The sequence below is a fragment of the Callospermophilus lateralis genome, chromosome 7 (assembly GCF_048772815.1).
Source record: "Callospermophilus lateralis isolate mCalLat2 chromosome 7, mCalLat2.hap1, whole genome shotgun sequence".
NCBI classification, from domain to species: Eukaryota; Metazoa; Chordata; class Mammalia; order Rodentia; family Sciuridae; genus Callospermophilus; species Callospermophilus lateralis.
Window position 1 is genome coordinate 52,347,871 of NC_135311.1, and position 72,089 is coordinate 52,419,959.

Consider the following 72,089-nt stretch of genomic DNA (forward strand, 5'->3'; position numbering starts at 1 on the left):
CAATGATAAAGAGGTACTATAAATGGTACTAAAATAAATAGATAACCATGCTGGGGGGAGGTGAACTGGGTAGACCTAGATTTCTATCCTATACCATTACACAAAAGTTAGTTACAGATAATGCATAACCCAAATATAATCAGCAATTGTAATGCTTCTAGAGGAAAACATGGGAATAGTTTCATGTCTCTGGGTGGGCAAAATGTTCTTTAGACCTGGAGCACAGTACATAAAAAACAAGTTTTAATAAATTAGACTTTAGCTGGGCATGTTCACACACGCCTGTAATCCCAGCAGCTTGGGAGACTGAGGCAGGAGGATCATGAGTTCAAAGCCAGCCTGAGCAATTTAGTGAGGCCCTAAGTAACTCAGCGAGACCCTGTCTCTAAATAAAATACAGAAAAAGGGCGCAGAACGTGGCTCAAATGTTAAGCGCTTCTGGGTTCAATCTCCAGTATCAAAAATAGATTAAAAAATAGACATCATCACCTAAAACCTCTAGTCATCAAAAATATATATATCTATTAAATTCCTAAAAATATTATTATACTATTATAAAATATACCTTTCATCTAAAAAATGAGAAGAGTTTATTGGTTTAAATTTTCTAATGGCTTAAATGAGGTAAATTTAACTGAGTGTTTTTCAGTGTGCTTTTTAAACCAAGTATATAAACTGCTGCATGATCCAATTCTCTATCTCAAAACAGTAGTTGAGATGGTTCAATCTGGAAATCTGCACTTGAGTTGGTATCGAAGTTGATTTTTTTCTTACAATAATAAAACACTTGAGGCAAATTAATTTCATAAATAAAAGAGGTTGATTTTGGCATGTAGTTCTGGGGTTTGAAGGTCTAAGAACCTTATTTGGTGATGACCTTCTTGCTGGCAGAGTCCTGAGGCAGCCTAGGACATTGTAAGTCAAGAGGCTGGGAGTGCTTTACAACACATATTTCTCTCCCCCAGTTAATAAAGCAACCAGGATTCATTCATGGGGGGGCTCCATCCTAATGATTTCATCTAATCCTAATCAATTCTAAAAAGCCACACCCTAAATACCATAGTCGATCAAATTTCCACCCCTTTAATATTAACATACGACTTTGGAGATTGAACTCCATCAAGAGTTCAGAGAACAAACTATATTCAAAACATAGCCGAATCCCAGGCATTTCCTATTCATATTAGTTTGAAACTCTTTAGATAGTATTCATATTCTGTAGGCCACTTGACTTTCTTTATCTCAGGTTTTCTACCAAACCATGAGACACATGCTTTAATGCAGTGACTGTTTCCATCTTTCAAGTTTCTTACCATCTTACTCTTTCCTTGTTTCCATGGTACGTGGTACCCTCCTTCCATAGCTATATAGCACCAAAACCTTATTTTTGCCAAGCAATTTCATTTCTTCATTCCATTTTTGTATATATTTAATGGATCTTACCCCAAATAATAAATACCAGCACTATTATTGACGATTTCATGTATTCTGCAAGAATAATAATAAAAAAAATCATTGCTTTCCTTGTCAACTATTTAGAATGCCCCAAATAGAGCCCTCTTCAGCAATTCCTTCTCACCTTCTACTTAAATGTCTTCCTAGATCATAGAAAACACTTGTTAAGTTTGCCTAATGAATGAGATATTGAATATGGGATTAATAATAACAAACTCATATATATTTACAAGTAATTTCATATATCTTTCTCATTGTTCTTTCCTGAGAAGCAAGGAGTTGAGCAAAATACTAAGAAACTGAGTCGTAGAGAAATTAGGAATTGAAAAGGATTTCTACTTGTTTCTGACACTTGCTATTTGAATGATGTCACTAAAATAGCAGGCTGAGATATAGCAGAAGCCAGATAATAATTGGGGTTCCATCTCTTCCAATAATATACACTGCCTAATAGGATTCTATGACAGATTCTATCCTTCAGTACTGCTCTTGGTGATTAATTTACCTGAGCTCATTAATAGAAGAGTATTAGAAATAATAGAACAATAGAACAACAACAACAATAACAACACACACACACACACACACACACACACACACACATATATATATATATCTTATGAGAAATTTCATTACATTGAGACATCATTACATTCATCATACTGGGAAGGAAAATGGGTTTTGTAATGTTTTTCTTGCACTTTACTAAGTATTACATTTCAATATTAGAATAGTTTACATGGTCTCCAATTGATCAACTTACAGTCTTAATGAATCCTGAACATGCCAAGTACCTTTGTTAACAACAAAAGCAGAAACCCTTAGAGTAAAACAATCATATCAGAGTTTTAACTATGGTAGTAACAAAGGAAACCCACTGTAGAAGAATAATTTTATCCTGGAACTAAACTATACCGAGAGAACATGTGTGTGGACTACTATATGCATACAAATATCACTCAAGCATATATAAATAAAACAAGACCTGCTCATTTCTTACAGTACAGGTTATGAAGCATTTGATAACTTTCATTTTGTGGCTGTGGAATTTGATTTTTGTAATGTCCAAGCTTTGTGATATAGAATCACTTCTGAGATCATTTTAACCCTGGAATTTTCGTTTCTCCTGTTCAAGGGACAGCAGCTTCATGTCTTAGATAAAGTGAACTAAGTGCCTTACATAAAAGGACAGGTGTTTCCACTTTCCTGCTAATGACTCTCTAAGTGTGGATGATGATGATCCTTATCAGTCATTACTCAATTTACTTCACAGAAATTAAGAATTAAATTACAGTTTCAAGGCTCATTAGGTCTTGTTAAATTTGTGGAATTGCCCACATGTGTGTGTCTTGTCCTCCATGGGGTATCTGTAAAGCAGGTGTTTCAATTCATTGGAAGTTTGTTGCATTCTATTCTGTGCAAGATTATTATACAATTGTGTTTGAAATTCCACGTTGGGTTCTTACATTTGAAGATCAGGCTTCAAATAGTCATATCTGACTATTCAAGTTTAGCATAAAAGGAATAATATGGAAATAGTCTCTTATGGGAGCTTTTGAAAAAGAGTATTGAATGTGAAATTCAAGGGCAGGGTAGGGACCACATTCCAAACTTAATGCCTTTCTCACTTGTCTCAATATTCTCCTGCCAAACAATTCCAAATACAAGTGCAAATGGAAAGATCTTTTGCATTTTTATCCATGCCTATTGGGATGTGTCTTTTAATGCACTCAAAGTACAACTCAGTTTTCTTTGAATGCAGGTGATATTAAACCAGATAAAAACCCCATCTGTTGTATAGGTCTTCCCTACTCCCTCTGTCCATACAGTCTCTACTCAGCAAGAGGAAAATGTTCCAGACAATGTCACCTTCCATTTAATGCTCTCCTTTGAAAACTAACACCAAATCGAACTATTTTGTGGGGGGATACAAAAAAAAAAAAAAATAGAACAAGATTCAGAATCAGATCAAGTAACAGTCTAGGCTTTTAAACAAATGTTGATATTTATAAATCAGCCATTTTAAGTGTAATTAGAGAATCATACAGCATCTGGAAGATCGATGACTATATCCAATATGTCATTTTATAATGAGCTACTATAGTTTGTGCAGAATTTATACTGGAATTTTAAAAAGAGGATGAATTTTCACATTCATTGTTTTTTTCCCAAGGCACCCTGAGACAAAGCAATGTCACCAAAACAGAGACGAGATTGAGAAGAGATTTCAGCTCCTTTAATCTCAGTCTAGTTTTCTCTCTACCTGGAAATGGTACCTCCTATGCAGGGTAAGAGAAAAGCCTTACCTGACATCATTGATAATAATAATATCTGAAGCCAGTGAAAACTATAAAATTACTCAAGAACTGTCTTATTATTTCTGTGGACAGTAGATAATGTCAGCAACTTTCCTTAGATCCATGAATCTATAAATAGGAAAATTTCTGAAATAAATATGGAATTTTATGGTCAAAAAGATGGAGCACCAGCAAATTTGTTCAAGAAGATAGTGTTTCTTATCTTACCTTTAGTAGCTGGAAAATTAGTATAACTACACATTGTACTTTCAAGACCAATCAGTATACAAATCTTTAAAGAACTTCGAACAAAAACTATGTATAGAAGTATTACTGAAACAAAAAAAAAGCAAATTTCTTAAATTATGTATACCTTTCCATGTAGAGAGTCATGATGAAATAGGCTTATGAATGAAAATTCTTGGTATCCTCTCTATATAACCCTAAAAGGCCAACTGGATTGGATAATCTTGGTCTAATGAACTGTGAGACAATTTGGGCTAATAATTCAGAATATAAACTTTTAAGTCAAACAGAGAGACACTCCAGATATACCATTTACTGAAATGTTGAGTATGGAGCACTTCAGTAATAGGTACAAGTGAAAAGATATTTAAATTTTTGGTAATCTTGGGCAAACTCCTACTAAAGTATAAAATAAGAAAAAAATATAGTAGCAAATAGTTCAGGGATTTATTATGAAGGAAGAATGTAATTGAGCTAATCACCTCCTGGTAAGCACAGATTAAGCATTCAATAAATATAAACCATTACCAGCATTATGATTATTGATCTTATAATTAATGGAGATGCTCAGGCCACCACTTATTTTTAGAGTTTGGCCTATGAGCCATTTCTTCTGTTAACTTTCTGTCATGACAATGACCATTTTATAAATGAGATTCCAAATGATTAGAACCTCAAATACAAATAAAACATAGGAAAATGACATTAACTGAGAGACTCTTTTATCCTTTTGATAGATAGACACATTCACTTTGAAAATTAACATTTTAAGCATTTTAAACGGCTGTCTGGGATGCTGCCAAATTTCGGAATACTAAACAGAAAATTCAACAATTTTCTACTATTTATTTGTCTCATATTAGAAGCCAACTTATTTGTTGTTATTGTTTTTGTTTTGTCATCAATAAACTTTATTTCTCAGAGCAACTTTAAAAGTGAACAGAAGGTACAGTTCCCATGTGCCTTCTGACCCCAGACACACCCGATCTTCCACATCACCTACATCCTGTATCACAGTATGATTTGTTATAATAGATGAAACTACGTTGACAAATCAACATTACCCAAGTACAGAGTTTACATTAAGGTTCACTCTTGATGTTCATTGTGTATGTTTTGACAAACATAAAATGGCATATATCCTTTACCATTATAGTAACACACAAAATAGTTGTACTTTCATAAAATACACCTGTGCTCTACGTGGTCACTTAAACCCTATATCACTGATCTTTATACTCTCTATTTTCTCTTTTTCCAAAATGTCATATGGTTGGAGCCATATACAATGTAGCTTTCTCAGATTGGTTTCGTTTACTTAGCCATATGCAGCTAAGTTGTCTCTAAGCCTTTTCGTGCCTTTATAGCTCATTTCTTCTTAGTGCTGGATAATATTCTATTATTTGAATATATCACTGTTTATTTTTCCATTCACCTACCAAATGACATATTTATTGTTTCCAAGTTTGGGCAATTATGAATAAATGTGAGGTAAATATTCACGTGCAGGTTTTTGTGTGGACATTTTTCAATTCAACTGAGTAAATACCAAGAAGGATGGTTGCCAAATTATATGCTTAGAGCACATTAGTTTTGAAAGAGGTCGTCAAACTGTCTTTCAAAGTGGTTGTACCTTTTTGCATGTCCTCCTTAGTATCTGGTGTAGTCTGTAGTTCGCATTTTAGCATTCAAAAAGCTTTAGAGTAGTATCTTAGTGTTGTTTTAATTTGCAATGCTCTAATGACATGTCATGTTGAGCACCTTTTTCATATGCTTATTTGCCATCTGTACATCTCCTCTGGTGAGGAATATGTTCAGAATTTTACCCATTTTAAAATAGGTCAAGACTATGATTGAGTTTTAAGAGATTTTCATACATTTTAGATAATAGTCCTAGAACAAAGGTGACTTTGGCCAATTTTTCTCCTAGTTTGTGGTTGCCTTCTCATTTTGTTGTCATTACCTTTCTAAGAGCAGGAGATTTTAATTTTAAGGAAGTCCAGTTTTTCGATGATTTCTTTCGTGGATCATAGTATTTGTGTTGTATCTAAAGTCATCGACATCCAGGAATTACTAAGTTTTCCCCTTATCTTTTAGAGAATGTTATAATTTTGAGATGATGCTTTAGAAAGGTGAAAGATCAGTGTCGATTATTATTATTATTATTTTTTTGCATGTGAATGTCCAGTTGTTTCAACACAAGCTATGCTCCATTCTATTCCTTTTGCTCCTTTATCAAAGATCATTTATCTCTTATTTATGTGAGTCTATTTCTAGACTCTCTATCCTTTTCCATTGATCTATTTGTCTATCATTTTGTCAACAGCACACTGTTTTGATTACTGTAGCTTTAGGTTAAGTTGTGAAATTTTGAAATTGAGTGTGGTTGATTCTCTGACCTTGTTGTTCTCTTTCAATAATAAATTGACTGTTCTAGGACTTTATCCTCACTATACAAATTTTAGAATCTGTTGGTATTTTGATAGGGACTATGTTGAAACTGTAGATCAAATAGGTGAGTACTGACATCTTATTAATGTTGAGTCTGGAAAAAAACATGGAATCTCTGTTCATTTATTTAGTTCTTTGATTTTTTTTAATCTGAGTTTTGTTATTCTTCTCATGCAAATAATATGTATGTTTTGTTATATTTATAACTAAATATTTAATCTTTTGAGATGAAAAATCATTGTCAATATGTTATTAATTCCAAATTTCACTTGATCATTGATGTTATATAGGGAAGAAATTACTTTTATATATTAACCTTGAATCTGAAAAACTTGCTATAATTATGTGGTAGTTCCAAGATTTTTTTGTCAGTTCTTTCAGATTTTCTACCCAGACATTCATGTCATATATAAAAAAGATAGTTTGATTTCTTCTTCCAATCTGTATACTTTTTATTTTCTTTTCTTCTCCTAGTGCATTTTTTAGGATTGCCAAATCCCTGTTGAAAAGCAGGGATAACAGGGGACATCCTTACCTTGTTCTTGATCTTAGCAAAAAAATTTCATCTCACCAGTAAGATGTTAATTAAAGATTTCTTGTAGGTTTTTAAATTAAGGTTGAGGAAGTCCCTGACCCTCTATTCATAATTTGCTAAGAACTTTCTCTGTATCTTTTTGAACATGTGATTGTTTTTTTCTTTAGCTTATTGATGAGATGAATTACATTCATTGCTTTTTGGATGTAGAAATGTGCACACTTGGGGTAAATCCTAGTTGTCCATAGTGTGTACTTTCTTTTACACATTGTTGGATTTAATTTGCAAATATTTTGTTGAAGATTTTTTATCCATGTTTATGGGAGATGCTAGGTTGCATTTTTGTTTGTTTGTTTGTTTTTTCTAATACCTTTGTCTTGGTGTTAGGGTGATGGCAACCTCTTTAAATATGTTAGGAATGTTCCCTATGCTTCTATCCACAGAGAGCATAGAAAATTGGCATAATATCCTCCTTAAATATCTTTAAATATTTTCTAGAAGTCAATGATTAATCATTGGAGGTTGGGACTCTTTATTTTGAAAGGTTACTAATTACTGACAAAATTGTTTAATATATATAGGTCTATCTAGATTGTCTACTTCTACATGTTAGTTTTGATCAATGTCAAAATTGTGGTTATGGAGTCGTTCGTAATATTTCTTTATGTTTTAAATATCCATAGGATCTGTATTTATGACTGCCTTTTAATATTTTTCTTATGATTACTTGCATCATCTCTCTTTTTCCTTTTTTTTAAGCTCTGCTGGAGGTTATCTAGTTTATTGAACTTTTAGAAGAATACATTTTTTGTTTATTTTCTCTATTAATTTCTGCTCTTATTTTATTATTTATTTACTGTAGCTTCCTTTGGATTTAATTTTCTCCTCTTGTTTTAGGCTCCAAAAGTAGCAGCTTAGATTATCAACTTTAGATTTTTTTCTCCTCTTCTAATGTTATCATTTGATGCTATAAATTCACTTTTAAGAAATGCTTTCAGTGCATCCTACACATTTTGATAAAGTTATATACTCATTTTCATTTAGTTTAAATATCTAAATACATTTTAATTAAATAATATATTAAACTACATTTAATTCCTCCTGATATTTCTTCTTGAACACAGATATTATTTGGAAATGTTTGACTTTATTTCAAAATACTTTGTGCTGTTCCAGCTATCTGTCTGCTATTGATTTCTAGTTTAAATCTCTGGTGGACTGAAATCAAACATTATTTAGTTTAGTTCTTTTAAATATGCTACTATTTGTTTGTGTTCCAAAATGTGATTTATCTTTGTGAGTGTTCTGCAAATAATGAATAATATGCTTTTGTTGGATTCAGTAGCCTATGGATGCCAATTAATTATACCCAGTTGATTGCCAGCAGTGTTGTGTTCATCTATGTGCTTACTGATATTCTGCCTGCAGGAGCTGTCCATTCATGATATATTCTGAAGTCAATAATAGTGAATTTTTTTTATTTCCCCTTGTAATTCAATCAGTTTTTGTATCATGTATTTTAATATTGTTGTTAGTCACATACACATTAAGAATTGATATGTCTTCCTGGAGTATTGACCTGTTTATCATAAAATATCCATTTTTGTCCTTCATAAATTCCCTTATTTCAATGCCCTGCAGTTTCTATAGGTAATGTAGTTACTCCTATTTTCTTTTGATTTGATAGCAAGCTATATCTCTCTTTATTTCTTTAATATTGTTCTATATTTGTCTTTTTATTTAAAATGGCTGTCTTATAAACAGCATACAGGTGGGTCTTATTTTTTTATTCCATCTTTACTATGTCTGCCTTTTAGATATACTTATATAAAACATTGATGTCTACACAATTATTAATATAATTGGATTAATATATAACATTTACTATTATTTTTTCTTTGTTGCCTACTTTTTTCTACAGTTTATCTTCTTTTTGTGGCTTCAATGCCACATGTAATGAGATTCAATTTTTCCTTCTTTTCTTAGTGCCTGAATTATACTTCTTACCTCTCTATTATTAGATACCAAAAAAATTGCAATAAATATTTACATCTAATCCAAATCTATTTTTTAAGTGAAATTATATCACTTGATAGGTATGGCAACTACTTCACAAGTAACAATATTTCTAATATGTCCTATCTGTCTTTGTATCATTGACATAATTTGCCTCCTTTACACAGAAACATGCATAGTTTTATATATATGTAATATAAATAATATGCAGATATAATATTATTTTATTTTATTTTGAAAAATACATATATCTTGAAACCATTAATAATATAAAAATACTTTTATTTTGCCTTTTATTACTTATTCTGATGTTCTTTTATGTAGTTCTGAATTTCTGATCTATATTAATTTCCCCTCCCTATATAGAATTTCTTTTATAATTTTTTTTGCTAGAAAGTCTATTCATTTGTTTGAGAAAGTCATTTTTAAAATTAATTTTTGAAAGGTAATCATGAAAGGTAAAAAGTTCTAGTTAGATGGGTATTTCCTTTCCTTTCACACTTTATTTCACTTCATTCTCTTCTTACATGCTTTGTAAGAAGACCGATGGGAAACTTCTCTTTGTTCCTCTGTATGTATATTTTTGCATGTCCCTCTCTGGTATCTTCCAGTAATTTTTTTTTGAATCTTTGATTTTCTGCAGTATGGATATCATATACCTAAATGTACTGGTTTTGGTATGTATCCTGCTTGGTTGGTGTTTTCTGAGCTTTCTGGATCTGTGGTTTGAGGTCTGACATTGATTTGGAAAACTGCTCAGTCATTATTACTTTAAATATCTATTCTGTTCCTTTCTCTCTGTTTCTTCTTATAGCCCCATAATATGCATATTAGGGTTTTTTTTATTTTCGCCACATTTTTTGCATATTGTTTTCTATTCTGTTGTCTTTTTTATTTTCAGTGTATTTAGACTTTTATTTTCATATCCTCAGACTCAGATATTGTTTCCTCAGTTATACCCCATTTCCTAATGAATCCCTTAAAGTCACTCTTTGTTTTGGTTCCTTTTTTCTTTTTGTTTTTGATCTCTGTCATTTCATTGTGAGTCATTCTTCAAATTTCTTACTCTCGGATTTCATTTCCCATCAGTTTTTCTACACTATTTTTTCCATATTAATCATAACTACTTAAATTTTACCATATTAATCATAACTACTTAAATTCCCTGATGATCCCAACATCCTGCCATGTGTGGTTCTGATGTTTGTTCAGTCTGTTCAAACTGTATGTTTGCATTCAACATGCCTTGTGATTTCTAATTGAAAGGTGATGCATTGGGTAAAAGGTAATTTTCTACGTAAGATTTTCGTCAAGTAGTGTGGCTAAGGCATGGACTGAAGTGAGGCATCTGTAGTCCTGTAACTATCTTGGTCCTTCCGTGGGTGAGCCTGCAACTCTGGTCGTGAGCTCCACCAGTGCTTTTCTTTTCTTTCTTTCTTTTTTTTTCATTGAACACCTTAAATGTGTATTTTCACTTTATTTTTATTTAAAGAGCAAGTTATATGGACATTCTACATAAGATGTTAAATCTCAGGTTTACACAGAGGTTAGTGCCTGTTCAATATTGTACACACAAATACCTGAGACAAGAAAGCCTCAGTTTCTTTAAATACTATGTTCTTTCAACTACACTTTACCTCTAGGACAAAGGTATCCCTCCAGGCACAATTTAAAAGAATAATTAAGCTGAGCTTGGTAGCGCAGAAGGCTGAGGCAGGAGGATCCCAAGTTCAAAGCAAACCTCAGCCACTAAGCAACTTAGTGAGACTCTTTCTCAAAATAAAAATGGTTGAGCATGTGGTTCAGTGGTTAAGCACCCCTGGGTTAATTCTCCTCCACCAGTGCTTTCCAATGCTCCCACTGAAGTAGACAGGCTGGTTGAAGGTAGGTGGAGTTAGGTATTTTCCTTCCTCAACATTGTGGTCTCTGATAAAATAAGCAGGTCAGGATTTAGAGAAATAGTTTCTTCTGAGAGAAATCTTTATTAAGAAAAATGAGAAATTATATACCATCTGATTCAAATGTATGATATGTTAAGATCATTGTACTGTCACGTGTAACTAATTAAAACAAATTAAAAAAAATAAAATGACTCCTGTAAATCTAAAAAAAAAAAAAAAAAGAAGAAGAAGAACAGAATACTTCGGAGAGTTTAAAAATAATTGTCTTTCTCTTTCTTCTGTCAGAAATACAGGGGATTTTTCTCAGATATTTGTTGTAAAAATCAGATGGTTAGATAATAGTAACAAGCCCTCAACAAATGACTCTTCATGAAATTTTTAATTCTCAGACTTCTTTGCACTGAGCCTCCAACAATTTCTTAACTAAATTTCAGGGTTTCTTACTTTAGTACGGGATACTAGTTACTTGTGCAGGTTTCTGTCTATGAAACAGACAAAGTGTGATAAGTTGCTCTAATAAGTTGTGATTCTCTGTATCCCACATCTGGCAGCGGTTTAACCTCTGTCCTCAGTTCTCTGGGATATTGAAGAGGAATTATTGGGATTTGTAGGTTTGTTTGTTTTTTTAATGCATTCACTTTTTATTTGTTTGGACAAAGTAGTAATCCCTAAACTCCTTATGTGTTTGACTGTATTCCTACAACTCTATTTAATAACAATAATTCACAGCATAATTTTGCAAACAACAAGAAATGTCTCACTTCACAATTTGGCTAAATCTAAATGTTAGCTTGGCTTGTTCCTTCTTTAATCCAGTGGATCCATTTTCTCTGCAGTGTTATTATATGTTCCATTATTTTCTTTGCTAAGATAGCAAAATAGGGCTGGGGATGTGGCTCAAGTGGTAATGTGCTTGCCAGGCATGCGTGGGGCCCTGGGTTGGATCCTCAGCACCACATAAAATAAAGATGTTGTGTCCACTGAAAAAACTGAAAAATAAATATTAAAAAGTTCTCTCTCTCTCTCTCTCTCTCTCTCTCTCTCTCTCTCTCTCTTTAAAAAAAAAAAGAGCAAAAAAAAAAAACCCCAAAACAGAAACTTTGTAGATTAATAATTAAATATTGCCTAAAGATTTAATGATTGTGCTGATGAAAGGATTTTTTCCTTGAGGTCTGTTGAAATTCAAAACCCATAATCAATTTGAATTAAAGTACCAAATAACCAAGGTTTAAGATGCATTATTTCATAATTCTTTCCAAGTAAAATCCAAAGATGTATCATATCACTTATAAAATATTATTATATGATATTCCACGAACGTGAATAAATTTTTAGTTCTAAATTCTTCTAGATTTTCTTTTGCCTAGTGTTTTAGTGTTCTCTAAATTTTTATAAAAACATTCAAAATGATAATTCAAGGGAATTAAGATTATTACAAAATAAATTATCCTAGTAAGTCACTCAATAATTAAATTTGATCTCATATTGTAACAGCAATAGATTTTTATTCATGATTTAAGTACAAGTAATTCAAATAAAAATATAAATTCATAAATAACAGCTAACAAAAAACAAAACCATACGTAAAATATTTTTATGTCCTCCCTTTGTGTTGAGAACCACAGCCAAGTCGGGATGGCGCCTAGCATTTTGCCAAAAGGAGTGATTGGGAGGTGACGCCATTGAGTCATTGGGATGATGGTGATTAAATTAAGCTGTGTATAATTATTGGGATGGTGACTGATTGCTGTAACTGGATGATTGGGGCAAGCTGTGTATTCAGTTGTGTATGTAGACCTCTGCTGTCCGGCAGAGGGGCAGCTCCTGCTGCCACAGTGCCTGCTACTTTTGAGTTCTCGCGGAGTTCCCGTTGAGTTCCCATTGGTTCTTGAGGAGTTTCTGTGGAGTTCTGGAGAGTTCCTGTGGGGTTCGGGCAATAAAGTAGTTCCTGCTTGAACCTACATGTGGCTCGTGACCTCCCAGTGATTTTGTGCCCAGCCAGACTGCAGCACCTTTGTTCTTGACATAAGTTACATTATCTATTTTCACAACATTAATGTTTATACTCAAGTTAATAGGTTAAATCCTATTATATATACAAAAATTTTAAAGATGATACTGTTTCTACATGAATCAGAAAAGCATTAATTAAATAATATTTAAATGGTGTTTTTCCTTTTAATTTAATTATTTTTAAATATGAAGATCCCAGGAATTTCTGTGTTTAAATAATATATCAGATTAAATCGTCTGTCTGATATGAATTTAAAGAATATAATTATACTACTCCAATTATTATTCTTTACAAGCAATAGAAACTCATAATTAAAATAAATAACATACCAATATAAACATGAAAAACAAACATCTCTTCTAAATCTTCCAATTCATTAAAACCTAATTTTTACATATCATTTTATAATATAAGTGGGATACAATGTAATGTTCTACATGTGTACATTTTGTGCAATGTTTAAATCAACCATTTGTCTCCTCATTTATCATTTCTTTATGCCATTAATTTTTAAAATTCTGAATATACAAATATTTTCACTATAACATGTTAGGGCTTTTTTCAGATAAATATTCCAAAATATACTAATATCCAATTGATTATATTTTTATAGGTTTGATATTTCTTGATCACCTAAAATTTTCCTGATGATTTTGAAACCAACTTTCAAATTATTTCAACTGTTTTGTGATATTTTTCTTAAAAAATTTATAGAAAATGTCACAGTTTTTCTTCATTTTTTTCCAAATTAATTGTACTGCGACCTTTAGCCCTAGAAGTGCCCTTTGAAGACCATTCCAAAGAGAATGTCAATCCTGTGGCGGCTTTCCTGTCACTTGGTTTTAGTGGATGGCAACTGACAGAATAAATAAGATAAAGTTGCCAGTAGATGGTTACAAGGTATTGATTTGAAATATAAATTTCATTTTAGTTGAGATGCGAATCCTTTTAGAGAATAATCATCCTAAAATTCTAGTGCCAAGAAAATGATAATTTCTATATCATTTCAGTCAAGGATTCTGAAATTTCACCTGGAGAGTTCCTAAATAAAATATTCACTCCAATAAAAACAAATTTCTTAATGATTGAAGAATGGGACCAGTTAACTTTCATAGGCTTTTACATTTTGAAATCTCTTTGTGGTAAAGTGATTGGGCTACCATTTTGCCTTCCACTATCAATACCACAAACACTACAAGAAGTCCCAAACAAAAATCACAGTATAATCTTTTTTATTAATTTGGCTTCTGCTCTTGCAGAAATTAACGACAATGAATATAGTTGGAATTATTGTTAATGCATATTTTTGAAATAATGTTAAATGTTAGTATCAGGAAAAATCCCCATGCTTAATAGAAAATTTAGGGGATCTCCTCAATCTCTCCTACATTCTTTACTCAACAAGACTTTTATAGTTTTAGTTTGCAGTTACTCTTGACTATTGTTTCACATTCTATTCAAGTGATGTGTTTAGCTTACCGATCCAGCCTATTAACACAGGGATTTGCTGGCCTTGAGTCAGCTGTCGGCATGGAAACACCTAAATGCTATAGATGGCTTCCTACTGATTGTTAGAAAAGCACAAAAATAACATGTGAACTTTAAAAATCTATTCACAGCCTCAGATTTAATGCTTAGGTACAATTTGCTAATGTATAGCTAGATTTTCATGAACAGTTCATTCCTTTCAAGGATATCCATTATACAGCAACATTCACAATGGTGCCCACCATTAGAGGGTATTTGGGAAAACCTATCCTCTAATTTAAGAAAAAAAGTCAAGTTATTTCAAGAACATGACTTTTTTTTGACTGTAAACATAATGAACCCATTTCCCCAGGCTTCAATTTAGCCTATTTTATATGCCTTCGCATAGACAAGGTTTGGAATACAAACCCAAAATACACACTATCTTGGTAGCACATTTGCAAACTGAAAAAACCACTGAATTTATAGGATTTAACTTGAATTCCTTTTCTGAAACTTCTTAATAATGTGTCCTCCACCAGCTAAACTTTTTTTGAGTTTTAATTTTGAATGCCTGTGAAATGGAAATAATCTTTCTTGTCATTTCTAGAACTATAAATTTGAAGAACTCTAGAATTCTATGATAACTTAAAACTCATAGATACCTTCATTTCACAAATTTGGAAACTAAGGTGAGCTGTATTCCTGTATCTATGTAAACATTGTTTCTAAGAGGTAAGTAATGATGGTGATGGTCACAAATTTAAAAACTATTAAAATAGGAGTAATTATCAGGCAAAATAAATGACAGACTAATTAGAGCAGTCACTTGCTTTTTAAATTTTTATTGTTGTTTATTTTTCATATTATTTGTGCATCAACATCATACAAAATAGTGGGACTCACTGTTTCATATTCATAGATGCACACCATACAACAGACTAATTAAGGCAGAATCATTCCCTAGTATCTCCCCTTTGTCTTTTCTGTTCCTGAACTGTCATTCTCTTATAACCCTGATTACACCTCTACCAGCATTTACTTATCTGATAATGTATTAGTTTGCTAGGAAAGTTGAATCAAATTTTGTACCACAAACTAAGTAGTTTAAACAACAGACATTTATTGTTTCAAAATTCTGGTGGCTAGAAACCCAAGATCAAGGTGTCTAAAGAATTAATGCCTTTTGAAGGCTGTGAGAAAGAATCTGTACCCTGTCTCTCCTGTAGTTTCTGTTGATTTACTGGCAATCATTAGCATTTCTTGGCTTCTAGAAGCATCACCCTATCTCATCCTCCATCTGTACAGGGCATTCTGCTTAGAAGCAAGACTGTCCAAATGTTTCTTTATGAGGACACCACTCAGAATTAATGGGTGCACACCTTAGTGACCTTTTCATAACCTTATTGATCACACCATCAAAGACCCTATTTCCAAATCAGGTTACATTCTGAAGTATTGGGGATTAGAACTTCAACACACACATTCAGGGGAAATATAATTCAATCTATAACAGGTATAAAACAAATTTAGTATACAAGGATGGTACAACATGAATCACCAATATTCTATTTGGTATAGTTTAAATGCTCCTGAAATATTCAATAATTTCTCTTTTACGGTGCCATTGATTTTGCAATAATTCTTTTTCTCTAGAATAATGTAATATAGAAAAATGTCACCTAGAAATAAATAGATATGTATTTTCCAAACTATTTGTAATACTAATAAAACTGATATCTTTATAACCAAAACTTAGAAAAATCTATCAGATACTAAGAAAAATATATGGTTTTAGCAGCATCTAATGTGTCATCTCCTGGTATGATTGTCCTTATTCTTTAATGTCAGCAGCCAATAAAATGAAAGCATTCGACCAGACAGCATTCAGCATCAGCATTTGCAGGGTTTTGCAACAGCTAAATATTTCTCAAGATTTAACAACAATGACAACAACAATTCAGAAAGAAACGAGTAAAAGATAGAGCAATAAAATTTCAATCTGATGTATAAAAGCACATACACATGTACATGAACAACATATTCTCATGGAGACTTGCATTCTACCCTGTCTTCACACCCAAAAGAGGAACATCAGCTAAATTTCATTAAAAAAAAAAAGCCCAGCCAAATGTGGACATGAGAGGAGGCATTAAATGCAAACTCAAAGTTCTTCACAACAGAGTTGAGGATTACATAGTAGAAACCTGAGATGTATTTTATTTCCTGGAGCTTTATGAGGGTAATATGTTATAAATGTGTAGTCAAGTGATAGATAAGCCGGATATTTTAAGGCTGTAGCTGTAGACATTTGGTTGAGAGCAAAAGTGCTTGGGGCATAGTTTTATCGAGGACTGTATTTCATCACAATATCCATCCACTCTAGCTTATAAGAGTAAGTACACTGAAGCTCATTTTTAAAAATCTCAGAGACTGTGGAATACAGAGAATTCTGGTTAGCTTTTTTTCTTGTTTAGCATATTCTCCATTGAAAAAATAATGACAAGCAGGACATATTAGTTACTTTGAAAGTATCATTAATTCCTCCAAGCCATTGGGGTATCCAAATGTGTCACTTTAAAGTCACTATAGAATTATTCTCATCTGTATGATATGTCAGGCTGTATAAAACTATGGTCATTTTCCACAACTATATTGACCAAAAAAAAAAAAAAAAAAGCCATTTTGTTTAAACATCTTTTCTTTTTTTTACATCTTTCATTTGTAATGTAATTAAAAAATAATTCCAAAAAGTCTGTTCTGACTTTATGAAACAAAATTACCACTGTGGCATCAATGATATTCACAAAACAAAAATTAGGAACACTAAAGTACTGAAGAAATGGTCTGAGTGTTTTCTCAATCCCTTCTTCCATGAGTATAGTTCATATTAAAAAATCAACGTGAAATTTGAAAGTCATTTTTAAGTGAGTACTTGATTATAATGTTAGATTGAAAAAACTGAAATGTAGTGGAAATAAGACTCTAGAGTAGTAAATGCATTTTCTTTGCATTTGGGCTAACACTAATTATTGCAAGAGGATAAGCAGAAAGTTTATGCCAATGTAAGTTCCCTTAAATTTTAAAAAGTCTTCTAAAGACAAAGTCACTAATGGCTTTTTGTCAAATATAATAAAAGACATCAAGTAACATTTTCTAAGGGACTTTTATTAAAAGTCAACGAAGAAAAATTATTTTTAAGACTCTAACTTGAAAAAAGAAAAAACTTAAACATAAAATTAATTATTAACAATTCTTTCATAATAAGGCAAACAATCATACCTTTTAAATTTTTCATATGGCTTTTAACAATTGATCATTAAGGATGATCACCAAACCTGTAATTGAATGAAAAAGCTGCCTAAATCTTTTGTTAAGAATTGAACTTAAGCTGGGTGTGGTTGCACATGCCTGTAATTCCAGCACCTCCAAAGGCTAAGGCAGGAGGATCACAAGTTAGAGGCAGGCCTCAACCATTTGCCAGGCCCTGAGCAATTTGGTGAAGTCCTGCCTCAAAATATAAAAACAAAAAGGGGTGGGGATGTGGCTTATTGGCTAAGCATCCCTGGGTTCAATCCCAGCACCAAAAATATGGTAGTACATGTCTGTAATCCCAGTGGCTTGGGAGGCTGAGGCCAGAGAATTGCAAGTTCAAAGCCAGCCTCAGCAATTTAGCAATGCCCTAAGCAATTTAGCAAGACCCTGTCTCTAAGTAAAATATAAAAAAGGGCTAGGGATGTGGCTCAGTGGTTAAGCACCTCTGGGTTCAATCCCCAATATAAAAAAGAAAAAAAAATTACCTTAGACCTTAATGCACATATTTATAGATTTTTTTTCACTTTAATTAACAACAGATAGACAAAATATAAAATCCCCAGCCTCTGTGGTCCTGGTCAGCATCACGCAGGACTTTTTAATACACTAGTCATCCCAGATCACCTTTCACAGCAGTTCTCAGGTACATCAACCAACGTGTTCCATAGCCTATCAGATTTAAACCTAAATCCATTGAGAACATGCCTGTGTCCTGAGCTTAATGCCACTCCATTCTATGTCTGCAGCTCCCTCCATCAACAGAGACCCTAGAAACCCCTGAAATTAAGGATTCTTTTTTCTTTCCCTATCATGATATCTTCACAACTACAATGATTAGATTATGCAGGTTTTTCTTTCATTTTTCACTAATTCTAACTTTATTATGTGGACTACTATGTTTGTTACATTTTTGTACCCTTAAGTGATGTCCATCACGGATTCTTTACATTATTTAATTGTGTACATAATCCATAGTTTTTATTTACTGATGTATCTAAAAAATCTTCTTAGATTTTTACCATCTTAGAACATATGATACTTCAGAGAAGAAGAGCATAATGCTTTAAGATAGGAATATAAACTACCATAGTTCATATAAGGTATTCTTTCATTCCTTCTTTCCTCTTTCTTTTCCTGCCAAAATATAGCAACATATTTTTATGAGGAACTACTCACTTGTTTTTCCTCTTTTAAGATTTTCTGCACAATAAAGATATGTAATAAGAAACACTAAAATGAAAAAAACTTTAGAAATATATATTAGAAAATTTATATAAAAAGATGAGAATATACTATAAATCTCATTGTATGGATAGCACATGTCCTAAGAAAATAGATAATTTTACCAATGCTAGTGTATTTAAATGAATAAATCTGAAAGAATTTTTAATGACATAAAGCCTTCAATAAAAATGGGGAGTTGGGCTGCGGATGTGGCTCAAGCGGTAGTGCGCTAAGATGTTGTGTCTGCCGAAAACTAAAAACTAAATATTAAAAAAATTCTCTCTCTCTCTCTCTCTCTCTCTCTCTCTGTCTCTCTCTCTCTCTCTCTCCCCTCTCCCACTCTTAAAAAAAAAAAAAATGAGGAGTGGCCAGGTTTAGAGGCACATGCCTATAATCCCAGCGGCATGGGAGGGTGAGGCAGGAGGACAGTGTGTTCAAAGCCAGCCTTAGCAATTTAGTGAGACCCTGTCTCAAAATTGGAGTTGTTGGTCAGTGTTTAAAGGCCTCTGGGTGCAATCTCTGGTACCAAAAAAAAAAAAAAAAGAAAGAAAAAAAGGTGGGGGGGAGGGAAGAAAGCACTTTTTATATCAAAGATGATGACATCTCATCCAGGAAACAGAGTCCATAATAGTGGTTTAAAAGCAAATCTTTGGTGTTACAGAAATAAAGATTTTATGTCTACTTCTAACTTATATTATGTCTCTATGAATGTAGCTAATACTTTGTGTCAATTTCCTTTACCTGTGTAATAAATATAATAAAGGTATCTTATTTGATTGCTAGGATGATTACATGTAAAAAAAATAGCACAGATTTGTGTTCAGAGAAAAATATTCTTTAAATGCTAATAGTTATAATTATTAGCAAAAGTTAAAGTATTCATTAAGAACCTTGGTGTTTGTTTATTTATTTTGCAGTACTAGGAATTGAACCCCAGGCATCATGTATGCTAGGCAAGCACTCTACCACTGAGCTACATCCCCAGAGCTGGGATTTTTAAATAAAGATCCTAAATGCATACTGTAGGTAACCCCCTACCATAACAAAAAAAGATGAAAGAGAGAAGGAAGAAAAGGAGATGGAGGGCTCCTTCTCGCATGCAGTTTATGCTTTTCCGATAGGCTCTAGGTTTGAAGACTTTGACATCCAGGCTATCAGGACAAACTCTGGGTGGAATGTTGTTTGCCCTTGTGGCAGAAAAAGGGAGAAAGATGCCATAAAAGACCGCTGGCTCTTAAAGGTTTGACTGAGTCAGGCATATGTCACATCCACCTACTTTAACCAAATCTAGTCACATGTGTGAGTTTAACAACTTTCAGACACAAACCCTACGAACAGATGGTACTCCAGAGAAGAAGAGCAAAATGCTTTAAGATAGGAATATAAGCTACCATAGTTCAGATAAGATCATCGTGGATATTAAACTGGTCTTAATTTACAAGTGGGATAAAAAGGACCAAGGGTCCCCAGAAACTTTGTATCAAGAGAGAGCTAAAGCTCAAGTGTTATGGACTTGGTGATATAATACTCAACCTAGATCTAAATTACCCTCCATCACCACAGAATATTACTAACTTCCTTTTTGAAGCTGCACATTAAAAAATCATAAAGATGTGAGCCTATATTCAGACTTAGGCCACATACCCTTTATTCACTTTAGTTAAAGACAGGCATATAATTTTATTGAAATTAAGGTTTCTGAAAGTATTTATTTTGATGAGGAATTTGTTAGTGCACCCAGACAATTTTCCTAAAGCAAGAGTCAACCTTATAAAATGATAAATTTGCTTGGCCTTTGTACTATGAGGCCAGAACTGTTCTTAATACTAAAGTAGGAGGCCTGCACAGTTTCCAATAAATATATTGCCTCTGTACCAATACATACATTTCCTAAAAAATAAAGAATATACTGTTAACAAATATCTATTGACAGTGTGTGAACCCGGAAAGACCTGGGCAGTCTTGAAGCTTGAGTTTTACTTGCCACGAAAGATAGCTACCTGCACTCCTAAAAATGCCAACTAAAATTCATTAATAAGTCCATGTTTCAGAATTTCACATTCTCAGTTAAAAATCAAGGGAAAAACACAAGCAAGTATATTCTCTACGTCTTTAATTACATAGTACTCTACCTAAATTTTCTGCAAGTATCCTCCCTATCTCCCTCTACTGCCGCAGTCAGGCTGGCTACAGCAAAATAACTGGGGGGTGACGAACAACTTGTGTACGTTGATACAGCAGGAGCAGTAGCCGTTTATTGTAGGACAGGAGTGGTATTTATACATTCCACACAGCTTATCTTAATTAGCATAAACTAGATACATCAGTCAACCAATAAGGAATCTCCACACTTAATGACTCCGTGGAGTTACTTCACAAACCACTCCCTCTGGCATTTTGCCAGGCGCCATCCAGACTTGTTTACAGACTCTAACATTTCTCTGGCAAAATGCCAGGCGCCATCCTGACTTGTTTACAGACTCTAACACTCTACTGCTTATTCTTCCTATGATTCATTCCTTACCTCTCTGCATTCTGTCCTGTAGTACCACACTTACATGTTGCCAAGGCATTCAGATATATGGAAAGATTATGAAATGGATCATTTAATTTGCTCAAAAGCCATTCATCACTTCTAAAAATCCCAGTGACAATAAAATATGAATGGCATTATCAGTGTAGACAAGTGGCTATTGGATTGAATATAGGAAGCCTTGTTGGAGTGTGAGTAGTTTCAGCAGTTATCCCACTTTTGCAAAGGTATCAGTGCTGTTATACCCAGGACACTGAACATATCTTGAAACATCTCCTCCTTTGCTTTTAAAGACATCTTTCTGTCTTGTTTTATTGGGCTTCCAACTCAACACTCTTCAAATATTTTTCGTTTCTTTCCTCCGCCCCCCCCCCCCCCCAGGGCAATGGCTATTCTTATTCTAGACATTCCTTAACTGCTGGTGTGAACTGAGACATTATTTTTGTGCGTTTTCTTTTACACAGATTCCTGAGTGACCTTATTTCTCCCACTCTTGTCCCCTCCTCTGAGGGAAAGGCAACCTTCTCCCTTGTCCTCCTCCTTGCTGCGGTTCTCTGGGCATGCGGTTTTCTTACCAAGGTCTACATGATATATATATTTTTTTTAATATTTATTTTTTAGGTGTAGATGGACACAACACAATGCTTTTTTTTTTTTTTTTTTTTTTTTTTTTTTTTAATGTGGTGCTGAGAATCGAACCCCGGTCCTGGCAAGTGCTCTACCGCTGAGGCACAATCCCAGCCACTACATAATATGTTTTATCAAGCAATTTCTTAGAGAAGAAAATCAAACAGCCTCAGAAGCGTGATCACATCGGTAAAAGCCTGGCTGCTCTTCTCGCTGCTGCCAGATCCAATGAAACCTGTCACATTTCTGCTGAGCCTTGAGATAGACAAGCACGTATCACGTAGCATGTTGCTTATGCTACACTAAATACCAAATTTACCTGAGTCCAGAAAAATGCATTACAGCCATCAACCCATTTATTAATTATGTTTTTACTTCTTGCCGCACAGTGAAGGCCAAGGGAGGCTCATTGGAAGAGTCGGGGCAGGGAACTGGCATGTTTTGACACCTACTAAATGTGTGGCTATTCTTGCTACATTAAACATAGTATTTCAGTAGGCCACACAGTTTCCCAGAGCAAGGATGGGAGCCTATTCAGTTCTAAGGCCCCAGAAATGTTTTTATGATATAGTAGGTATTTAATAAAGCTTTCTTATTAATTAATGAAGTTTTATTAACTTTTCAAAATAGCTCTACTTCTTTGACAACTTAACAGATGAGTAAAAATCAATGTTTGGAGAATTAATCTGGACTGTTTCATTGATTTATACAATATTTCTTGAAGTTCCTATGTCCTCTGAGGACATATAATTTGTCTGAAGATGACAGGTCAAAGATATTATTCTAGCAAATTTTAAATCCAGTGAAGGAAACAGATGAAACAAGGAAGTGTGTAGATGAATAGATGTGGCATTCTGCTTTAGTCACTGTTCTTACTTATAAGGTGACCCCCCCAAACCCACAGACCAGTAAGTCATCATCCATTCAGCAAGTTGGTTGGTGGTGTGTGTGTGTATGTTTGTGTGTGTGTTTCATAGTAGCAATATCTATGAATAAAATAAAACAAGATCAGGTGACATATGAGGGGACGTAGGACAACCTCAGGTGTTATTGTCAGGACAGGCCGGTGGGAGGCAGAAACCCTGCCAGGAATAGAGAGGAGTAAAATCATGTCAGAGTTAGGAGGAAAGGGGCCACTAAGGAGAGAAAGAAAAAAAAAAGCAAATGCCTTGAGAAACAATGACAGCAATACAGGCCCAAGCAGGCACAAAGGGTATAGAATTTGTTGCCAAAGGCCCTGTTTCAGGTCAATTCAATAACCATTCAAAAATATAGGTTGAATAGTTCTAACTTTTTAGAACAAAAGTTTTTACAATTATGGCTACTTTGCATATTGGAGTGTAAATATCAAAATAATATCCCATTAAAGTCGAGTCACATAGCTAAGACGATCAAAGGAAAATTTACATAAAATTTTAAACTTTAAGAAGAAATTGGAAATTGAAACAACATACATGTGTGTAGGTACATGTTTATTGTTTAAAAAGCTTTTTCACTGCTGTGACCCCCCTCCTCCCCCCCCCCCCAAAAAAAAAAACCTGACAAGAACCTCCAGGTGAGGCAGAACATCATGGCAATGAGAGGAAGTAGAAGGGCAGAGGCAGCCAGGGCAAGATGGTGAGTGAGGAAGTTGGGGCAGGGTCAGAACAAAGGAGCATGGAGAGGGCCTTCTCATGAGGTCAACTTCTTGGTTGGCAAAAGTGCTTGTGGACAGGAAAGGCAGACCCAGACACTGCCTTATTCATGGCCCTAAGCCGGAGGCCAACATAAAATTTAAAACAGACACATAAACACAGGAAGCACCAATCAATAATGAGGAAAGTATAGGCAGAGGAGGAGATAAGGAAAAGAGAAAATTCTAGAGACCATTAGAAGAAACAGCCAAGGGCTGGGGAGGGATGTGGCTCAAGCTGTAATGTGCTCGCCTGGCATGCGCGCGGCGCTGGGTTCGATCCTCAGCACCACGTACAAATAAAGATGTGTCTGCCAAAAACTAAAAAATAAATATTAAAAAATTCTCTCTGTGTGTGTCTCTCTCTCTCTCTCAAAAAAAAAAAAGAAACAGCCAAAACTCCCCCACTGGACTCCTTGCTCAGGGGCTCCTTCTCTTCGGAGACATCTGTTACAGATATTTTTGCAATAAAACTGCTGCTTGCTTGCTATCTCTGTGCCCTGTTCTTCAATTCTTTGCTGAGCAGAGACAAGGAACCTAGCACCTCTGTGGAGACAAGTGTATGGAGTACTGAATACATGGCAAATGTTAAGGGCGTCTGAGTGGCAAACCACTCCCCTGTGCTAGGTGTGTGAGTGGCAAATCACTTACCCCATAGGCACAGCCCTGGGCGTGAGGCCGTGTGTTGCAGTCTGAGCGCTTCCTCCATGGCCCACTCCTCCAATGGTCGCTGTGAGGACAGTAGGCCAGCAATTGCATTGGTGGCTGCCTGTAATCTGCTTAGTTACTGCCTGAGTACATATACATGGTAACTGCTCAATAAAATCAGACCTGCTTCCTGCTTGGTCTCTGGAGGTCTTGATTCGTGATTCCATAGCCACACTCTCCTCTACCCTGTTCCATGGACCCCCTTGCTGGACAAAAGAGAGCTGTGGCAGTTGGTGCCAGGGCAGGGACTTGAGGTAAGCCTATAAGACAGGGTGTGGCCCCTCACAGAGCGGTGACGAAGAGGAAATGGGGAACCTACCAAGTTCTACCACAGACTTTCAGCTGCAAGTTCTGCGCACTCTCTTAGATACTAGAGGTTTAACCCTGAATAAGAGAGAAGCTCAGAAGTTCTGGGATATAAACGCTAACCCATGGATTAATGCTGCTGCTGTGTCTAATCCTAGGATATGGGACAAGATAATGGCAAATGCTCGACAAGCTGAAGTGAGACAGGGGTATACTTTACCACTACATTTTTTTTCCTATTGTGACATCCATTCAGCAAAGTTTAGGGGGCCCTTCTATAGGCCCTTGTCATAAAATGATGGTCCTGAGGGAAGATGAGGCTGTGAAAGACAGGGGGGAAAAGCAGGGGCAAAAAATCTACCTCAAAGCAAGCAACCACAACAGCTGCAGGAGAGAGACAGAAAATGGTACCTCTAGCTTTCACAGTGCAGGAAGAGGTGACCACAAATGGTGCAGGTGCTGTTGGGTGTGTGGGAGACTCCCCACTGAAGTTTCCCTCTCTCTAGAACATCATGGAATCCCTTCCCCTTCCCCCTCCTCTCCAAAGAGCGCCAAGCCAAAGGGCGCCAAATTCAAAAGTTTTCTCCACCTATCCCCATGGCACACAGTGTCTGCTCACCGCTCCTGAGTCACCTTGCCAATCAGCACCTGCCATGTCGCCTACGCAACCCTTCTAAAGCCGAAGTTTGCAAGCTCACGCTCTCTGCCCTCTCCCTCTTCTTTCTCACCTCTCTCTACTCTCTCTCTGCCCTCCTTCTCTTCTCTCTGCCTCTCCTTTTCTTTTCTTTCCTGCAGCCCCCCAATAAATCTCTTGGCTGAGTCTCTGTCTTGGGTGAGTCACTCGCATTTCAGGTGCATCCTCTACTGACAGGCAAAATTATATCCTTCACTGAGTCAATGGCAACTACCTCCTTAGGAGGCAATGCCAAAGCCAGCAAAGGACTATGACAGTTTAGAAATGACAAGACCACCGGACAAGCCCAAGTCATTGTCTCCCAGAAACCCATTTCAGGAGGTTTCAGGAGGCCAGAGATCCTTTTGATGATCTACGTAAGATAAGAGATGAGAAGTGGGGTAAGGGAGGACGAGCCTTCCCAGTCAACACGATCCTCCACCACAGGACCCTGCCACTTGGTATCCACACACATTGGGTACCCTAAGGGAATTAAAGAAGGCAGTAAAAGAGGATGGGCCCCAGGAGCCATTTGCAGAGCAAATGCTCAAATCACTCAGTCTTGAACTTAATTGCCCTCAAGATTGGAAAGACCTAGCCAGAGCAGCTCTTGAGCTGCAACATTTTTGAAGTGAAGTGGAAGGCATTTTTCTATGATGAATGTAAACAAAAGGAGGATTATAACCACACCACAAATGTTAACCTCCCAGCTGAATGCTTGCAGGGAGAGGGAATCTACAGTTCCCTTGCAGTACAAGCCACAGGCCCACCAAATTATTTAGATCAGGTGTGACTCTGTGCTCTGAGAGCCTGGAGGAAGTTACCAGCTGGGAGAGGTACAGTTTTTATATAGGGCTTAAGGCAGAAAGCCACTGAGGACTTGCCACAGTTTATTGACAGAGTAAACAAGGTGGTAGAAAGGAAGGTGTCTTATGAAGGAGCCAGGGCAGCCTTAGCCAAGGAATTGATCTGGGAAGGACTAAATAAGGAACAAAAACAGCAGTGGTGCCAGTACAAAATGGCACACTGGGTGGCTGGATTTTGGCCACCCAGGATAGAGGGACACAAGCAGCTCAAGTCTCTCTGCTGGCCTGAGCCATAGCAGCTGCATAAAAGCAGGACTAAGGAAGCTTACAAACAGCTAGTCAGAGACTGCAAAAAAATGTGCACCTTTTCTCCCCATTGGCCCTTTTATAACCTGCTGGAATGAATCCCCGAGAGTTACAATCTAATGCTTTATGGCAAATGGATGTCACTCATTTTACTCCTTTTGGAAATTTAACATGTATTCATGTAATTATTGATGTCTATCAGGCTGTATAATGGCCACAACCTCCACAGGAGAAACCACAGAAGAGGTCATCTCCCATCTACTTAAATGTTTTGGAATTAATGATGTTCCCATGTCAATGAAAACTGACAATGGGCCAGCCTATACTAGTAAGACATTTCAAACAGATTGCAGTGATTGGCATATATGGCACTTAATTGGGATCCCCTACAACCCTTAGAGTCAAGGCATTATAGAAAGAACACACAAGGAATTTTAACGGTCATGCTACAAAACAGAGGTCGGAAACTATATCAAGTCCTCTCATGATGCCTTGAAAAGAACCTTATTTGCTTTAAATTTTCTTTCACCTTCAAAATTTTCTATAAAAATAGCAGCCCTTAAGCATTGGGCCCCCCTCTCAGGGCCCTCCCATCTACCTATGGTTTCATGGAAGGATCCCATAACAAATGCTGGGATGGTCCGGGGCCCCTCCTAAACATGGGTGAAGGGTTTACACATGTTAACAGGAGCCTCACCCCATCTGGGTGCCTGCCAGAAAGTCAAACCCTGGACATGCAACACCACCAAATAAGAAGATGAAGAAACTAACTCTAGAGCTAGAGAACTCACAAACAAAGGACTCAACACGTAAATAGACCTCATGTAAAGTAACCTGGGGTGATATTAAAGGTCTTGTTGAACAAGCCACCATATTGGCTCCTTTGCCTGGTGGCAATCCCATCCTTGGGCCTATGACAATGGTCCTACTGTGTGCAATGCTCACTGCTAACAGTGAAGTCTCCCATTAGTTAAATTGAGCTTTGGCCACTAGGCCACCACCTTTAGCAGTTGCTAATTGGAAAGGGGTGCTACCTAAACTCTTTTCCAATAATTCCAACCTTATTGATTCTGAGTTATCCATCCAGGAGGTCACTAACTGTACTCTGGAACACCAGCATTTCTATGCCTACTCTGCCCATTTGCTTCTCCAAAGTGGACAATGAGATCTATAATCCAGGCAGTCCTCTCTGTTTTGCTCTTGCCAATGAAACTATTATAGATAACTATAATAAGTCATATTTTGGGCTATCTCTCACTGACCTTAGAGTTATAGTTAATGCTACCTATAGCCATAGACTTCCTCATGGCAAATTCAAAACACCCTTGCTGCCAACATGCCTAACAATGCTTTTTGGAAAGTCCCCCTCAGATAATGATAGCATCCCATGGAATCAATGTGTCACTGCCATGTCATACAGATGCAGCTCCCTGGAATGTAACTGATGTGCCCCAAAACCATATGGGCTACTGCAGTAATTGCTACATGGGACAAGCTGTTACCAACCGGTATGCAGGAAATCAGTATGGCATGATGGATATCACACCAATATTGCTAGCTGCTAGACCCATCAAATGGGCAGCAGCCGGCTGGAAGAATGGGTATGTATTGAGTCCAGATTCTGACCATGGATTTGCCTTTGTGACAAATTATACCCATACCCACTATTACAAGCTTGTGTGATGCCACCTTTTGCCATGCTAATAATCAGTGATACCGATGGCATAAATATCACTCATACAGAGATTCCTTGTGCAGTCAATACATCCTGCTGGCTCACAAATTGTCTAACCCCTGCTATGAAAGCTAAACATATATTTATCCTCAGAGTACCCCCAGCAGTCTGGCTTCCAATGAACCTGTCCAGAGAGTGGAGGAGTCCATGGGACACGAAGATGAAGAATCTTCTGAAGGAGATCCTACACTGGACAAAGCATACAATTAGCCTCATCATCACTGGAATTATTGCCCTGGTAGTCTCCATCACCAGCCACCACAGCCACTGCCGTTGTTTCACTCACTCAGAGTATCCAGACTGCTCAGACTGTAAACAAATTGTCTACTGCCATGGCTGAAGCCTTTGCTGTTCAAAATGACTTAGGTAAACTGTCCTGAGCTGCTATTTTAGTCATTCAGCAAGAACTAGACTTTCACCTGAAACAATTAGATATTCTGTTTAACCTTACACTTTCCAATTTTTATCAGTATATTAAGGGTGCTTGGGATGCACACTCTTATGACTATGCATAACCTTACCAAGGCAATTGTCAAAATCAATGAAACTAAGATGTCTATCTTGACAACCTCTTCCTTTTTCCAGGGGTTGACTGAACATTGGAAAAACCTGATAGCCAAATTAACTAATCCTTACAATGCTATTACCCTGGCCTTACTGTATATAATAGTGATAATATTTTCTTGTATTGTGAGACACTTATGTAACCATGTAAAGGCCACCAAACAAAAAAAAAAAAAAAAAAAAAAAACAGCAATGCTGGCTGAAGTCCTTGTAGCATAGTCAGAGGGGGGAGATGTGGGGACAAGTTCATGAAGCACTGCATACATGGCATACATTAAGGGAGTCTGAGTGGCAGGCCACTCCCCTGTGCTAGGCCTGTGAGTGGCAAACCGCTTACCCTAAAGGCACAGCCCTGGGCATGAGGCCACATGTTGTACTCCCTGTGCTTGATCCATGGTCCACTCCTTGATTGGTCACTGCAGGGACAGTAGGCCAGCAATTGCAATGGTGGCTGCCTGCAATCTGCTTAGCTGCTGCCTGAGAATATACACATGGTAACTGCTCAATAAAATCAAACCTGCTTCCTGCTTGGTCTCCAGAGGTCTTGATTAGTGAGTCTGCAGCCACACTTTAGTCTATCCTATTCTGTGGACCTCCTCACTAGATGAGAGACAGCTCATGCAGACCTCTAGGTGGTAACAGCAGAAGAGTGTGACAGAAAAAAATCAGCTGAGGATCTGGAACCAGGAAGCAGAAAGAAAGCAAATAGCTAGTCAGAGACTGAAAAAAAAAAAAAAAAAAAAAAAGCTCTACTCAACACAGACAAATCATAAATGCCAAAGGCATTCCCCCAGGGATGCTATAACTACCTGCCTACAGTTACCAGCCACCATCAGTGGATTAATGCATTAATTAGGTTAAAGCTCTCACAGCTCAATCATTTCACCTCTAAACCCTTTTGCATTGACTCACACATGAGCTTTGGGGGAACAACTCATATCTAAACCATAAAGTGTATCTTTATCATAGAAACAGATGAAGGATAACCTGATCCGATCCTTAGATATTATACACATTTATTGAGATATTCCAGTGTGCCCCATAAATCCATGCAATTATTAAGTCAATTAAAAATAAAAATACAACAATATTTAGTGTTTATAGATAAATCTTAAAAAAATATTTTCATGGACAGTCATCTGAATTTAGAAATATAATATTTAAACATCTAGTGATTCCTTGTTAAAATTTGGGAACTGCTTAAAAAATTAAAAATACAAGATGAAACTAAAATATGTTTTCTCAGAATAAAGAGTACAGTCCACTGACTTCAAGCAGAAAGGGGTAAAAAAGATGCAATGTGATTAAAAAGTAACTTTCTTGTCTGCTAGGAATATAGCTCAGTTAGAGTGCTTGCCTTCATGTACAAGGCTATGGGTTCAAATCCCACTACCATAGAAAGAAAAAGTAACTTTTTTTCCACATTTTTATTGGTGCATTATAGTTGTACATATTGATGGATTTGTTGTTACATATTAATACATGCACACAGTATAATAATATAATTTGGATAATATCATTCCCCAGCATTTCTTCCCTCTCTCCCCACCTCCCTCTCTTTGGTCCCTTTCCTCTACTGATATCCCTTTGATTTTTAGGAGATCGACCATCACCTTTGTTTTCCTTTTTATTCTCTATCTTCCTCATATGAAAGATAATATAAAACCCTTAATCTTCTGAAATTATCCCATTTCACTTAACGTGGTGGTTTTCTAGTTCTGTCCATTTTCCTGCAAATGCCATTTCATTCTTCTTCATAGCTGAGTAATATTCTGTTGTGTATATGTACACATTTTCTTTATTCATTCATCTGTTGAAGAGCACCTCGGTTGTTTTCATAGTTTAGCTATTGTGACTTGAGCTGCTATAAACATTGATGTGGCTGTGTCACTGCACTATGTTTGATTTTAAGTCATTTGGGTATAAACTGAGGAGTGGGATAGCTGGGTCAAATGGTGGTTCCATCCAAGTTTGCTGAGGAATCCCCATATCACTTTCCATAATAGTCACACCAATTTCTAATCCCACCAAAAATGTATGAGTGTACCTCTTCGCCACATTTATTGTTGCTTGTATTCTTGATGATTGCCATTATGACTTAAGTAAGATAAAATCTCAGTGTAGTTTTAATTTGCATTTCTCTAATTGCTAGTGATGTTGAACATATATATGTTCAAATATATATATATATATATATTTGAACAATTGTATTTCTTCTTCTGTGAAGTGTCTGTTCAGTTCCTCAGTCCCATTTATTGATTGGATCATTTGTGGTGTTTTTGGAGTTAAGTTTTTTGAGTTCTTTATATATCCTGGAGACTAATGCTCTATCTGAGGTGCAGGTGGCAAAGATGTTCTCCCATTCTGTAGGCTCTCTCTTCACATTCTTGATTGCTTCCTTTGCTCTGAAGAAGGTTTTTAATTTGATTCCATCCCATTTGTTGATTCTGGATTTTACTTCTTGTGTTTTAGGAGTCTTGTTGAAGAATTCAGAAGCTGACATGATGGATATTTGGGCCTACTTTTTCTATCAGAAAATTCTAAAACTGGGAAAACAACAAAGACACTTAAACAGTAACAGAGACTTTTATCCATTGATAATAGGTTTTCCAAAATAATTATATAAAATTAGTAAAAAAAAAAAAAAAAAAAAAAAAAAAAAAGTATCTTCTTTTCCAGATTGCTTCTGGAGAACCCTTGTGAATCATCAGGTCCCATAACAAGTCTGGGAGTTGCTCAAGACTCCTAGGCTTCCTGCTTGCCAATTTTCTACTAGTTCTTCCACTCATTCATGCTCTTCTTACATTACATTTTGGTCTGGTTTTCAGAAACCATCAATGAATTTACCCGATATCTATGAGTGATTATCATATGTACCTTCCTGTACTGTGATTCTCTAAGATGTAGGGCTTATTAAGACAGTCTTGACCACCTTAAATGCTAACAACAGGGAGCTCTGTAATCCCCAAACTTGTCACAAAAGATAACTATGAAAAGAAGTTTTGAATTTTCCAACATACATACACTGTATATATTTAATTCCAAGCATTTTTATTCTCTCTGCACATCCATGGGATCTGTGGCCAGTTGCTGACATTGTCAACTATCAATTCACAGCCCATTTTCATTAACGTACACATAGATGCTATTTTAGAAGGTTAAAGACTTCCGAGGAAATTCAAACAACCAATTATATAATCTGTCTACACAATTTCAAAAGCTAAATTATAAATGATGCTAAAAATGTTGGTGACATAATTTAAAATATATCTTCTGCCCTGTTAAGGAAATTGAGATAAAAATTGATATATGTATGTTCAGAGCTTCAGTAAGATAGATAAGTATTTACCTGGGGGGAAAATAGTTAATTTCTTTCACCCTTAGTGGTAGAACGTGTGGGCATTTTGTTCAGCTGATTTGGTTTTATGCACTCATGCTCAGGGTGAGAAGAATAAATGTACAATAATAAAATAATGATAACAGCCATGTTCCATTTTCCTTTTCTATCTTAATAGCTCCAGGTAGGTAATTTTACTGTGTATATAAATCATTAGTCTTCAGCAACCACCTTGTTCTCCAGTTATTCTTAGGCTCCAAAGCAGTTTTATTTTGCTAAAAGCCATTCTTGATTGTCTCTGGAACTATGGCAGGGGTGAGGGAGGATTCAAATTAGCTTCAAGGTACATTTACTTCTATTACATAATACTCCTATGACATATAGACCATTCCCTAATCAAATACTAATTTACAATTGTCCTGTATCAGCATAACCAGCATGTACAGCTGAATCTTTTCTGACTAGGTTTCATTTCAGTGATAGAAATGGAGTATTTTGATGATTTCAAACTTCTTAGCAAAAACGGGAGCAACAATTTCCCCCATAATTTAAAAAGATAACCAAGAAAAGGTTTCAGAGAGGAATCCAGAAGGAAAGTCTATGTAATAAATGGATTTTCCCAAATGGAGTCAAACGAAATGTCAAATGAACTTCCAGGGTGTAATTGATTTACTAATCCACTTTAATCAGAAATGCTATGAAAAGAAAATTAATGGTAATCAATAGAACTTGAGCAAAACTTGTGAAGGTACCGACCCTTAATTCATGTGAAGAATTCCTGTCTTACCAAGATGTAATATTAGAATTTCCATGACTTTTTTGCTCCTACAACTAACTATATGTTGCAAATATTTAGGGCACAATTAAATCCAGAGGAGTTTTTTTTTAAGGAATAATAGAATAAATTCTTAAAAAATAATGTTATTTTTTGAAGGCTTTTTTGATCTTTACCTATTTTTTGCTATAAAAATGCATAATTACTATTGCAGTTAGTCAAGAGAAGGGAGATTCTATGATCTTCTCTTTCCCTCTCAGCACTAAAAAATAAAAATTATATATAGTGCAAGCAAGAGAAAATATACACCACAACTTAAATCCTGGCTCATAATAGGCAAATGATGTTTGTTGAATCTGATATAAGGGGGGTGACTCAAAATGGGGTAGGGAGGGAGAGCATGGAAGGAAGATTACCTCTAGATAGGGAATAGGGGTGGGAGGGAATGGGAGGGAAAAGGGGAATAACATGGATAGTGGAAGGAGACCCTCATCATTATACAATATACATGTATGAAGATGTGAATTTGGTGTCAACATACCTTATATACAAACAGAGATATGATAAATGGTGGTATAAAGGTGTATTAAGAATTGTATGCAAAAAAAATAAGAGAGCTCATGTATAATGGCATAATTTGGTGTAAACATACTTTATATACAGAGTTACAAAAATTGCTGTCAATGGATAATTATGAATGTAATGCACTCCACTATTGTCATGTATGTAAGAAATAAATTTAAAAAAAAGAAAGAAAGAAAGAAAAAAGAAAGTTCAGGGGAACAGTAGACCAATAAAAAAGCTGTTCCTTTGGTCACACCAATCAGCCAAATGACTCAGACATCTCGGACAGAGGCCATCCCATCCAAGAAGGACTCTGGGCAGAATCATTAGCTCTGAAAAGAAGAACAGATTTTGTTAAGCAGCTTGCTAATTGTAAAATAGCTTAGGAGGAAACTGAGGACCCAAGAGCTTATATTAATGTCCTGTGAGACCCATTGTAGATTTGTATCCTAATCCTGAATTTTCTGACTCCCTGGCAAATGCTTAAAGTGAACAACCAAACTAAAGCTCACCTCACTGAAGGACTTGTCTTTTTAATCTTATTAACACTCAACTACTAAGCTATAAGCTTCGATATGCTAGCACATCACTTAAATACTTTGATATCCCTAGTTTCAGACACCAGATTCCGGTAAGATATTAGACTGTAAAAGACAGGCCTCAGTGACAAGGGTGGGAATTGTCTGCATGTTTTGTTTGCATTCTTTGACTTGGTCAGGGGATAGAATCTAAGTGACATGCGTTTATCTGTAAAACTTGTTAGAATCTTGACCCCAAGACCACCCCCATTCGAGCTGGGAGCATGTCACTCTATGGCCCCTGAAATCTGGAGTTGGGATGAAAGACTTGCAGTTGCAGCCTTAAGAACTGGGCAACCAGGATTAGATGCACTGAGTCGCAAACTCCACATTCCACCTGGTTTGAATGCTTTAAGCACTAGACCAGTTTCAACAGAGAAGGTTTCAGTGCTGGAGCTTCTCTGCAGGATTTCTGCTTGGTCTGAGAAACCAGCACGCCCAGAAGGTCTTGGTCAAGTACACCCTTCCTTATCATCAACAAAAACTTATGATCATCAACTATGATGGAGTAAACAATATTAGGAAAACTGACAAGGTATTTGATTCTGAGAACAAGTGACCTTGAAGCCAGAATCAGACAGGAGGGTAGTAGGCAAGGGTCTGATCTAGAGAATGGAAGAATAGAGCCCTTCCTCCATCTTTATCAAGATAACCTGCTCCTATTCCAACCTGTTGCTAAGGTAACCTGTCTCAGGGATTGTTCCTCCCTGCAGGGAGTTGTGAATTACTCTCTCTTCCTGCCCAGATCACTCCAACTTGGCCCCCCCAGCCCATCTTCTTCTCACCTTTGGGCCATCCCACTAAGCATCTCCTGGACCCAGTCAAGTATGCAGGAGGGAGAGAAGGAAGGGGAAGAGGACAGGAGAACCAAGGAAGCCTAGGACATATAAAGAAGGCAAAACCCCTCACTTCTTGGGATACCAGGATACCAGCTATGGCCCCCTTCTCCCTCCCAGGAGAAGTTTATGTTACCCCTTTTTAAATAAACCCTGCTTTATATGCTTGCCTTGGTGTGCTTCTCTAATGTTATACTTCAACCTGTGCAAGAGCAGAACTCGCCCTGTTAATCGGTGGTATCTTCACCTGTGTTTTTTAGACATCCAGGTTGATGTTTGGTATTTTGGTTAAATGCCATGGTGCCAAGAGTTGCATAATTAACATATCTTGCATTTGGGATACCCCTAAGAATAAAGTGTGTAACTAAATGTATTTAGAATTTGATATTCCTATGGATTCAAATACTTTCATATGTGATGACATCATAAAACTATTGGACATAGTTCCCCATTGTAATGTGGAACTTTGTTGAAAGTTATAGTGTGATGGAATAGTAGTGCCAGTAGTTCTCAATCCTGGATGCAGATTAGAATCATGGAACTTTTAAAAATCAAGATGCGCATGACATGTCCTAGATCAATTAAGTAAGCATTTCTGGATCCAGTCCCCAGGAATTAATATTTTTTAAACTTCTCAATTAATTCCAAGGTTGAGAAGCTCTCCTTTTACCATGTTTTATAACTGGGGAATGGATGAACTGAAAGCATATGAACATACAAATACAAATATAGGTATAAAATAGAAACACTGAATATATTTCTTGTCAATAGAGAATGTAAACCTTTTTTCAATGCCAAGTACAAATGTATCTATCACAGAAGAATGAGTAGCAATTCTCTTTTGAAAAGTAGTCAGCTTATTAAGTATATACTTTGCAATGCTAATTCAATTTGCATTCTCCTGACAAAAATATAATAGGCAAATATTTTGAGATCTCCTCTATTTAAAGGCTGCAATAAGGGATTTACCTTAAAATCTTAACTGAATTCAATTTTTGACTATTCTCTGCTTTTACCTGTTACGTGGAAAGCTGATTTAGATAAACATAGATTCTAACCAAGGGATTTGTGTGCTGCTGTTTAAAAAGATATATATTAGCAATGACAAACGCAGTATCATCAAATTATAGAGATTAATCAATTATTTCAGGCCACTACAATGCAAACTCAAGTTTGAAAGCATGTTGATGACAATGTAATCTCTTTGGAGATAATTTAGTTTATTTTTCCTTTATAGAATTTATTTGGGTTGTACCACAAGGACTTGATTTTTCATCAGTTATTGAACCAAATACTTGTGAAGTCTATACTTCATGTTAGACTTTGTAATAAGTGAATCTTGGATTTTAAATAAGTAAACAAAGAAAAGGCTCCGCTATTTCACATGAAGCATTTACCATCTAACAGAGGAGCTTGTAGCTATTCTTATAAATATATTTCTAAGATGCTAATGCTTTGAATTAAAGAAGGCACCAAGGAATCCTGTAGCACTAGATGTGAAGCATTGTCTCTTCTGTTGCCCTAGATATATCCTGTCACTATTGAAGATAAAAGCTGAGTGTCTCACAATTTCTCAAATGGCGAGATGGATTTGCTCATGAACTCTATCCCTGTATGAATAAGCCCCTAAAAACAGCAGCTAATTGCTCAGCATATGATTAAGATAGGTGGAATTATAAAACCTTTATGTTAAGGATTTGCAAAGATAGAAAGCTTGTTAGTTAGATTTTTTTTTCCCAAAAATATAATCTAACATAGAGGAATGGCTAAGAATTCATTGAATTAAAAGCAACTTGGTTTTTTAGACTATTCAAAAGTAATGCACTTAATTAAATCATCAGCACTTTCTCAGCCTACATTTCTGCAAAAAAGGAAGAAAGTATCAATGATGGATAAAATTCCTTGATGTGTCAGAAAATACAGTGTAAGTGTCGCAGGAAGAGAGTTTAAAATTTAGGGAAATCAGTCAAGAAAAGGAAGATTTATTGAATTCAGTGGTCATTCTAATGATGATATTTTGTTTATATATATTTTGGATATCTTTGATTCTTTCTATATATAGATATTCAATGATCCCTCAAGTACATGTACATAAAAAATTGAAAAGAAGCCTTGTTTAGACTGTGTTTTCCAGATAAAGAAAACAGAACATTTAACTTGCTATAGTTCCCAAACAGGTAAGTGGTGACTCCCACCTGAAAAGCTTCCTGGGAAGGGTAACAGATGGCAGGAGTCATACCCCAGTGCTAAAATGGCACTTTTTTTTTCTTTGAAAGAAGCTTCTTTTAATGATCCATTTTTTAAAATGACTTAAGATTCTTAGGGAATCTCATGTCTCTTGTGATAAGCATCACCACTTTCAATTTGTTAATACTTACAGATTACAATCTATAGATTTTATGGCAAAAGAGAACACTATCTTACAACTATAATGAAAGGTGAGCATTTTGTGTCTGAGATTTAAAATTCACAAAATCCTTCTTTTGCAAAGGAATGGAATGGAGACTGCCCACCTTAGAGTCTAAAGGGTAGGCATTAAAGAAAAGGATATAAATGTTTCTCCTACTGGAATTTTCTTCTCCCATAATCCATAATAGAAATGTCCTTATTCAATTGCTCCAAAGCCTATTATAGGATTCCTCACACAGAAAGGTACAAATCCCCAGAGAAATATAATGATGATGTAAAGAATCACTATGTTGGAGCTGGGGATGTGGCTCAAGTGGTAGCGTGCTTGCCTAACATGCATGAGGCACTGGGTTCGATTCTCAGCACCACATAAAAACAAAATAAAAATATTGTGTCCACCTAGAACTAAAAAATAAATATTTTTTTAAAAAAGAATCACTATGTTAACAGAGACAAAAACTGGCAATTATTATTAAGATTTAAAGAGAAATCAAACGTATTGCAATAATTCCTGTTTCTTGCACCAAATGGAAGGGGATTGAGGGAAATGGAATATTCAGTGCCACATTTCTTGGAGTGATATGCTCTGAACCAGCTACAGAGAAGTCAGGAAACATTTGTCTTGTTTTCCTGAGGTGATTCTTTGGCTGCTGACATTTTGTGTCTCCTCAGAACCTTAGGTATGACTCAGAAGAAGAGTCCCCCTTAGGCTGAGAAGGAAGCCAAGAATGCTGGGAGTGGGAAGAGAACACGCAGCTGTCAGACCAGAGCTTTCCAAATGTTAGGATGCCTAAAAATGCCCTGAGGTCCTATGAAAAGGCAGTTTCTGGGTTAACATGTCTGAATGGCGGCTTCAAACTGTACTTTAACAAGATCCTGGTGATACCAATACTGCTGTTGTTTGGATATTTCAATTAGCTCAGTCACAGAACATAAGATGACTTAAAAGACAAAAGGCAAGTTGCCAAACCATGCCAAAAATAAATAAATAAATAAATAAATAAATAAAGCATTGCAATTACTGACTATGAACAAAGGTAATGAATATAAGATTATTTTCACCAAAAAGGAAAGCTGAACCTGCATGTTAACATTAGGCTTCTATTTATTTATTTATTTATTTATTTATTTATTTATTTATTTATAATTGCATCTGAGTAACATTATTTTGAAACTCTTTCTATATATTGATTTCTATAATTTTAAAGAGCAAGGATATTATTTGGTCATAAATGCATTTCCCTCATTCTTATTCAGTTCAACCAATTATCAACATGGGAATTATCTATTTTCTCATAATTATGGGTTTTCTAAAACCAATTGCTTATCTCATACTGACTTTCCCAAAATAGTGCTTTCCTTAGACTCAACCTTGCTATTCTGCCAGTGTGTGCACACAGTAAATGCAGGTTTTATATTTATAAGTTCAATGAATATATAATTAGGAAGGAAAGTTTGCCATGAGATAAATAGCAATATTTGCAGGACAAAATGTATATATGTGTACAGGTACATATACACAGATGTGTTCATACATACAGATATACATGTGCACACTTATTATTTTATTGATAATCCACCTATTAAGTCCAAAGCAGAAATTTCAGATAAATCAAAACAGCTTCCAGAGATTAAAAAAGTTGACTGCAACTCTAATCACATTTATTTCAGCATTCCCTGTGACAATCAACTGTTACCTTTGGCAGGTCATTGAATATCTCTGGATCTTACTTTCCTTACCTGTAAAATGGAGAATCAGAGATACATAAGATTTCTTTGTTTTATTTTTTTTTTCTCTCTCTGTATTGTCTCACATTTCCTACAGAGCCTTATATATTGAAGAGACAGATGGAATTAGAAAAGGATCAGGGATGCTCTGAAGCCAGGCTCAGAAATGACAAAGTGTTTGATGTTCCTCACACTCTTTGAAGTTCATGGTCTTTACGCACAGGTGCATGGTCTTTAACAAGACAAATGCATATATTAAGATAGTTTGCTTTGTTTTTGTGCATTCTCAACATAAATCTTTAGGCAGACATTTCTTCTTTATACATACAGTATTAGGACATAATATTTTGGCTATAAAAATGCATAAACATCTCCAAAGGAGAAATTATATCATATATTTTAAATGCACATTAAGACTAATACACCACACGTATCTAAATCTCAATGAATTTCAAGTCATGGTACCATAGGTCCAAAGGTGACTCAGATTAGTTAAAATATAAAGCCCCAAGGGGAAAAAGCTTTCCTCTGTTGTGTCAATTACAGTGATGCTTTTTTCTCAGTGTATAATTTGTTTTATTAGTACATTATAGCTATACATAATATTGGGGTTCATTTAACTTAGTTATATGAGTTTGGAATAAAATTTGCTCCAATTCAATCCCCAGAACTTCCCATTTCTCTTCCCCTCCTCCCTCCCCCTGTGCCCTTTTTCTCTTTTTTACTGGTCTTCCATTTTCCATTTATTTATACTTTTTTCTAAGCTTTGATTTATAGGTATATAAAGGTGAAATTCACTGTGGTATATTCATATTTGTACTTAGGATAATTTAGTCAATTTCATTCTACCAGTTTTCCCATTTCCTGCTCCTTCTCCCTTCTCTTCAATTGCCTTCCTCTATGCCACTGATCTTTCTTCCATTTTTGTGAAATCCCTCCCCAAACACACTTTCTCCCCTCTTATTTTGGTTTATCTTCTGCAAATGAGAGAAAGTATTTGATCTTTGACTTTCTGAGCCCAGTTTATTTCACTTAGCATAATGCTCTTCAGTCCTATTCATTTACTAGCAAATGCCATGATTTCATTCTTACTTTATGGCTAAGTAAAACTCTATTGTGTGTGTGTGTAAAAATATATACATAAAAATATATACATATTTATATATATAAAACATTTTCTTTATCCGTTTATTTATTGGTGGGCAATTGGTCTGGTTCCATCACTTGGCCATTGTGATTTGTACTGTTATAAACACTGATGTGTCTATATTTCTATATTATGCTGATTTTAGATCTTTTAGATACATACCAAGCAAAGGTATTGTTGAATCACATAGTGGTTCCATTCCTAGCCTTTTTGAGGAATCTCTATACTCTTTCCAAAGTTGTATTAATTTCCAGTCCCTCCAACAAATGTATCAATGTACCTTTCCCTTCCATCATCACCAGCATTTATTATTATTTATGTTCTTCATAATTGCCATTTTGATTATACTGAGATAAAATCTCAATGTAGTTTTAATTTACATTTTGTTGATTGCTAGGGATATTGAACATTTTTTCATGTATTTGTTGGCCCTTTGTACTCTTTTTTTAGAGGGTGGTGCTGGAATTGAAGCCAGAGTTTCTCAGCCACACTCCCAACACTTTTGCAAAAACTATTTATTTGAGATAGGATCTCATTTAGTTGCCATTGGGAATACAGGCCTCCACCATTGCACCTAGCTATATTTCTTCTTTTAAAAAATGTTTAGTTATTTTTGCCCATTTCTTGATCAGGTTATTTGCTTTTGTGGTATTAAGTTTTTTGAGTTCTCTATATATTCTGGATATTAATTGGTTGTTTGAGGAGTAGTTATCAAAGATCTTCTCCCATTCTGTAGGTTCTCTTTGAATGTTCTTCCTTTGCTGTGCAGAAACTTTTTAATTTGATGCCATTCCATTTATTTATTCTTGATTTTATTTCTTGGTAAGAAAGTTGGTACCTGTGCCAGTATAAACATACATTTTCTTTTAGTAGGTAAAGAGTTTCTGATAAAATTTCTGCATCTTTGACCCACTTTGAATTGACCTTTCTACAGGATGAGAGACAAGGTCAAATATAATTCTTCTACATATGGATTTACAGTTTTCCCAGCACCGCTTATTAAAAAGGCTATCTTTCCCCCAATGTTTTGCCAACTTTGTTAAGTATCAGGAGACTATCTGTGTGGATTTGTTCTTATGTCTTCTATTCTATTTTATTTACTTATTTATTTTTGGCCATGATGTCTACTTTGATGCCAATGCTATGCTATTTTTATTACCATAGCTCTGTAGTATTATTTGAAGTATGATATTGTGATGTCTCCAACATTGCTCTTCTTTTTCAGGATAATTTTGACTCTTCTGGCCCTCTTATTTATCCAAATGAATTTTAGAATTTTTTTTTTTTTTGCCAGTTCTGTGGAGACTGTTTTTGGTATTTAGATAGGAATTTAACTGAATCTGTATAACACTTTCATTAGTATGACCATTTTGGCAATATTAATTTTGCCTATTCAAGAACATGTGAGGTCTTCTCACCTTCTAAGATCTTCTTTGATTTCTTTCTTCAGTACTCTATATTTTTCATTGTATATGTTCTTCACCTCCATTGTTAGATTTATTCCTAAGTATTTTATTCTATTTTTCAGGTTATTGTGAAAGTGATAGTTTTCCAAATTTCTTTGTATGAAAGTTTATTACTGAATTATAGGAAAGCAATTAATTTACGTATGTTGATATTGTATGCTGTTATTTTGCTAAATATGTTTATCAACTCTAGAAGTCTTCTGGTAGAGGTTTTTTGGGTCTTCTAAATATAGAATCATATCATCAGCAAGCAGAGATAATTTAACTTCTTCTTATTTGTATCTCTTTAATTCTATTCCTTGGCCAATTACTCTGGCAAGAGTTTCAAGGACTATATAAACGTAAGTGAAGAGAATGTACATCTTCATTTTTTTCCTGATTTTAGACAAAACACTTTAAGTTTTTTTTTTTTTTTTTTTCCATTCAGTACAATGTTGTCCTTGCATTTGTTATATATAGCTTTTACACTATTGAGATGCAATAGTTTCTCTGGTGTTTTAAATATGAATAAATGCTGAACTTTGTCATTTTTTTTGCATCTTCTGAGATAATTATGTAATTCTTATCCTTAACTCTATTTGTGTGGTGAGTTACAAATATTGATTTACATATGTTTAATCAACTTTGCCTTCTCTGGATGAAACCCACATGTTCATGGTATACTATCATCTTAATGTGTTTTTTAATGTGGTTTGTCAATATTTTATTAGGGATTTTTGCATCTAGGTTCATCAGAGATACTGGTCTAAAGTTTTCTTTCTTTCCTTGATGTGTCTTTGTCTGTTTTTGGTATCAGGATAACACTGGCTTCTTATAATAAATTTGGCAGTTTTTTTTTTCCTTTTCTATTTCATGAAATAGACAGGGAAAAGTTATATAAATTCTTCTTCCAAGGTCTAGTAGAACTCTACTGAAGATCCATTCAGTCTTGCGTTTTTCTTTATTGGAAGGCTTTTAATTGATACTTCAATTTCATTACTTGATATTGATCTATTTAGGTTTTCTATATCCTCCTGGTTCAATTTTGGTAGATCACATGTGCCTAGAAATTTGTCAATATCTTCAAGATTTTCTAGTTTTTTAGAGTATTAATTTTAAAAATAGCTTCTATTGATCCTCTGGATTTCAGAAATGTCTATAGTGATATCTTCTTTTTCATCTTTAATTTTGTTCATTTGGGTCATGTTTCTCTCTCTCTCTCTCTCTCTCTCTCTCTCTCTCCAGTTAGTTTCGCTGAGGATTTGTTAATTGGGTGTATCTTTTCAAAGAACCAATGCCTTGTTTCCTTGATCCTTTGTATTTTTTAAATTCAGTATTTCATTAATTTTGAATCTGATATCATTTATTTTCTGTCTTCAACTGGTTTTGAAATTAGTTTGGTCTTCATTTTCCTGGGAGTTGAGGTGTAACCTTAGATTATTCACTTGATAGCTTTCTCTTTTTAATGTAGAAATTCAGTGCTATAAACTATCATCTTCGAACTTCCTTCATACTGTCCCAGAGGTTTTGATATGTTGTATTTCTCTTCTGTTTCTAAGAAGTGCTTTTTTATTTCACCTATAAAATCTTCTGTAATCTGTTCTCCATTCAAAAGTGTATTATTTAATCTTGAGGTGGTAAAATGTTTTTTATCTTGATGTTGATGTCTACTTTCATTCCATTACAATTAGATAAGATGCAAAGGATTATCTCCTTTATTTGTATTTGCTAAGACTTACTTTGTGACCTAAAATATTATCTATTTTAGAGAAAGTTCAATGTGCCGCTGAGAAAAAAAAATGTAAATTCTGTTGTTTATGGATGATATTCTATAGGTACAGTTGATTAATAGTATTTTTTTTTTTTAATTCTGAAAAGTCTTTTTTAGTTTATGTCTGGATGATGTATCTATTGTTGAGAGAAGTGTCTTGAAATCTTCCAGTATTATTAAATTGTGGTCCATTTAATTTTTTATTTTAAAAATGGCTTATCTCATGTACATAGGTGCACTGTTGTTTGGGGGAAAATATTTACAATTATTAGATCTTGTTGTTGGATGATTCCTTTGGCCACTAAAAAATGACCTTCTTGTCTCTTCACATTAATTTTGGTTTGGCATTCTCTTTGTCTGCTATGAAAGTAGCTATCCCTGCTTGCTTTCGCTTTCCATGTACATAATATGTCATTCTCTTTCCTTTCACCTTCAGTTTGTGGATGTTTTTGCCTGTAGGGAAAAATCTCTTGTAAACAATATATGGATGATTATTGTTTATTTTTTAAATCCAATCTGCCATCTACATCTTTTTATTGAAGAGTTTAGATGATTAACATTTAATTTTATTGTAGATAAATGATTTTTACTTTCTGCCATTATTATTTCTAATGCTTAATTTATACTTGATTCTCCTTTATTTGAATATTTTTCTAGTGAAATTTTTCTCTATGCTATTTTTCATTTTATTTTAATTTAGTCTACATTAAATATTTTATTGAGTATATTTTGTAGTGCAGGCTTAATAATTGTGAATTCTTTTGGCTTCTGCTTGTCATGTATGGTTTTTCTTTTATCCTCAATTTGGGAGGATTAGTTTTCTGGATATAATAATAATCTTGATTGCCACCTGTTTTCTGTCAGGGATTGTAATTTGTTGTTCAAAGGATTAAGGCAAGATTGCAAAAAGTGACCGAGTCAATCTTAAAACAAAAGATGGAAAATTTATTAAAGGGCTGATGGGCCACAGGCTAAGCTGCAAGTCTATACCCTTTGATACCCTTTCAGTGTTTGAATGTACCTTTTATAGTCTAAAACCATGTCAAAATATAAGTTGCTATGATTCAAAAACAAACGTCATGAGATCTAAAATCATAAGCAGAAAAGAGAGTGGGTCAAAACGTCCCTCGTTGTGTACAAGTTAAAGAATGGTTACTAACATCTAGACAATCAATTTCTGACAGGGTACATTGCCCAAGAAAATCAAGAACTAGAATTGTACTAGAATTGCCATCTTGTGTTGCCAAATATGCTATACTAAGCAACTATTGATAGTGCAGAGGCAGAGTATTCCCATGGGAGAAGCATTTCTTATATGATATGGAGCCTCAGGGTAAAATGAAATCTGTTTGGTCATTGCCTATATAGCCTGACCCATAACAAAAGTCCTTCTGGCTTTTAGAGTCTGAGTTAAGAAATCAGTTGAAATCCAATTGACTTACTTCTACTGTGACCTGTCATTCTTTTTCTCTTGAGGCTTTTAAAATTCTATCCTTATTCTGTAGATTAATCATTTTAATTAGAATGTGTCTTGGAGAGGATTTTTTTATCTTGCCTTTTTTGGGTTCTGTATGCATATTGTGTTTGATTTCCAATCTTTCACAAGATTTGGAAAATTTTCTAAAATTATTTCATGAAAAGATGTGCATTCTTTGAGTTTGTATTTCAGAGCCACCTTCTACAGCAATGATTCTCAGATTTGGTTTCTTAATATTACCTCAGATTTCTTAAATATTAGGGTCATGGTCTCTTAATATCCTTTCTTTATAATTGACTTTATATACTTTGTATTCAAGGCCTGAGAATATGTGTTTATATTGGTCTTACCTATTTGTGATGCTTTGTTTTGAATTTTTAATTTAATTTATTGATTCTTTCATTTCCAGGATTTCCATTTTCTTCTTTTTCAAAATCTTTCTTTATTAAAATGATATTTCATTTTCTGTATTTTTCTCTAAATTCATTTCGAATATCTTCTTTTAGCTCATTAAGCATTTTAACTCTGAACTTTCTATTTTTTTCTCTAACAAGTCCTGTGGTAGTAAAGGGATTAGTTGTTGAAGTATTGTAGGCTGTTTGGGGTAGTATTTCCCCTTGTTTTGCATATAGTTGTATGTCTAACCATCTGCTGAGATGTTTATTGCTTCTTCTTTTATGGAAGGAATAGGTGAGCTTCTTTCTCTTGAGAGCTGTGGGTGAATGAAAATACAAGTAATGATACTTTCACTCCTGTGTGTCCTCTGTTTTTCCCAGTGTCAGTACCACTTTAAGAGAAGACATTAAACCCTATTTACCCCAACATATTAGAGCAAAGCCTTGTATTAAACCTTCTTAGGAAACCCAAAAGCTTACTGATAATGTTCTCCAAAATTTCTCCAATGTGTATAAATATAAAATTGTAGCAATATTCTGAATTAAAAATTAGTTATAAAACATAATAAAATTAATATTACATTCTATCGAAGTAGAAAGGAGGGAGAGAAAAATTGTACAAAGAAAAGAAAATGTAAAAAAAAATAATATAAACAATGATAAAAAGAAGAAAAACATGAATGAACAAATTTGAGACAGCATGAAATAATGTAAGAGGGAAAAGAGGCGCTAATAAGAGCAAGTATAACCTTGCTAGAAAAACAAAGAGAGAATGATTGCAATTAATTATTGAAAACATTAAAGACATAAAAGCAAATAGGTTGAGAACAATATCAAATACTAGGAAGAAGTATCAAGTCAAAATAAAGACTAATGTCTGTAAGATTAAAATTGATGCTAGAGCTATTTATAGAAATCCATGCCAAAGTGAATAAACTTCTTAATGAGTCTTCCTGATTTGAGTTTCATGAAGATTTTGAAACTTTATAATAAGATGCTCATCTTTCTTTGGCTTTGGATCCTCCTAGAGGTGCTGGGGCACAGGAGCTACCTCCCTGGTTACTATAAATTTATCACTAGCCATATCTTTCTTGTCAGCCCAGATGCTTGAGGCTGCATCCTTGGAGAGTGCTGTATTGCATCTGTTGGCTGTTTATATCAGGTGTGGGAGAACAGGATGCCAGAATCAGGACTGTCACTCAGACTGCTATAGGATTCTGCGTAGGTGCTCCCATTCACAGGGTATTCTTTAAAGTGTCATAGAGCTTGGTAGCTGTCTGCATCTGAGCTCTCACTGCCTACTGTTGTAAATTGCTGACACCATTCCCTCTACTGATTGGGATAGAAATGATTGGCCCACCTGTGTCTGAGCTCTCACTAGCCAAGTCCACCATAAATCATGGGTGTCTACTTCCATGATCTTCTACTCTGATCTTCCATGGAGGCTGTGTGGAGAGTTGGGTCAGGGCTATCATTCCCCAGGAGGGATTAGCTCTTTGGACTGCTCACCCCATTCTCCTTTTCTATGGTGATGGCGAATGGGTTTCAGTAACTTTCAACTAGTAGCAGTTCCTCTACACGTTCCTTCTAGATAAATTATTGAAACATCCTGTTGCAGGGTGTTCTCTCTGGTTTAATTTCCTGCTATCTGAATGTGGATAGAAGCTGTGTTAACTTCTTTTAGAGAGGCTGGATAAACTGGACCCTACAAAACGCCTGCCACGCTCAGCATAGCCTTCAGTCCACAATTTAGGTTAAATTGCTTGATCTCCTTCAGTTTGTTGTTTTGGTCACACATTAACTTGGTTTGCCTTTCTTTCCAGCTGCAATTAAGAAAGTGAGTTTATATGCATTTTCTTTCCCTCTTTCTTTCTTTGTTACCTCTCCCCCTTACTCACCCTAGTATGGGTTCTAGATTAAAATTTTCTATCCTTATTTTGTGATCCAGTAACCAAACTTCAAGTCCCTTGAGGTCTCAAGCCATCTAATATTGATTTTTAGAGCCTTTACTCTCTCAACTCTCTGGTCAGCTTTTCTTTTATTGCTTCACTCCTCGGCTGTAGAAGAGTTGGGGAGCTGAAGAGATTTACCCCACCGTCTTCTCTCCCTCCAAGATGCATGATTTTTAAGTTTCCTCTAGATGTGAAATTCTATGCATAAAACAAGTCGATGTCCTTTAAGAGGGTTCTCATTTGAGGTTGCCCCTCTTTCTCTAAGGAGATAAGTACCTTGGTTTTCTGCACCCAGAGGGCAGTCTTGTTCCACTCTCTCATCAGTAACAGAATGTTTTTAAAAAATTTCTTTGAGACCTGATCAAGTTTGTATTTTCAAGATAAAAATGCTCTTCTTGAGTCCTTTTAATTGAAAGTAAGCTAGTATTAGAAATGTGATTACTGTAGGGAAAAGAGAATGGTCATTTGCTAAAAGGATTTGCCATCAATAGCCTTTTCTTAAAGAAACCATTCAAAGGAAAGCTACCTGGTGAGCAGAAGACAAGCAGAAATAAGATATTGGTTTCTATTGTTAAGTGCATTCCTTGCTGACTCATTTACCCAAATATGTAAATGTAAAATTAATTCCAATCCCTTTAATAGTGCTAGCACATGAAACTTCATATCCTTATTATTACAAAGTTATTGCCAGGGGCATCTTTTATTTTTTTTTATGAAATTAAGATTTATTAAACACAGAGACATGGTATTAAATGTTGGTGTCATATAGATGACCTGTTCTGAAGGTACAAAATTTTAAGCTCTGAATGAGACAGCAAAATAAAGAGAAAAGTTTATCAAGTTTGTATTTACAACATATCAGGCATTGCCAGGTCCACCACATATGTTAGTATAGAATCTGTGCTACAACCCAGTGGACCCTTTTCCTCAGCAAGGACCTTGAGACTTAGAAGGATTGAGTAGCATGCACAAATCATAGTACAGCTGGGGTTTGCACTCAAGCTTTCCACCCAAAGATCTCATTCACACCATACAGTGACACCCTGGCAAACTGATTAATTGTTAAGACTCCATAGTATTGAGTGCATTGAAGGCAGGAAGGGTAGGAAACTGAATTGATTTTGAGAAGGCAGAGGACGTGACATTGCAGGAAATCTGTGAGCTGTTCGCTCAAAAAATGAGTTCTTGCCTGGAGGAAAGGGTATTCCAGGCAAAATGAACAACATCATTTTTTCAATTTCCATCTCATGAGAAAGGCTTGAACTATGCAGCAGAAGATATTCGAGAAATGCATGGAACCTTACAAAACCCATCTTGCTTTTTGACAATAATGCTTTTAAAGAGGGAATCAGAGCACTTTTAACAAATATAGTTTTAGAATAGCAGTATGAGTTTGGAAAACAGACTATAAAGCCTGCGTTACAAAATGTACCTATTCGTTTAATAATTATTTTCTTTGTCCAAATAATCATGATTTAATGAAATCTTGCATTTGTGTAAGAGCTTGTCATTTCAAAATGGTTATTTATTATAACCATAAAAATAGAAAAAATAACTTTGGGTTTCATAACCTCAGTTTCAAGATTTTTACCAACTGAGTAACAAGTAATAAGTAATGGGAAAACAACATATACTAGAAGAAAAGGCAAGATATTGAAATAAAAAGTTGATAAAAATCTAATATCAAGTCTACATTCCAGACAGGTAGAAATGCCCAAGTCTTTCTATTTAGCACTAGTGAAATCACAAACATAAAACAATGACCTCCCCAAACCTGGTTACTTTCTTATGTACAATGATAGAAAGAACGTAATGTATGGGTAACAATAAATTTTACAATATAAATACACTTAATGCTTACAAAATAGCATGAGCTCTCTCTAAATTTGACAGTTAATATATTTAGAAATGAAAATCAATGCTACTTCTCCTTGGTATAGCTCTAAAAATTATAACTTGAGAACATGCATATGTCTGGGAAACTTAACTTTATAACTGTTAACAGTGATTTTTTTTTTTTTTTTTTTTTGTATTAGGGATTAATCCTAGGGGAGCTTAGCTACTGGGCCACATCCACAGTCCTTGTTATTTATTTTTTTTTTTATTTTGCTAAGCTGATGAGGCTAGCCTTAAACTTGGAATTCTCCTGCCTCAGCCTCCCAAGTCACTGGAATTACAAGTGTGTGCCACCATGCCCAGCTTAACACTGAACTTTGAAGAATCTTTTCACTTACCGCATTAATAATTCTATCTTGTACTTTGTAAAGTGGTTCTTATGACACATTCTCATTTAGTAGAAAATTTCTCATTTTATAAAATAATGAATTAATATATGATAAGTAACATACCTCTCATCCATCCAAATCTTATAACACATATGTGGTTAAAATCTTTTTTTTAAATAAGGAAACAGTATGTGTTTATAATTCTCCATCTTTTCATAATTTTCCTTTAGACTATATAGCACAGTGTTCACAGAGTATTAACTCAAAAGCACAGCAGAGAAAACATAAGAATAAACAGAGAAAACAAAACAAAAACAACAAAAAAGGCAATCAAACATTGTTTAAGTTGTATGTGGAATTTAATTAGCATTGAAAGCATCACAATTTTGGGGGTGAGGGATGAAGAAAGACCAGAGGTCTAAAAACAGAATGGACTTTATAGTCAAATCTGCTGAGATTCAAATTTTGGCTTTTTAATTTATTTTCTATAAAGCCCAATTGGAGGTAGACTTCTGGGGAGCAGATGGTATTGTTAGATTTTAGTTTTTTGTGAGGCCTTCTCTGATCCTATATCCTTTTCAACCACATTCATCCCCATACCATTGAGCTTACATAGAACTGTACTTATATTTCCATTTTAAGACTCACCCATTTATCTGTTATAAACCTTGTATATCAAGTTCATAACTAGACTGTAAGATCTTTGAGGGCAGGAAGGATTTATACCTTTTTATAATAAGTACTTAGCATATTTTTACATATATAATGTAATGAAATTCAAAAGAGCATTTATCCAGTCAAGGAAGATTGGAACAAAGAATTATTTTAAAATCATTATTATAATAAGTTTTTTCAGCAGGAGTCTGTATATTTTAAAAAAAATGACTTTCAAAATTATCTAATGAACCCTAGTTTATTCAATCAGATACAAGATCTCAATATATTTAATTTTCCATGAATATTCAATTCACTGTCATTTCCATCCATAATTTTATAATATAAAAAATATATTCATGAAATAAATATATATGTATATATGCATATATATATAAAACTGTCTTATTAAAATGAGTTTACTTTCTCTCTTTTTGCTGAAATAAACTTTGTCAACACAGTTGCACCAATTTCTATATAATGAAATTTAGAATTTAGATGATTACACAAATACTTCAGGTAATTAGAGCATTATTTTAAGTATGCAAATACATACTTCCTATACTTATTTCACTTTAATTTATGTGTGCATCTTTATTTTATCACAAAGTATATTCAGACGGAATAAGGTGATGAGCACTGTGTGAGACACAGGTGGGTCTGAAGAAGAAAAACAAATTCAACTTCTGCCTTTTTGAAGCTTTCAGCCTGGTAGGGAAAACAAAGACTCCAAGAAATTGTCACAGCACAATATGGTAAGTGTTATAATAGAGCTAGCTACATTATATTATGGAAGCAGAAATGCTGAAGTAACTGTAAAATGTCTTTTTTTTGGGGGGGGAACTGGAAAATAATTGTGAATTATGCTAATAATGAAATCTAGGTCCCTGCTATTATAGCTGCCTGCCTTTTGAAATGTCTTTACTTTAATGGTTTTATGAAATAAAGACTGTGACTATTGTAGATAAGCTCTGAAAAGCAAACACTGATTTTAAAAAGGAAACACATCACAGAGACATCAGCTATGCCAGAGCATTCATACCGATCGCAGCAAATATTGAAACTTTGACACCACAATGATCTAAACAAAATTATAATAAAATTACCTGTAATTACAGAGTAAAATTTCTCATGTAAAGCTTTCATTTTGGGTCTGTAAACAATAGCGTTTTCATTTCTGTTTAGTACATTTATGATCTTTGTTTGGATAAATAGTGTGTGGAATTTAAATAATTTTTTTTTCCAAAAGTCATTAGGGATTTAGGGGGGGAAACAACAGACTGACTCAAGTTAGTCTGCTTATATTTCATCACAGACAGCCCCTAAGTCTGGGTCTAGGACAGAATATATTGAGAATCTGAAAAACGTTTGTGTCTAACTAGAGAACTTCAGATTCCACTGTTGTTCCCACAATGTAATCCATAGTGACTGAGATGGGAAGGCGTTAGCTATAGCTTTCTTAAATGAATGAAGCTTCTGTTTCATGTGCAGAGGTAAGAAAGTGAAATGCCATCTGTCCAGAGAAGTTTGTGCTGAAGAGCCTACTCTCTTTGTCCCTATTCTCTGCATACTTTCAGAGTACTTCATTTATACCTTTAGTTGGCTCTTCTACTTAATTTAACAACAGAAAAATCTATATCAGCAGCCAAGGACATTTCTCAACCTCTTTCTCCAATTTCCTTCAACCCAAAGATGCACAGTGGGATAATTTTTTTGAAGTGCAAACTAATGTCTTTCCATAGGCTCATGTACTCTCATCTTCCCATTGTTTAATCAGGTCAATTTAATGCTTTAGGAAAGTGAAGAAATGGGATTTCAATTTGAAAAACTTAGGTGTTTAGATTTTTTTAAATTTAGTACTAGATATTTCTTGGACATAAATATAAGTTATATATATTAAAAAAACCCTGTTATGTCCTAGGAGCAAATACAAATGAAAAAGAAGAGATACCTATGAATTAGAGTTTGAAATGTGTCCTCTAGGAAGAATTGTGTGCTGTATCACCATCCCCCTTCCAAGATGCAAGTCAAGACAGGATAGTTAATAAGAGAATCAAAAGAGACTCAGGGTCTAAATGCAAAGGTGACCCCCTGCACTCAGGAAAAGTGGTAGAAATTTGTATGGGAGCAAAGAAATGGTCAAATGGGTATAGAACTGATGGGTTTTGAGACTGAAGCCAGGAGAAAGAAGGAGTGTTTTGGCTGCATCATCTAGAGGCATGCACGTGACACTAGGAGCTGTGGAACTCTAGAGGTCAGACCATCTGTTCCCAGAGCACACAGTAGGGACTAACCTCTTTCTTTGCACCATACCTCGTCTTCACCTTACCTACCTTCTGGGTACAGCTCAAGTCCCCCTTTTCCAATTAGGTTATCAATTCACCAAACTGAGAGATAGGAAGTTGCTTTTTGAAATACAGCACTTTCCTATAAACCAATTTGAATACTAGTTACCTTTTCTAAGTAGATTGTAAATTCCTTAAGGACAGAATCAGTATTGCTTTTGTATCCTTCATGCCTTATAGTACAAACACATAGTGAAGACTTAATAACTATTTGGTGAGGCAGTAATTAAATTAATCTATGTATGTTTAATCATAAATCAGAAAAATGTTTCTGATGGGAAATATGCAAATGAAGTAAAACTACTGAAGCCAGGTAAAACTTAAGACATTTTTTAATAATCATAATGTTTAAAAAAGCAAATGGAAAAGAAATAAACTTATCTCTAAATTATTATAGCCTGTAATTATAAACATAGCAGAAGTAATTTTTCCTTTCTCTCATCTATAAAAAACACATACACACACAAAAAAAATCAATATTATTTACCTAAGTAGAATTTCACCCTAACATTGCCTCCCCAATGACCATAAAAGAATACTAATGGTCTTTGAACAACCGGAAATGTCAATATAAATTAGTTCCACTTTTCCTGCTTCCCAGCTTCTATCTACAGCCAATTCATAACTTTGTTTCTCAAACTTGAACCCAAATAGACTATTTTCCTGGTAAACACCCAGGCTTCCCTTCTTAGACACTGACGTCTCTATGATCTCCTGGCAGCCTTTAGAGAATGCCCTGTCCCTCATAAACTTCTTTCTGCACAAATGTGAAAAAAGACTCCTTTCTTCCCAAGGAAGCTAAAAATCTCTTTTTCTGTCTTTGAAGCAAAAAAGAAAAGGCTTATTCCCATCAGACTAAGTAAATAAGCAATAAAGCTTGAATCAGAGGTGCAAGAAGTTTTCCATCCTGCCTGAAGAATGTTTATATATGTTGGTTAATTCCATAGAGGAATGTTTTATTGAGTAAAATATTTATCTTCTGCAAAGGTAGCAGTTAAAAATAAAGTCATAATACCCCCTGAGCAGGAGTGAGAAAAAGACTCAACAATTCATTGTAGGAAAATATTTCAAGGTCTTACACATGATAAATGCTTTTTGTGGAATAAAAATGAATTAGGGTGAGTAAATATGGGTGAAAAAAATTTAGAATAGCTTTTTAAAAATTCACCTATTAATTATGTATATGAACAATTCCTAGAAATATTTTTTTCTTCTTATTCAAAGAAAAATCAAGACATTGTCATTTCAAAATCAGTGACGGCTGAGACCAGTCAGAGAATCTTATGCACAGAATTTCTAATTGAGAAGGTTGATTATTATCTTGTCAGAGGCATTTGTGATGTATCTGTGAAAGACCACATAATATAATCAGACAATCTTTCACAAGTTATGTGGGAAACAACTGGTTATTTTATAGATTGGTGAAAAACTTATTGATTCCTAAAAATAAATAGAAAGCATTAATCAGTGAAAACAAACCATAGACTGCAAAATTATTCCATCAAAGGAAAAGAAGAAGAAGAAGGAAAGGAAAAGAATTGCTGAGGAAAAATATCCAAAGGAATTCAAATCTTACTAGCTTTAATTATATACTAGACATTTTTCTTCTCTGTGATTACATTTCATTCAAAGTTTTAGTTACTTCTCAGCAAACCTTAAGCCATTAAAATCTCTGCCTTAAGAGTAAAAAAGGAACAACTGAAGTAGAATAATGAACAAAACTTTTAATCTTAAATTTTTCTTAACCTGAGTGTCTAATACCATTGAACATTTGATGTACAACCAAAACCTCAAGTCTACGATTCCTTTAAATTAGACTGAAGACAAAGTAAAATGTAGTTGCTTTTAATTATCCATTGTGCCTCTTTTTTCCTTTCTCTTTGTCCATTGAACAAGTCTTACTGGTTTATATCAGCATTCTCAATACTAAGCTTTTGCATGTTTTAGATGTTTATTCTCAGTATGATTTATCATTTTTACTTAATTTGTTGTGACTTAGTTCATTCCAGCATTATTTAGTTTATTGAAAGCTTTTATAAACCTTTACCTTTTTTTTTTCCTTTTGTGCCTTTTTGAAGAAAAAAAAAATTGTGCCTATGTCAGTAAGGAAGAAATTATCCTATGCTTTCTTGTAAATATTTACAAATCAGAACTTTATATGGTCAGTTTTTGGATATATAAAAAGGTCAATGGTGATACCCATTTCATGAGAGAGGTTTGAGACTTAGTAAGAATAAATATCCAGAGCTTAAATCAGAGTCAGGTAACTCAACTCTATGGTAGATTTCAAAGAAATGTCATTTTATTCCATTATCTACAGTCCCAATTAGGAGTTAATTCCAAGATTCTGGGAACCTGAAGGGAGAAAGAATCTAATAGCAAGTTTAGGGCAAGTGAATTTGAAAGTTTTAATATGAATACAAATTTGATTTCTATTTTCTGCCTCCATCAACTATCTGGGTCTCCAAATCATAGACATGTATTGTTCAGACTAGTATTTTTGGGTCAAGGGAGAAAGCAAAATCATTTTATGTATAAGATGCTCACTAAACAGAGTAACACTGAATTCTTTTTGAGACAAAAGGAATTGTGCCATTGGAATCTAGGACACTTGCTGAGAAGGATACCTAATTGAAGAGAATGTTACATGAGTTATAAGTTAAAACAGAGAATAGGAAATGAGGATCTGAGAAATTTGTTCATTGAAGTCTTAAACAGGACCTAAGTTCTGTATGGAACATCTTAACACTTGAAAGCAAGTAGTAGATGTGAACTTTCAGAACATATGTGAAACTACTTAATTTCACTTTTCATTTTGAAATGACAGCTGAACTTAATTTTATCTGGCATAGATACAGGGAGAGAGTAAATATTTCCATCAGGTGTCCATATGAGTTTTATCTGTTCTAGTAAACTGGTCATTAATATTTACTCTACACCACCCATCACTTGAGTAGGGAATCATGTAATTCTGACTTGTATTTCAAATATATTATTTATATATCTTTCATTGGAGCTCTTAAAAGAAATAGACAACATCTTCTGTCAGAATGAAATAAATCTATTTTTGAAGTGTTTATTCTTTTTCTGAAGGATGTTTTCTTTTTCTGCCATTTCCTCATTAATTTTTTTAACTCATTTTTTAGCTGAGTATTTTTTTTTCTGGTATTCTAAAATCACAGAAAGTATTTATTTGATATAATTTATCAAATAACATAATAAAATATAATTAGAGAAGGAATGAAAATCAAACAATTTAAAGACAGCATGAAGAAATTAGGTGGAAGAACAAACCTCATTTGTAAAGTAAATCCTCATAGTCTTGGGTTTCTTTTTCCTTTCCTTCTGTTAATTGTTTCATGGATTAAGTCCTAGTGCATTCCTTCCTTCCTAGTTTGCTCACCTGGGGATAAAGAGCCATTCTCTGCAGACAGAGCCTTTCCCAGTGCCTGGCCCACCCTAACAAATCCTGAAGGAGCAATAAGACCATCCACACAGACAGGAAGGAAGTAGAACTAGTCAGGTTTCTGTCCAGAGAGTCTGGGCCATGGCCTCAAATAATCTGTTTATTTGTCAAAACAGACTGTCCTCCTTCCTTCACCATGTATGTTCCCTGCAACTGTTGTTGAGTTTCCTTTTGAGTTGATGATTTAATAACTACGTCTTTATCTGCAAATATGAGGAACTAGTTGTTTCCTAGTTTTTACTGACTTTCCTTTCTGAAAAGATGACACTCTTTACTATGCTTCTGAATATTGTCTGAGATGCAGCTAGACCTGAACAAGCTAGCTTCAAAATAAGTCCCTGACCTTCTGCCCAACAGTGTACTCTTCTCCATTTATGTCTCCTGCAAGATACCTGCCCTTCAGACTACTTTGGCTTGTATTCAAGCCTACTTCAGGTTTAAGAACTTGTTGACCATTACTGACTGATGCCGGGGGCGGGGAGGGGGGATCTGTCCTCAGATACAATGCTTATATATCTAGACTTGCATTTTGTTTTCTTTGCCATTTTCTCTCACTGTCTTCTCTTCACTATGTTAAATTATTTCATTTATTTTGTTTTCTCTTTTACCTGTGCATTTCACTGGAAACAGATGTCTGACTATATTTGGAACATGTTTATGATGATTCAATTTAAAAATACATTTCTGATGCATTTGCCCCAAAATTAATTCATGTAGGTTACCCTCATAAAACCGTTTAATCTCAATTGTTCTTGACTTCTTTTCTAGAATATCATGGGATTTAAATAGTAATTTTAATTAAATTAGTTTTTAAAAGATACATCTTGATTTTCCTCATAATGGTAGGTTGCATTTTTGTTATTTGTTTTGTTACATTTCTTTTATTTATTTATTTAATTTTTTTTTTTTTTTTGCCTTTCCAGTGAGAAAAACTTGAAAACTTAGGGGAAAAAAACATATTTGTGAACATCTCAGAGAGCTACCATGACAATGAAGAATAAATCAGTCAAACTGTAGTAGACACGTGGTCCAAGGAGTTGTGTCCAGGCTTATCTGATGACTCTTGATAGCTTGGAGAATGAAAGACTAAGCAGTTCTTTTAACAGTCCAGAGTTGCCAGATGGATAGATGTTGGAATTCAGAACCAGCAGGGTGAGATATTGCTGAACTTCTCTTTATTTGAGTTGAGACCTGAAAGACAAGCATTCTCAGAATAGAAGCAAACCAAAGGTAGATAATCCTTTGAGGAGGCTGAATCTCTCCAAAGCTCAATTACTGAAATTATACTAAGGTGATATCAAATTAATATTATCCCAATGTATCTGGCAGGAACAAAATAAGAATCTTCTTAAATTATTTCTGCAAACACAACTGCAAATATAGTGTTCAAATACAATTAAAAAGAATTAGAAAAACGAAGTGAAAAACACCTTTCCAAAGGGATATGAACCATAGGCTAGAAGAAACAATAGGCAACAAAAATGAATTAGCAGGTATTCCAGATACAAACACACTTAAATGCTTAGTGTACTCATAGATGTAAAAAAAAAAAGTCTTTCTCTGTTCCATTTATTCTTCTCTTGGTTCCTTCTATGACATTTTAAATTTCACAAAAGTTATTTTTCATGTCTAGGGTTTCCTTTTGATCTTTTGTAATTGCTTCCATCTCTTTAAGTTTCTCTATAAGGTCATTAAGTCATCTCCATATTTTCTTCAGGATCATTGAGTTTCGTTGAAACAGAATTTTGAATTCTCTAATTGTTCTCTCATACTGATTACTATTTGGTCAGTTTCCGGTACTTTATTTTGACAGTTTGGTGAGATCATGGTTTCCTGAAAGCTCTCAATGCTTGTTGGCATACAATGTCATCTGGGCATTGAAGTGTTAATTATTTACCTCAGTCTTTTTAATATAACTTTGTTCATGCCTGTCTTTGCAGAAATTTTGAGCAGGCTGATTATTTTCTTCAAGCCTGTGTCACTTCCCCTATTTCAGCACTGGATAGAGCCAGGTTCAGTTTTGCCAGGAGTCAGTTGTTAATGTGTTGCTACTGTCTCAGCATTAGAGGGCAATACAAGCCCAAAGTCATCTCAAATCCAATCAATCAGTGTATTGAACGAAGGGACTACCTAGAACAGAGTGGTCTGTCCATACAGCCTCTTTCTGGAGCTGGAATAGGCCAAGATGCCTCTCCCCAGTCACTAGTGTGTGGTCAGGCACTGTGGAATTCTGTCTAGCTCTGGGTAGAATCATTATGTATGAACAAGCTGCAGGCTTCTTTGCAATGCCTGTGGCACTGACAGCACCAAGCTATGTATACCTTGAGCTTATAGTTCATCAAGGCCAGCACAGCACTGGGGTAGTATGATGCTCACACTGCTGTGTGCTGCCTATTATAGAGGCAGATTCAGCTCAAGAGTGCTTCAACCAGCCCCTGGTGATGCTGGGTGCTGGCTGGATCAGCAGTCTAATGGACTGGAGCTTTATCTTTTTCTCGAACTGGGCTGTTTTGGATGCTTCATCCACAGGCAGATATTGGGATGGGGTATTTTTCTTTGTTTCATTCTTCCTTGTAGATGTTTTTGGATTTAAATCCTGTTTTTTTTTTTTTTTTTTCTTCTATTGCTTTCTATCTCCTTACTTGACTTCTTAACCTTATCTTGATTTGCTATTTTGTGGTTGTTCTGGAAATTATGATATGAAACTTTATCATAGTTTATCTTCAACATCTTCCCAGTGTTTGCTTTATCCCACTCAGCACTAAGTTCAAAGGCAAAGTCCTATGCTTACTACCCTGTCCTGAACTCAGAGAACAAAATCTTGCTCCATGCTATGTTGCCAAAGTTGGTGTAGTGATTAGAGAAGGCAGATCCTTGGCCACCTATTTTGATGGTAAACTTGGTCACACCCAAGGACCTGCACAGTTTTAGGGAGGCACTGAGGCTCACAGTGCAACTGAGGGTGAAGTAGGATGGGTCATGGTTTTATCCCAGTGTGGTGTAATCAACTCCTTGGCCACCAATAACGATACTACACTGAGTTGTACCTGAGTCTCATAGTCACTGACACCTGTACAATCTCAGGAGGAGAGAGAGTGTTTCCCAGACCCACGATAAGCTGGAAATCGCGCACACCAAACCTTCAGTCTGTCCCACCAGCAGAGTGATGCTGATGATCATGCTGGTGTAGAGGTTTCTTTTAGTCAGCCTTTTCACTGCTGTGGCCAAACGACCTGACAAAACAATTAGAGGAAGAAAAGTTCATTTGGGGGCTCACATTTTCAGAGGTCTCCGTCCATAGAAGGCCTGCTCCATTCATTGGAACTCAAGGTTTGGCAGAACATCATGGTGGAAGTAGCTCAGGACATCACCAGGAAACAGAGAGGCTCCACTCTTCAGGGACAAAATATAGACACCTAAGGCATATCACCAATGTCCTACCTTCTCAATGCACACCCTACCTGCCTTCAGTTTCCACTCTGTCAATCCCTATATGTGTATTAATTCACTGATTGGGTTAAGGCTCTCATAACCCAATCATTTTACCTCTAAATCTTATTGCATTGTCTCATACATAAGCTTTTTGGAAAGACCTCAACTAAACCATAACAAGGCTCTGTCTGTAAGCTTTGACCTTCAGGTTTTATCCAGTGCTGAGTCTCACCACAGCAGCCTGGCACTGTGCTCCAAGACAAAAACCTGTGCTAGTTTTCCTGTTTTTCCTCCCCAGCAGGTAGAATCTTGCTTCCAGAACTGCTATCAAAGTGATAGTGGAGGCAATTTATTTGCCACCTGTCTAACACACTTCCAGTGACTCATAGGAGTTGGCTTAGTAGTAGGAACCGTGGGGCTCTGTCTGGTACCAGTTATTACTTGAGCAGGCCTGGTGATGTATATCTAATTATCTAAGGCCTTACTATATTTAATCATCTAAGGCCTCTCCCTTCTTTAAGTCTCTATCTCCAGTGACATACCTGCAACTAAGGTAGAGGTGACATATTCCTTCTTGTCTTTTTTTTTTTTTTTTACTAAAAGCAGGTATATGGTCTCTCACTTGGTATTTTTAGCCCTTGTAAAGGTAGTTTGGTGTGTAATTATCTGTCACCTTGGTATGCCTATGGGGAATGCTCACTGGAGACTCTTACTCAGCTACAACTTTCTCTAATTCCTTTTATTTGTCTATTTTTATTGGCAGATGTTTTTAAGATAATTAGGCCTTTCTATAAATCAACTCTTACAGTAAAATGGTTCTTGTTATATCTAGTAATAGTCTTTCTTGAAGTCTACTTTAGTAATATTAATATCACACAATTCGTGTCTTTAATGCTTAGTGTATTTATGATGTGTTGTTTCTACCCTTTTATTTCATACTGTCAATATCTTTATATTTCATATGGGTTCCTTATGTGTAACATAGTTGGGTTTCATGTTGTTCTGCTTGTATCTAAACCCAATTCTCCTTTTTAATCAGTGTGTTTAGCCCATTGACACTTGATGTAATTATTGATAAAAGTGAGCTGAAATAAACCATCTTGGTTTTGTTTTTGTTTTAGTACTGGGGATTGAAACCAGGGACTCTCTATCACCAACATATATCCCAGTCTGCCCTCCTTTTTATTTATTTTTTAAATTTTGAGACAGGGTCTCATGAAGTTACTTAGAGCATAAATTGACAAGACATCTGAAATTTGTGATCTTCCTGCCTTAGTTACCCAAGTCACTGCAATACAGATGTGGACCACCATGTCCAACTTGGTAATTGTTTTAAAATTGTTAATTTTTTTCTTCTTCATGGCCTGCCCTTTATCTTGGATTTAAATCATGCTTTTTATTATTCCATTATATCTCCACCCTTGACTTTTTTATTTTTACCTATAGTTTCTTTTGATATTTTTGTTGTTGCTCTAGCAATTATTCTATGCAGTTTTAGCTTAACATAATATGCCTTCAAATAACATAATATTTCACATATAAAGAGTAAAAAGATAGTAGTGCAATGCAATTATAACTGGTATTAGGACAAAAATTATTATTATGAATGAATGATGATAGTATTAGAATGACATCTCTCTTCCTATTTATTTCTTTTTAATTTGTTATTACAATTTTCTCTTTTATTTGTACATATATTATAAATTTTGCATTACTTGTTATTAATTTTTTAAATAATATGTAAGGCAACTTTAAATGCAATATGCTCATTGATACATGTCAAAAACACAATATATATGTTGTCTTTGATGTTTAATAAGTTTATAGCTATGCTAGTGTTCCTTATTCCTTCATACATATATCAACTTCTATCATATAATATATATATTTGATTCTCTCATCTCATCTGATAGCATCTTTAGGTAAACACTCTACCACTGAGCTATATCCCCAACCCACTGATAGCATTTCTTATGCTTAAGGTCTTCTTAGGGCATATTATCTCAGCATCTATCTGAAACAGTTTTGATTTGCATTAATGCATAAGGATGTCTTCACTAGATATAGAAGTCCAAGATACATTTTTTTTGGTTCCTTTTTAAAGATATTGCTGCCTTCTCTTTTGGTTTTACTTTTTACTCTCATCATTCTTATAATTGTTATGGAATGTGTCTGTTTCCTCTGATATTTATCTATAATTTAGTTTTCAGTAGCTTATATATGACATACTTACGTTTGCTTTACCATATGTGATTTGAAGGTCAATTTCACTGGAAAATTTCAGAATTTACATATAGAGTACACTTTAGTGTTTGTCTTTCTATAAGAAGCTAAGGCAATATCCATTAACTTCCACTATTCATGAGTGAGGAGGACTACTCAAAGATAGGAAGCTTCCACATTTCTGTGCTACCTTAAACATAAGCTATCAGAACTCTCTAGCCTTCAGGAAAAGCAAATATATGTAAGTGCTGGGGTGGGATTTTGGCAGCATGCTAAAATATTTTCTACCTGAACTACAGTTGAAATCCAAGGTGGATCAAAAAGATATGGGAAACATAATTGTCTATTGTACCTATTCAAAAATTCATATATCTATGTTGTTTCTTACATATTACACATTGGTTAAAAAGAAATACAGTGCACTCTCACAGAGTTTATATCATCTGAAAAATACTAGGAATAATTTAGTTGTAGTTTTTATAAATCTATCCCTAGATTTAACAGAATAATGGAATATGTTAAAAGTAATAATTAGTCATTTCATCTTAAGAAAAATTTCCAGGTTGTTTGTTTTCCACTGCTCAGTTTATAGTGTCAAATTTGCAATATCCAATAGGAAAAGAGATTATTAAGAATAATGATATTTATTTGGGACTAAGCAGGGAGAAATTCAATGCAGAATATATGTGCTCTGGAAAATGAGCGTATTCAAAGGGGATGGAGTAAAAGAAAAAAATTTAAAGACAAAATGAGAAAGATTGCACAAAGTACATTGGAACAATAATTTTTGGCCACAAGTATTAATAACAAATGTGCTCAAAGATCAACAAGAAATCTGACAACAGCCCAAGGTTGAATAGACAGTTAAGTCAGGAATCTTCACAGAAGCACATTTTGCGTAGGTTGCAATGGCATTCTTGAAAGGTTGTGGTTATGGTAGAGCCTTTTTTGACCATTCTTGTTATTAAGTATATATGTATGAGACCCACTCATTCATAACCTTCCAGCTTTATTTATCATTGTTTTTGTTAGGCTTGACACATGACTCCATTTTTATTCTGAATTTTTTTCCAATAGACTTTATTATTGAAGTTTGAAGCTGATATCTCAGAGTGCTCCTGAACACACTTCAATATATGAAATCACAATGTGTGTGTTCTTAAATATGATTGCATCACTTCAAAAAATAACAGTCTATTCTATATTATTCAAAGTCTACAATGCTCCTTTGATAGCATTGGTCCTTTTCCTCCCAAATCTCAACAGTAAGGAGCATTTTGGAAATAAATTAATAGGGACTCATGTTTCAAGGATATAGTAGAATAAATTGTATATCTTTAGTGAGATTTTGTACTTTAATTTTTCCTGCCTTAAGTAAGGCAGTTGTAAGAATATAAGGTAATTAATTTTGTGATTCATTCTTTTTGGTGACTATCTACAACCAAATGAGTATATTTTAATGCATAAGAACTGGCAAAAAGCTAAAATAAAAAAGTAAAAATGCATATAGAGAATACAATGGCCAGCAGTAAAACCAATTTTATATAGGAATTTGGTAAACCATAAAAAATAATTTTCAAAAATTACAACAGAAAGAATGAACTATTTAGTAAAACCTCTTGACAAGTTAACCACAAAGGAAAAAACATAATTAAGTTGGAAACTAATAAAAATGTACACCAATTAATATTGTGAATCGAAGATGTTACCATAAAAATAAAGTTCTATTACTTACTAGAAATAATAAATACTTGCAATTTAGAAAAATGTTTCAAGAAAAACTAACAAAGGCATTATCCACAAAGCAAATATTTATTTTTTAAAAAGCATTTTGAGCCAGAAAATGTAAAAAATTATATTATAAAAATATATTAGTAAAAGCTACCTAACTTTTTGGAGAAAAGAAAATAAATATTACACTTGACTATGTATAAATTTTCACAAAGTAAATGTGTGGTAAAAAAAAATATTGTAAAGGTAAAATATAACTCTCAAATATTTGCAACATATTTGTTATAAAAAATAATTTTCTTACTATAAGAAAAAAAATAACCTAAAGAGAATTCATCAGTTTGTATACCGTACAATTAAGTTAAAAGCATTTTGAGTATAGTTCAGTATAGGAAACGGAGAATAGGGATAAAAAAGTGTGAAATAAGGAACAATACTGAAAACCTCCTGCAAGTATAATTGACATAACAAACCAATAACTCTTCATATCTGTGAATATTTCAAGTAAATATTTATTGGGCACATACTATTTTATCAAAAAGAAAACCTACTACTTTTGGAGAACTTAGAATGTTTGACAGTATTCTGCCAGGCATAGTGACACTGGCCTATAATCCAAGAAGCTCAGGAGGCTGGAGCAGTACGATCACAAATTCAAAGAGCCTCAGCAATTCAGTGAGGATCTGAGCAACTTAGAAAGACTATTATGATGTGGATATTAGATGTCCCCCAAAAGCTCATGTGTGAGACAACGTAAGAAAGTTTAGAGGTGGTGAAATGATTGGGTTATGCCAGCCTCAACCCAATCAGTGAAGTAATCCCTTGATAGGGATTGACTGAGTGGTAAATTTAGGCTGGTAGGATGTATGTGGTTGGAGGAGGTGGGTCCTTTGGAGTGTACTTTTGGGGTTTACATTTTGTGCTTCTTGAGAAGAGCTCTCTCTGCTTTCTGGTAATCCCCTGAGCTGTTTTCCTCCACTCATACTTATCTGCCATGATGTTCTGCTTCACCTCAAGCCCTGAGGAATGGAGCCGTCTGTCTATGGACTGAGACTTTTAAAACCTTGAGTCCACAAATAAACATTTTTCCCTCTAATTATTCCAGTCAAGTCTTCCAGTTACAGCAGTGAAAAAGCTAACTACAATAGAGACCCTGTCACAAAATAAAAAATAAAAAGGACTAAGGATGTGGCTCAGGGGTCATGCACATCTGGGTCCAATCCTTGGTACCAAAAAAAAAGGAAAGAAAGACAATATTCTGGTTACCAGTTGCTGCATGGCAAAGGCTCTCTAAAACTCAGTGGTGTAAAACAACCACCATTTTATTGTGGTTCCAGATTCTGTAGGTAGAATTTTGGCTTGGGTACAGCAGCTATGCTTTGTCTCTGTTAATAATGTCTGGGACTTATCTGAGAAGGTTTCAAAGCTGGAAACTAAAATCTTCTCCTACCTTCACGTGCCTGGTTCTTGAGCTGGGATGATGCCAAGAATAAAACTAATTGGTGCTAGTGTCATAGAAGCTACACACGACCTCTCCTTGCTGCATGCTCTTCTCATAGCACTGCAGATGGATTTTGAGCAAAAGTATCCAGGTAGTGAGCCTTTAAAGGAAACCAAGCAGAAGCTACATATAACGCTGCTTACACCATCATCTCTTGGTTGAAGCAGTAAAAAATCTGCCCATTGTTTTAGTCAGCTTTTTTGCTGCTCTGACTAAAAGGTCTGACCAGAACAATTTTAGGGGAGGAAAAATCTATTTCGGAGCTTACAGTTTCAGAGATTTCAATACATAGATAGAACACTCCATTCCTTGAGGCTTGTGTTCATCAGGTTTTTCACTGCTGTGACTAAAGGACTTGACCAGAACCATTGTAGAGGAGGAAAGATTTATTTAGGGGATCACAGTTTCAGAGGTCTCAATCTTTAAACAGCAGTTTCCATTCCTTGAAGCTCAAGGTGAGGCAGGACATCATGGCAGAAGAGTATGGCAGAGGAAACCATCTTACATGATGATCAGGAAGCAGAGAGAGAGAGAGACTTTACTTACCAGATACAAAATAAATACCCCAAAACCACACCCCCAATGCCCACCTCCTCCAGCTATACCCCCCTGCTTTCAGTTACCACTCAATTAATCACATCAGAAGATTAATTCATTGATTGGGTTAAGGTTCTCTTAGCCCAATCATTTCTTCTCTGAATGATTACCAATTCTTGCATTGTCTTGCATGTGAGCTTTTTGGAGACCCTCATATCCAAACCGTAATACCCTTATTCAAGAAAAGAAAAATTAGACTATGCCTTTTAATGGGGAACAAACTTTATGGAGGAACATGTGAAATGGAAGAATACGCAAGGGTTATCTTTGGAAAATAATCAATTACATAAAAATAGGACTTAAAATTAATATGGCTTGATTTTTAAATGCAGAGTATATCACAGTATAATATTGGAGTCCCTTTTTAGAGAGCATGTTCAGGAAATTCATCTCAGAAGGAGCTTCATCTAGGCAGAAAACTAGATATTCAAAAGCAATAATTCATGAAAGATCTGGGAATCCAAGCAGAATCAAAGATTATTATAATAGCTGTGAATGGGAAAACTTTACCCTGTTTACAAAGAATAGTGTGTATGGAATATAATGAGAGTAAATAAGAGAAAGAAGAGAGAGGGTAGGCGAAACAGCAGCTGGGCCTAAATCATAACAAAAGCCCACGAATTTATATTCACATGTATGCAACTTTTCAAATTGTAGCTGAAAGCCATTGGTGAGTTCTAGTGGAGGAGTAGGAGATCTCATTTATTCTTTTCAAAGGTCACACTTGGGGCTAGATGCATAAGTATGAAAGCAGTAAGTACACAGAAGTTTGGTATAATAGCCACAGGGAAGATATGAGTGACATGGACTATGTGGTTAATGAAAGAGTGGTAAGTGCAGCCAAAGGAAGCTGTAATTTGTTCATAAGAGATGAAACATTTTGTTGATGTTTCAAAAGTGGCATTGGAGAGAATAGGAGGAATCAAGGATGACTCCATAGTTTGGGGGTAAGAATTACTTAGTAAATTGTGATACTAAAAATTGTAATTGGGAAGTCTGGAGTAGAGGAGACTATGAGAGGAAGTAAAAATTCTCTTTCAAACATGTTAACTTTGGGATAACCCATTAGATGTCTAATGTTTTGTTGACAGGTACATACATTAGAAAAAAATGTTGGGAGAAGAATAAAATTATGCTCTTCTTTCATCTAGGATATAAAACTCCAAAATACATTAGAATTGTATAATGATCCACATAAAACAATTTTATAACTCAAGAAAAAAATAACTTAGATACATGTTCCTAGTTAAATGTTTATTATACTATCTATTACAAGTTCACAAGGTCAATTTTTACTTCTAAATCATGTTGTTTCTGAAACAAATAAGAAACTACAGGAGGAAAAAAAAATGGGGGCCAAAAAGGGCCTTTATTATTTAATACCAGACTCGGTCGGTCCCTTACAACATTTGAGTTATTAACATTATCATCAAAGTCCATGTCCAGAGACTACCTTCTGCTTGCAACCTCATTTCATTATTCAGCTCAACTCTAAAGAAATGCTTCCAGCACAAAGTGAACATCCTAGATAATCTTCCTCCCAGGCCCCAAATCATCCCTTCCTAAGATCCCCAGGGTCTTTTAGAGGAGAGTGTTTGAGGTTGAGAGGTCTGTGAGCTTGCCAGAGGGCATATCCTAGTCAGTTAAATGGCCACAGAGAACCTTGGTCTTCTCTTCCTGAGGCTTCTGGGTTGATTTTTCTCAGGTGCAGTCCTCTAATGAAAGAATGAAGATGTTATCCAGTGTATTCCACTCCAGGAAACACTTTTTGTAAAAAACAAACAAATAAATAAATAAATAACACCAGCAAAAGTGATAAGTGCTTCTGATGAAAAACAAATTTAGAAGAGATTTATCAAGACAACTTCAATTTCATTTGCCTGTTACAAACATTTTAAGAATAAATAAGGTAATATGAGGACTGCTTTGAGGGACCAATACCCCAATAACATCATGTGTCAATGTGTATATCGACTCTATGCCAAACATGTTTTCTGCACACATGTGCATACACACATACACACAACAATCTCTCTCATAAACATGTGTACCTGTATACACACATAAATATTCAATTTAACTTATAATGATTTAAGACAGATGTATTAGTTGACCCATTTTACAAATATAAGATCAAGAAGATAACTGTCTGCCTTAAGTCCCATAGGTGGCAAAAATGATGCTGGAATGTGACTCCACAATCCATGGCTACATGGTGTCCATAATAATGATAGAATAGATAGGAAATAAAATCACATTATATGTTATTCTATTAAAGTTTACAGAGATATTTAAACTAGTTTCTCATTGGATTTGCAAAATCACATGGAAATTATTCTTCACAAGGTAGTCATTTTGAAATTCACTTAACTAAAAGAGAATATTTTGGCTGAATATATGGTAGAAAACAGTATTTTTCAGTATACATAATCCTGAACTATATATTGATGGGAATTTTAGGGTAATTTTGAAACATTGTACTCTCATTTTCCTCAGTTTTAAGGTAGAATGCTAGATTTTGTTAAACTGCTCTAAGTATAAGTGATGACACGGGGAAAAATAGTGAGTACACTTGTTTTACACAATCATCTTGGACTTCAGCAAAATATTTATTTAAAAATATATATTTTACAAAATCACTGAAACAGATTATTTGTTTAAGATTCATTACCTACTACAGTCAAGAAGCTTCTCTAAGAAATTCAAGATGATGAATAAGAGAAAGACTGCACTTCCAGTTTCTCTGTGACTCAGGATTCAAGAAGCAGGGGTACTGCTTCTCTGTGAAGTTAGTGAGAGAAGGAATACACTGAGATTCAATATCTGACAAATTTGGGTGTTTTGAACAAAGGACAAGAAAGAGCACATTGAAACTAAGACTGGTAGGGCAGCAGGAGTGGTGTGGACTCACCTCAGAGGAGAAAGATGACAGAGAGAGAGAGAGAGAGAGAGAGAGAGAGAGAGAGAGAGAGAGAGAGAGAGAGAGATTTAGCATGGCAAAATTTATAGAACATAGTTTGAATTAGCTGAATCAGAGTCTGTGCAGTGGCCTGGTGTTAAAGTGTTCTGTGTTTTTTTAACTGGAAAGCAGAGAGCTGAGGTGAAGGGCAATCTTTTTTTCTGGTACTGGAGATTGAACTCAGGGGCACTTGACCACTGAGCCACATCCCCAGCCCTATTTTATATTTTATTTAGAGACAGGGTCTCACTGAGTTGCTCATCACCTTGCTTTTGCTGAGGCTGGCTTTGAACTCAGGATCTTCCTTGGTCATCCTCCTGAGCTGCTGGGATTACAGGCATGCACCACTGTGCCCAGCTGTGAAGGGCAATATTTAGGAGGACATGTTGCCTCTTGCTGCCATGGGAGCCTCAGAGATGATAGCAAATATTGTCATACTGCCTCAGCAAGTGCCTACTATGCCACCTAGGGTATACCTAGCAGAACATGATTGAAGCAGAAACAGAGAATATTATACCCATGGGAATACAAGTCAGTGGAGAGTTCCCATTGGTTGGGGAAGTGCAGGAGGAGGGATTTCTGGAGGAGATATTTCTGGTGGCTGGTTCCTGGATGAGCCTCGTGGCGATCGGGAGAAATTCCCGGGGAGGTGTGTGGAGTGTGCTGGTGGAGTTCAGAAATAAAATTTGTTCCTGCTTCAGTGGCTCATGATTTGTGCCCAGCCAGACGGTGGCAGTTTAACAACCCAGTTCTTGCTCTGCATAGACCAAGAAGAAATGGAAACAAGGACAATTGGGCATAGACAATGATTAACTGTTCTAACTTTCTCTATTTACCTTGTTTCTTTTAGTTAATGTTTTCTCTTCCTTTTTTATAGCCATCACTTTCTATATCTCTTCTTTTTTCTGTTTACATTTTGAACATTCTAAACTTTTTTTATCTTCCTATTACATTTTTTTCTTCTTAATGCACTATATTTTTGCCATATTGCAGAACTATTTCATTTATACAACACCTTTGTCAACCATTCATGTTGTTGCAGTTATTGAGTGAGGCTGCTCACATGACCAGCTAAGTAAGAAAACCTTTGCTAACCATTCTTCTGATAGAGGAATAATATTCAGAATATATAAAGAACTCAAAAAATACCAAAAAGCAACCAATTAATAAATAGGCAAATGAAATAAACAGACACTTCTCAAAAGAAGAAATACAAATGACCAATAATAAATAAAATTTTTTCAACATTTTTAGCAATGAAAGAAACAGAAAGCAAAAATACACTGAGATTTCCTCTCTAATCAGAATAGGAGCAGTGAAGAATAGAAACAAGAAGCTAGGCACAGTGGCACATGCCTGTAATCCCTGTGGCTCAGTAGGCTGAGGCAGGAGGATCTCAAGTTCAAAAACAGCCTCAGCAATTTAGTGAGACCCTGTCTTCAAAACATAACAAAACAAACAAACAAACAACAGCAACAAAAGAAAATAGGCAATAATTTTGTGGCTCAGTGGTTAAGTGACTCTGGATTCAATCCCTCATAACAAAAAGTGTAAATTAATATCCAAGATACATAGCTAATAAACAATGGAGCCAGCTTCAGAAACAGATCTTTCAGAATTTGCATTATTTCCACTATAAATATCATGTTCTCTCTCGGTCACTAAAAAGCATAAGTTTGATTTAGTTTAAGTTAATCCCCTTGACAGAACATGAACATGACTTTAGTGGAAGAAACCTAAACAGGAGTCTATTATTGTTTTACTAAAATAAATATTGTTAGATACTGGGAAAACTGACTATTATGCTGACTTTTCATAACTGTTTTTTGAAATGCCACTGTCCTGGTCATTTACTTAGTGGTTCCTGAACACTTCTTGTTTTTTGATTGTTTATCTTTTGTCTCCTAGGGATACTCACTAAAATGCCAACTGCCTCATCTTCAAAAAAATGTTTCATAATCTATCAAATGGAAGCCAATGGTAATAGACTTGAAGTCAGCTCCTGCACTGGTTGAATTCCTTTTGAGCTAACATAAATAATGTGATTGTTCATGTATATACTTACTCTGATGTTAGGTAAATCCTATCTTCTCCAAAAGCTGGTTAGTGATCAAAATGATTCCAGGGGTTTTATTGTTTGCAGTTTTTTGCTTCATGTGTGATATTCCACATCTCCAATAATGACAACTGTGTTCTTTTTCCCTGAAAAATTCACTGACCTCCTACAAATAAGCAAAGAAATGCAGAATTGTTAGTAAGAGGGAGGAAAAAGGGAAACTAACAGCCTTTCTTTTTGAAATTTGAAACATAATCTTACAAACTGCAGAAGTGGTCAAATATGATTTTTTTTCACTATTAACAAGTCTTGTTAAGGATATATATGCATTGTAAAATTTATTGCATCCTAGATTTCTTTAATGACATTTCTTGCAATATACAGGACTTGCATGCATATTGAACTCATCTGACGATCAAAATCCATGATAATATTTAACTTTTGAACAGTAAGTTAACTACCTCTAATAGGAAAATTCAGAGTAATAACTGACACATGCCCTTTGGTTTGATATCAAACCCTTTAATCTAAGAAGTGACAAAGTACATGAATACCCTTGAGAGTTCCAAAAAGTTTAGTCTTCCCAATGATGCAATGACCTGAGAGGTAAAAACTGACTAGCAGATCTCCTCTGGATTATAAGATCATAGGTTTTATCAATGCTTTATATAGACTGATAGCTCTTCCAAATCATATATATATATGATTTTGGATATATATATATATATATATATATATATATATAAAACGAGGAATATATATTATGTATTAAAATATATTATATATATGATGAGGAATATATATTATTTATAAAAATATATTATATATGTATATATATACTCTCACACACACATATATATAAATGAGGAATATATATATATATATATTAATATATATATATTATATAATCTCATCTCCCCAGGGGATATATTCCTCTTTTCTGACCCAAGTCAAGGTGTGAAACTTTTAAGACATTAAAATATCTTTAAAGTATTCTTCCAGAACACATAATTTTTTTTTCTTTTTATTAGTTCTCAACCAGGGAAGTTGTAAAACATTTAAAAATGTATTGTACATGCTTTTTTCTCATTTCTATTTTTCAAATTCTAAAACTTTTTTCATTTTTCCTGAAGAAATATAATTCTCAATAGAAAATAGAAAATAAATAATATATAAAATGGTGCACAGTAGGCAAAGCCCTTGTTACTAAGATGCTTCTCAATTCTAACCACATATTTGGGGGGTCATTCTAGTTTTTATAACGTCTACCTCTTTTTATCCTTTTCCTTCTACTCTCCAAAAATTCCCATTTTGTATACACTGTCTTTGAGTAGATAGACCATAGGGGAGGGGAACAGTTTTTAAGTATCTTGCATATCTAGACTACTATTATCTGTGATAGATCTTTCTATTCCTTTAAATTCAGTTGTCTAGACATGCAAGATATTTGGTAACCATAATATATTGTAGTATTACTTTATTAAAATATGGAATCTCATACTAGAAAGATGTACACATAGAACTTTCTCTTAATGTAATTTAGCAAATGACTTCCTGAATATGAAGGTCTGAAGGAGTATAAGTAACAAGATCTACTCCCTTGTTATTGATTGTTTTCTTCACATTAGTATTGAA